Below are 72,089 nucleotides of genomic sequence, written 5' to 3'. Positions count from 1 at the left end.
CTACATCACCTTTTGAAGTGACCAATCTCAGAGCAATTGCGACATGTGGCCCCGATAGAGGATGGCCTGGAGTCTCTAAATAGTGTCCTTTTCCGACTTTCATGATTCAGTAAATAACGGATGTATTTAATTATATTGAACACTTGCACAAAAATATTAATCTTGTATAATAATTCCTAAATGTGTGTTTCTTGCCTGCCTGTATCACATCACGGCAGCTTCTTGTAAATATATTACCAGACTACTGAATAAAGTCAGGTTGGGGTCGGATGGGTCGGCTATGAAAATCGGTGGTGTTAAGCCTACATATATAACAATATTACACGAATGGGATTTGTGCATCTAGCATCTTTATACCCTTAAAACACCACTAAAAAGGATTTGATAACTTTCTTGGCAACTGCAAGTGCCCAATGCTACATTGCCGTTAATTTTTTATTGTTTTAATTTTGGGTTACCCGATTAGGAAAAAAAATAGATGATAACAAACACTTCAGGATCCCACAGAGTGTTGTTATCGAGTTTCATGAAAACCTATAAAGTAATTTTCTGACCTCCTTACGGGCATGTGCGTTGGAATATAAGGTGAACGCTGGCAATTCGAAGGGCTCAGTGGCACAGTGTTGATATTATTATTTTTATTATTTTTGTGGGGGGATGGGGGAATTATGTTAAAAGCAAACTGTGATAATTTTTTCTAATAAATGACCTCTATTACCCCTATGTGCAAAAATTTAGCAATGTAGCATGTTTATATCATAACTAGAATCTTGACGAGTTACTGAGTCTCAACCAGCTGTACATATATATAATACTTAATCTTAACGTTCCTTACATCATCCTATATCATATATGGCTCTCAGGGGTGCATGGGACTGGGGGATGGGTTGGGTCAGGGAGGGTCGTGGCATCGGAGGTGGGGATGAGGGTTGGGGGGGGGGTAATGTGCTACACAGTATTTTGATTAATTGTATATAAAAATATCTATCCGTTATTGCGGAAGTTCCTCGGGTTCCTGCGACTATATTGTAATTTGCCATAAAACATACCTAGAAAGTTGGCAAACTTATTTATTATAAATAACATTAATGTGTATTCATAACCTCTTGTTTCCACCATGAACAGGTATAGTAGATCCACACAACCTTAAGTCGACAGTAGGGCGTATTAAACATGGAGGTAATCTGCAAAATTAATAATTATCATGCCTAATACAGTATCATTGCAAAGCCATCTGGAAGTAGGATATGTATTGTTAAACATTTTAAATTTGGCACCTATGAGTTACTTGGCGAGACGTGAGGTGCACAAGGCAGTCTGGAACGAGGAGAATATGTTGAAGCAACTTGATATAATTTTACTCATTACATGATCCAGCAGTGTTGATGATTCAAATGCTTCTTCATTCTAACTGTTTATGCTCTCAAATCTCACAGGAGATTTGCATCTGTCATTATTAACGATATGAGTGATTATCGTGATATGATATTGACGCATACGAAGTACTTTGAAAGGATATTCTAGTCACAATTGATATTGAATTTATGTAAATTTAGAAGTAACAACAAATTATAGTGAGTGTCTCGAGGATCTGTCCTCCTTCCCTCCTCCACACACAGGTAAAGTAAGTAATGATTGCCCCTCGTGTTTGAGGATGGCCGGCGCTAGGGCCACCTAGGCGTGAATTTGTTAAATGTTTAGAAACTGTTGCAAACACAACAACCACACCCTAACTTAACGAGTTGCATGACCCAGTGTCAAGGAATATCCTGGAAGACTGGACAACTCGCCTACTCCACTTGTCCATGGTTTCACCCGACATGGGAATCGGACCTGGGTCCACTCGCTTGCGAGGCGAGCACTGCTACTACTTTGCTGTCACTCGGAATCGAGTATAACGACTATCAAGCTATGATACAATGGTAAAGTGTTAAAGATTTTACCTACGTTGGTGAGTTTTGAGGTGACTCGAGAGGCCAATACGGAACCGGCAGACCCGTCCACAGATGTTGCCCGGGTGGAGGGCTGCATCTAGTGCGGGAGGGACGGCGGAAGCGTCTTTCAGGAGTTGACGCTTGTCTGCCTCGGTATGCAGTCGGGCTAACTCGAAAGTGTTGATACCTTTTCTTGTGGTGCTCCTCCAAACGTTACGGTATGGAGTGATCGTCTCCCAGGAAAGGGGGTCGATTTGACGCTTTCAGGATCATCTTATGACTATCCTTATACCTTATCCGTTTCCTCAGCGTTACATTTATTATTCATTAGGTAATTGTAAAGTAGATATTTTGCCAGTCTACTTTCGTCCATGCAGGTAACATGGCCATTCCAGGAACTCGGTGGATGGAATATAGACTAGGTTGGTGAAAGTTTTCAAGTGCCTCGCTGCCATATAGCAAGGTGGCGAGGACCACTGTTCGATAAATGTGCAGCTTTGCAGATAATTTCAGCTCCATACAGCTAAAGACACGGATAAGGAGTCTGCCAAAGGTTTCAGATACACGTCTGATCTCATGTTGAATCTCTTCATCGATGTCCACGGTGGTGAACCGGTGGGAGCCTAGATACTGTAAAGGTGGGTGTGGCTGAACCAGTGGCAGTCTGAAAGAGAACCTGAGTCTTAAGTAAATTTACCTCAACGCCGAAGTGGGCATACGCATCTGCGTAGGTGTTCATGATCTCCTGTAGGTCCCGTTCAGTGTGAGAGACGAGGGTGAGGTCGTCTGCATACTGAAGTTGTGATGGAATCGGCCGACATCTTTGTATTGCCTGGAGTCGTCATATGTTAAAAAATCCCTTCATCTGGTACTGGATGTCCACCCTGCCGGCTAAATTAGCACTGTCACGAGTAAGAAAGGCAGCCAAGAAAATAAAAAGAGTTGGTTCCAGTACACATCCCTGTTTGGATGGGGAAGAACTCGGAGTGGGTGCCATTGTGCTGGACACTGCCGTTCATGCCATCGTGGAGTTGCCTCATATTGGCGATGGATATTGGTGGGCAACCAAAAAGACTGAGGGTCCCCTAGAGAGCTTGTCTGTTGACCCAGTCGAGAGCCTTAGTAAGGTCGATGAATGCCATGTACAAGTCACGACGCTTTCTCTGCCCTTTTCTGTATCTGGTGGGTAGAAAAGATTATGTCAGTGGTGCCATGAGATGGTCTAAAGCCATTGTGAGATTCTGGGAGGATGTTTCCGCCTCAGAGAGAAGTCTGTTTAGGAGGACTCGGGCGATAATCTTGCCAGTTATGGACAGTAGCACGATCCCGCGGTAGTTGCCACAGTCTGACTGGTCTCCTGTTCTTATAATTATTGATGATGAAGACGTCTTTAAGAGATTTGGGGATTTCCTTCTTCTCTAATATATTCTCCAGGAGAGAGTGGAGACGGTTGGTAAGCAGAGTCCTCAGCTCTTCGTGTTGCGGGACCTGCTGGGTAGTCTAGACATCCATATTGGTGTTTCGGTTGGGTAGCTAATGTTAATGCTCTTTCAGGACTGACTGATGCCTTTTCGTCTTTTATTAGGGAGTTACTGACAGATGATTGGAGGGGGGCTGCGCCATGAGTAGTTGGACCATACATAGTTTTAATAGAATTAAAAAATTCAAGCATTTTATGCTTTATTTTTGCACCATTTGTTCCTTAGATCGCGAAGTTTGCTCTGGGCCATCACTTCTGGCGGAAAGTATCTGCTTTGGTCCGAGACTGGAGGTTGTTCTGCCATTCAGTGAAAGCAGCACGTTTCTCATTGACAGTACGATGATTTCCTAGTTATTTTCATCAAACCAATCCTGGTGTTTTCTTTCGATCTGACCGAGGGTCTCTCTCTGCAGGTTGTTTTGATGATAGAGTCGAGGTTCCCCCCTCGACACTCAGATTTAGGTTGTTTGTTGTTTGGTAGTTTATCAGCCCGTTGTCGACCTGTTCTCTGGAAGCATGTTTTACCTCTTGATTCTCCAGTCGCTTGGTGTTAAAAATTCTTCTGGAGGCTTGTTGCCTTCGACATTTTGGGGTAACGTGAAGGGAGAGTTTGGCTCTGACAAGTTGATGATTTGTGTCACAATAGTCTGAGCCACGCATGGCTCAGGTGATGAAGACATGTCTGCGATCTCTTTCTCTGACAATGATGTAGTCAATGAGATACCAATAATTGGATCGTGGGAGTTACAAATAACCCTTGAACTTGTCGGCCTGCCTAAACAAGGTGTCGGTGGTAGTGAGGTTGTGTTCAGCACACTTGCTGAGGAGGAGCAGGCCATTGGGGTTACACTTGCCCATTCCGTTTCTCCCTATACTATAGTTCCCGCCATATGCCAGCATTTCTGCCAACTCTGGCAGAACAACCGTATCTTCTTTGGGGATAGATGTTAACACTATTATTATTTAAAATTTACAAATTTTATTTTTTTTCCTTATAAACTTAATACTAACTAAAAATAAATAGCAGCTAATAAGATACTAGATATTAATATGATAAACTTTTATTGAATGATATTTTTTGATAAACATACTGTACTTTAGCAGCTAATTAGTTTTTAAAATATTCTAATATGGAAGGCTATTTTTTAAGATGGCGGCTAACATCGGTGTGGGATGTCAGGGGATTTTTAGTGTATTGTTCTGGATACATATCTTTACATTTCTACCAATTTTCAGCTTTTATCTACTTATTTCCAGTCTTGAAAGTGTTGAACGAGTGTTGCCACAATAATATGAATTATTGATAACTCACTTGTTAAATGTTATTGAGAAAAATAAATTGTACATCATCTGGGATGAAAAATGAGTATCGCTCAACATTTAGCGTCTCACGAGGGTATATACTGTATCTGTTCTGGTGCACTATGGAGAATAACACTTGAAAACGTCACTGTTGTTTGGAGAACATTGACACTAGTTCTTGGAGAACACTGGTTATTTTTATGAGTCCGGTCTTAAGCTGTTTTGGGCTGTCTTGAGCTGCCTCTCGCTGCCACCTTATATAACTAGGTTTAGGAACTGTTATATTTGTTGCCAGTAACAGGAGAACAGATTATCTCAATAATTACCACCTTTGTAACAGATATGTGGAGGAAAAACAACCCTGATGCTGTGTCTGTATGGTAGGCGAGAATTCCACCACTGAACACCTTATATAACGTGCCTTGGAGCTGTCTAGTTTATGGGTTCAGTTGTCATAACCCAAATGGTCTTTTCTCCATTTATATAATAAAATAATGTATGTACTGTACACTTCAATAAGGAGAATACCGTAATATGACTGAAAGCTGTGAGGGCTAGAAGAATAGACGGCAAGCTTATCTGGGAAGTGGGGATCAACGTCTATGCTTTGTGAGGGTCGAGTGATACTCATGAGAGGAAGGACGGGGCTTAACTTGGCTAAGACTTAGCTCAATGTTTAGTAACTTCTCTGAAGAAAGCTTGATCAGCTTCTTTACTACTGTCTATGAGACAGGGGCTAATACAGTTTTGCATAAGTTGATTTATGTGGAGAGGCAGGAGCGTGAGCTGCAACCACACATCTTGGCTCTCCCTTTCCCTGCTGGTCTACAGTACACGCGTTTTGATCTAAACACCTGCTGACCTACACGCCTGCTAACCTACAAAGCCTGCTGACCTTCACGCCTGCTGACCTACACTCCTGCTAACTTACACGTCTGCTGACTAACGAGCCTGTTGATCTATACACCTGCTAACCTACACGCCTGTTGATCTATACACCTGCTGACCTACACGCCTGTTTATCTACACGCCGGCTGACCTACAGGCTTGGTGATCTACACACGTACACCCACTAATACACTACACATGTACGCACACTACACACGTACACCCACTAATACACTTCACATGTATACCCACTAACACATTACACATGTACACGTGTCAAATGAATGTACACACTCACACACATACACACACACACACACACACACACAAACACACACACACACATAAACAACTGATTTATGCACTGTACAGCCCTGTAAATGTATTCAACACATATTATTCCATTATGTCTAAATCAAATGTAAGTCTGTATATTTTCAGCCACCGGCTGCAACTCTATTAATAAAACGTTTATTATTATTATTATTATTATTATTATTTTATTATCATTATTATTATACACACACACACACACACACACACACACACACACACACACACACACACACACACACACACACACACACACACACACACACACACACACACACACACACAAACAAGCATTTTTAGTTATTCGTGCATTTATTTTTTTACAACAATTGGTTTGACGTATTTAATATATTTTATTTACAGTTTCAGTTGTATTTGCAGTGTCAGGTTTATTACCTTTTGGTAAATTTTCCTTATTTGTCTCATTTACACTTTTTGTATACATTTACATTGATTGCTATATTTACACCAAGTTAATTAAAAATACATTTGTTCATATGACCAGGTTAATAATTATTCGTCAACTATGTGCTCAATACCACTAACATCACCACCATCACAACAACAACAACAAGTACATCCTCACTACTAGCATCACAACAATAACAACAACAAATATGTCCTCACCACTAACATCACAACAACTACAACAAGTATGTTCTTACCACTAACATCACCATAATAACAACAATTATCTCCTTACCACTAACATCACCAAAACAACAACAATTATGTCCTCGCTACTAACATAGTAACAACAACAACAACAATAACAACAACAACAACTATGCCCTAACCATTTGCAACCCTTTCATACAGTACTAGAGTAAGTTATAAACAAGGATAAGGAGGCAAGAGGTAGGGGTGGGATGTAGGAGGCAGGAGGTAGGGGGTGGGATGTAGGAGGCAGGTGGTAGGGGTGGGATGTAGGAGGCAGGAGGTAGGGGGTGGGATGTAGGAGGCAGAGTGGGGTGGATGGTGAGGAGGCAGGAGGTGAGGGGGTGGGGTGTGGGGAGGCAGTAGGGTGGACGCAGGCAGAGGAGGTAGGGGTGGGACGGGGATGCTATGTGGCAGGGGTGGGGGTGCAGATGCAAGGAGGTTAGGGTGGGGCCTAGGCAAGGAGGTAGTGGTGATTTTGGATGCTAAGATGATGTGTGGGGTGTGAGGGCGAGGATATGATGAGGGGTGGACGCAGGATGCAGGAGGCAGGGGTGACGTGGGATGCTAGGATAGGGGTGGGGCAGGATGTTATTGATGTAGGGTGGGGTGCAGATAAGTGATAGTAGGGGGGGGACGCACGGGAGGCAGGGGTGATGGTGATGCTGGGATGAGGGGTGGGATGGTGATGCTAAGGAAAATAGTGGTGTGGGGACGCAGGATGCTATGATGTAGGGGGTGGCGTGAGGGGATGCTAAGGAGGCATGGTGGGTAGGTGCATATGATAGGGTGGGATGGAGATGCAGGATGTAGGGGTGACGAGGATGCTGAGGAGGCAGGGTGGACGAGGATGCTGGCGATGGGAGGGGCGGACGCAGGCGGCAGGAGGCAGGAGTGGGACGCAGGATGTAGGATGGGCAGGGGTGGGGTGCAGGATGCGAGGAGGCAGGGTGGGGCTGAGGTTTCTGTGAGGCAGGTGTGGGTGGACGGTGAGGCCAGGGATAGGCAGAGGACGAGGATGTTAAGGAGGCGGGGGTGGCGATGTGTTATGCAGGGGTGTGGGATGTGGCAGGAGCCCAGGAGGTAGGGGTGCAGGAGCAAGTGATGTGAGGGGAAGTGTGGTAAGGAGGTTGGGGAGACGCAGGATGCTGGGCAGGGAGGGTGGGATGCAGGATAGGAGGCAGGGGTGGGTAGCAGGCAAAGAAGGTGGGAGGGTGAGAGATGTTAAGGATAGGGATGTGGACGAGGAGGCAGGAGTATAATGTGGCGGGATGTGGAGGCAGGATGGAATGCAGGAGCAGGATGCAGGGCTTGGGTGCAGGATGCTAAGGATAGGTGACGGTGATGCTATGATGCAGGGGTGGGGGTGATAGTAAGGAGACAGTGGTGAGGAGGGATGCAGGAGGTGGTTGGGGATGAGGCAGGAGATGGGTTATGAGGAGGGAGCAGGTTAGGATGCGATAGCAGGGGTGGCGTGGTGATGTATGATGCAGGGTGTTGACAGGTGAGGATAGTAGGGGTGATGTAGGGGCTATGATGGGTGATGTACATGGTGATGCTATGATGGGGGTGGGATGCAGGATATAAAGGGATATAGGCTGCAGGGAGTGGAGGCAGGAGGTAGGGGTGTGGGATGTGATGTGAAGTGGAGGTAGGGGTGGGATGCAGGAGGCAGTAGGTAGGGTGGGACAGGAGGGGAGGGGTGGGATGTAGGATAAGGAGGTAGGGGTGGGATGTAGGAGGCAGAGGTAGGGGTGGGAGAGCAAGGGCGTAGGGTGGGATGGAGGATGCAGGAGTAGGGTGGGATGGTGGCAGGAAGCAGGAGGGATGGGACTATGAGGTAGGTGGGGATGTAGGAGGGCGGAAGCAGGAGCAAGATGAGATTATGATGGAGGGTGGGATGTAGGTGGCGGAGGAAGTTTGAGTGGGATGAGTAGGAGTGGGGTCAGGGATGTTAAGGATGCAGGGTGTGTGGGATGTAGGTATAGGGAAGCAGGGTGGGGGATGTAGGATGCAGGAGGCAGGGGTGGGATGTAGGAGGCAGGAAGCAGGAGTGGGATGTAGGGAGGAGAGGTAGGGTTGTAGGTAAGGAGAGGAGGTAGGTGGGACGTAGGAGGCAAGGATGGGTAGGCAGGCAGGGGTGTGGGATGGTGATAGCAGAGCAGGTAGGGGTGGGTTGTAGGCAGGAGGTAGCGGTGGGATGTAGGATAAGTGATGCAGGAGGCAGGTAGGGCTGGGATGCAGGGATGTATGATAGTAGGGTGAACATAGGTTGCATGGAGGCAGGAGGGGTGCAGGATGCAGAAGGCAGGGGTGATGAGATATGATAGTAGGGGTGGAATGTAGGCTGCAGGAGGAGTGATGGAGGATGCAGGATAAGGAGTTGCAGGCTACAAGGAGGCAGGAGGGATGCAGGAGGGTGATGTTAGGGGTGTGGGTTGTAGGTGGCAGATAGCAGGAGTGCAGGAGGTGGGGCTGGGACGAGGATGCGGGAGGTAGGGGTGAATGTAGGCTGCAGGAGGTAGGGGTGGGGTGCAGGAGGCAGGAGGCAGGGGTGGGGATGTAGGATGGCAGGAGGTAGGGTTGGGATGCAGGAGTGATGCAGGGGGTGGGTCATGTAGGGATGCAGCAGGCAGGGGATGCAGAGTTAAGGAGGCAGGGGTGGAACGTAGGTTGCAGGATGGGGAGGGGTGGGATGCAGGATGAGGATAGTAGGGGTGGACAGATAGTGCAGGCGGATGCAGATGTGCTAAGGAGCAGCAGGTGATAAGCAGATAGTAGCCTGGGATGTAGTGATGCAGGAGGCAGGGTGAAATGTAGGTCAGTGATGCAGGGTGTGCAGGATGCTAAGGAGGGTGGGCAGGAGGCAAGTGGGATGCAGGAGGGATGCAGGAGATGAGATGGGTGATGCTGTAGGAGGCAGGGTCAGCAGGCAGATGCTATGATGCAGGGCTAACCAGGCCCTGAGTGCAGGGGTGGGGTGAGGATGCTAAGGAGGCAGGGGTGGGACGGTGATGCGATGATGGCAGGGTGGATGGAGGATGGTGATGTAGTGTGGGTTGCAGGATGCTAGGATATAGGGTGGACGAGGATGCTAGGAGGCAGGTGATGTAGGATGGTGATGCGTGAGTGGACGTAGGATATGATAAGGTGGGATGGTGATATGATAGCAGATGATGTAGGCAAGAGGATAAGTAGGGTGGGACGGTGATGGCAGGCAGGGAGCAGGATGCGATGCAGGAGGGACGTAGGGTGACGCAGGTGATGATGGAAACTCACGCAGGCAAGGAGGCAGGGGTGGGCGGATGCTATGAGATGCGGTGATGCTGTATGCAGGGTGGGAGGAGATATGATGTAGTGGAGTAGGGGCAGGATTAGGGTGTGTGCAGATGCGTGATGCAGGATGGGACGAGGATGCTGGGCGAGGCATGGGATGCAGGAGCGGCGGTAGGGGTGACGGTGATGGCGAATATGCAGATGGACGCAGGGCGTTATGATGCGGGTGGACGGTGATGCTGGCGATGCGAGGATGGACGCAGGATGCTGGCGATAGCAGAATGGCAGGATGAAGATGGGCAGGAGGGATGCTGAATGCTAGTGATACAGGGGCGTGGACGCAGAATGCGTGCGGCGATGCAGTGATGCTATGATGCAGGGGTGGACGGTGATGCTGGCGATGCGCAGGGCGGGATGAGAATGCGGCGAAGGCAGGGGGGACGAGGCAAGGGCAAGGAGGCAGGGGTGGATGGAGGATATGATGCAGTGATGCAGCAGGGGCCGGACGCAGGGCGGCGATAGCAGGGTGGGACGCAGGCGGCGCGGCGATAGCAGGGTGGGACGCAGGATGCTATGATGCAGGATGCGGCGCAGGCAGGGGCGGACGGCAATGCTATGGATGCAGGGGTGACGGTGTGGCGATAGGCAGGGTGACGGCGATGCTGGCGATGCGATGCTGGGAGGGTGGGATGTAGGAGAGTGCAGGGGTGGACGTAATAGTGAGGCAGGATGCAGAGGTAGTAGTGGGATGTAGGATGAATGGTGATATATGATAAGGGAGGCAGGATAGGTGAGTGGGATGGTGATGTTATGAGCAGGCAGGAGGCAGTAGTGGATGTAGGAGGCAGGCAGGGTTGGGATGTGGTGAGGCAGGATGTAGGGTCTGGTGGTGTAGGTGGCAGGATAGGAGGGGATGTAGGTGGGTGGAGGTAGGGGTGGAATGTAGAGGCAGGATGAGGTGGGATGTAGGAGGCAGGAGGTAGGTGTGGGGATGTGGGAGGCAGGAGGTAGGGGTGGGGGCAGTGGAGGCAGGAGGTAGGGGGTGGGGTGGTGGCAGGAGGGGTAGGAGGGATGTAGGTAGGAGGTAGGGGTGATGAGGCAGGAGGTAGTGGGGGTGTAGGTGCAGGAGGCAGGAGGTGATGAGGTGGCAGGAGGTAGGGTGGGATGGTGAGGCATAAAGTGTAGGGTGGTATGTAGGTGGCAGGAGGTAGGGGTGGGATGGGGAGGCAGGAGGTAGGGAGGCAGGAGGTAGGGGTGGGATGTAGGTGGCAGGAGGTAGGGGTGGGGATGTAGGAGGCAGGAGGTATGGGTGGGATGTAGGAGGCAGGAGGTAGGGGTGGGATGTAGGGAGGCAGGAGGAAGGGGTGGGATGTAGGTGGCAGGAGGTAGGGGTGGGATGTAGGAGGCAGGAGGAAGGGGTGGGATGTAGGTGGCAGGAGGTAGGGGTGGGATGTAGGTGGCAGGAGGTAGGGGTGGGATGTAGTAGGCAGGAGGTAGGAGTGGGATGTAGGAGGCAGGAGGTAGGGGTGGGATGTATGAGGCAGGTGGTAGGAGGCAGGAGGTAGGGGTGGGATGTATGAGGCAGGTGGTAGGAGGCAGGAGGTAGGGGGCTCCTCCTCCTAAAAGGGTTCACGCGGCAGTAAAGTAAGATCAACTATTTATTGGAAGGTAAACAATGTAATTTTCCTCCAATTTGGAAATTAACCCAATTTTTTGTATATCTTAAAGACTAAGGAAACCAAATCTAGATGACTTATGTTAGATTAAGATAAATATTGTAGTTCTTTAGCTGCTAACCCTTTGAGTTCTGAAGGGTTAAATCATCGTCGTCAAAGGGTTAAATGGGATGCGTTTAAGTACCGTTTAAGTACCTGTCTAATATTGATGATGTAGGTTGTTAAGCAGATGATAAGACACAACTTGGTCCCTTATAAGCATGAAGGTTGGTAGTCTGAACATCTAAACATACAATAATAACATCAACACAGTATATAGATGGTAAACACATAGATAATATGACAACAGCTTATAACAAGTCGACTGGTTATTGAAGGTATCACAAGTCAATTATCTTTATTAAATGAGTTGGGTGGTGTGTTTGTAAGAGAATCACCAACTCTCCGAGATGCTACACCAAGTTCATTGATACTTCAGGTAGCGTGAGTGAGGCGGTTCTGGCAGGTCATTGGTATATTTACACAGTACTGTACACTATACTACAACGACCACGGTTTATATTTTCATAATAAACAACACTTTCTGGGGTTCACAACTTCCCCTTTTAATAACTTTCAGTATTGTTCATTTTGAGCCACTGACTTCCACTAAACATTTGAGTGATGATCTTTTAAATAATCCGTAAAAAGCGGTGTAAATTTTAATTTCGTATGACAGATACACTGACATACATAAAGTAAGTAATCGTATTGAGTTTGTTAACGTGTTTGACACTTGGCACCACTGTTACCAACACTGAGAGAAGTACGCCAAAAACTGGGGTAAATACAGGGGAGGTGTAGGTAAGTAATGAAACCTGAAGCACTTATCAGCTATTGGTATACCCTACTTTTTTCATTAAGGGAATTACATGAAACACATTTGAAAGGTTCAATTTCACTTTTATAACCACTGTAGGGATTTTTATGTCTTTTTATTAGACAATTTTGACAAAGTCATTTGGTAAAACTATGCTCTTATGCAGTTGATTATAGGCTTCTCTTTCCTTGAGATTGGAAAGATCACATTAGAACACAAATATGAGGCTGGATGGTACATCTCATGGAGTATTTGCAACTTTTCTATTAGAGGTACACTTTGTCCGCCTAAAGGGCGAAATGTGTGACCGGCCGTAATATTTTTTATCAAAGAACAAAACTTCTTGTTCCCTATCCTGCACTTAAACCCAAATCCTCCAATAAAGAAAGAAAATACTTATAGTTAACCTCCTTCAGGAATAATAACCTCTTGTTATTCAGGATTACTTTCCAAAGATTTTGATCCTTCAATTGTGGAATTCAAATCACCAACTTAATTGCATGAACTTATTGCAAACCTTTATTAAAATTCCTACGTACGTACATTGAGAGTTTAAAGGTACCTGTTCACTCATGGCAGATGACCTAATCAATGAAAATAAACACTATAATATTCCAACTAATTTTTACCCGTAATGCATTCACTCCTCTCTTATGAAAGATTTTTAAGTAATTGATGAAGTACTTAAATTAGCTTTGGACCACCCCTGATCAAGGGTTATCTGCCATGCATGTAATTAAGAGCTGGAACTTTTTTCTCCTCCAAGAACTCCATTTATGAATAAGAAAATAATAGTAATATTAATTAAAAACAAAACAATAATATAGACAATCTACAGTATTTGGATGTTGGCATGATCGCAATATGGTCAGTGAATATAACCCCAGTTATAATGGTTTTGTATCAAGACATTAGCGGCACACTGACTCTAAATAAGCATCCATTGAACCACACATCATACCATACAGTAATCGTCTTTACACACATTAAAAAAGCTTGAAATGATTTACTTTGCTTTTGGTGTTTCAATCGTCAATTTCTGTTGTGTAAAGTGATACATTTGGGCAGCCATCACACTCGCACCTTTAAATGCAACGAAGACCAGCTAGAATACATGTACATTTGCTGCCTTCTTTACAGTTACTGTCCCTACAATAAAGATGAGATATGTCTCTGACTTCCACTGGGGCAGATTCCTGTGCAGTCCAACAGAATCACAAAACTTTCCATGGTTCACAGGATCAACCAGCTCTGGCTTTGGGACGTGGCTTTGACACCAAAGCATAGTTTGGTATGTGGCTCAGAGGGCATGCTGCTTAAAAGCATCTTCTGTGGGAGGCAAATGAGTAGCTGGTTTGTCTGTGGTAATGGCTATGCAATACCGTAATTCATTTAATGTCTTACACTTTCTTCCCTTGGCACCATACATGCTACGTATGAAAATTCCTGCAGCATCAAGCCAGTTATCAAGCAAGGACACATTTCTCAAGCCAATCATCAAATTTGTTGAATCAATAAGGTTACAAAGTGTTGAATAAGTAGTCTTCTTCCCAACACCAAAGACTGAATTTGTAGAAACACATCCTGTTAATGCGTGCAGTAATGGTAAACACTGGCATATATTATTTCTAAGTTTAGAGACAATATTGTGAATGGAATAGAGCCTCCCCTTGTAGCATGTTTTCCGCTGTGGCCTGCATGCATAAATACTTTATTGGTCAATAGTCTCTGGCTCATGTAGTATAAAAGAAGAATCAGAACATCTGTGTCGTCAGAGCAAATGATAATCCTGGAAACTTGAGAGGAGAAGCTAGTGGCATGAAGACTCATTCTGGTGTCAGCCTCCTCTTGTGTACTGTGCAGCTCATTCAAGGTCTCTGTACCAGCAGCTGACACATTTATTAATATACCATCTTCTCTCTGGGAATAAATAGTTGACAATTGCTGGCATATACTGTAATGAGGTTTTTACTAAATCTTGAAGAATGTTTTAAAAAGAGACAGAAAATTATCAAATTCTCAGCTGAAAAAGCCTAAAATTCCTTAGTGATTATAAAAGGGTAAATGAACCTTTCAAATGTGTTTCATGTAATACCCTTAATGGAGAAAGTAGGGTATACCAATAGCTGATAAGTTTTCCAATACTAACTTACATGAAAATAACTCAATTTGTAAAAAAAAATAAAAATAAATAAATAAATAAATAAAAAAAATAAAAGCATGTCATTGTAAACATAGGGTAAAATCAGGATGTTGTATGCTTTTTAGGTTAGTACAACCATCATTTTCTATTAATAGGAAGGCATGAGCTTCGATTAAGATAGGTTGTACTTAGTTTTACTCCTGAGAGGGGCAGGCCACTTTTTATACTCCCTTGATCGCTGGACTACAATAAGTCAGTATCATCATCATCATCATCATCATCATCATCATAATAATAATAATAATAATAATAATAATAATAATAATAATAATAATAATAATAATAATAATAATAATAATAATAATAATAATAATAATAATAACGACACTGACATTGAGCACTTGGAATTACCAGCACACACCCGTAAGGACGTCAGAAAACTGCCTTACAGATTTTCATGAAACCTGATGACAGCACCCCCCTGTGGGAGTCCTGCTTGCAATCCTTTGTTTTCTGATCAGCTCCCCTCCCCCCCAAAAAAGTAAAAAATAAAAAATAAAATAAAAAATAACGGTAATGTGACACTGGGCACTCGCAGTTCCAATTATCCAAACCCCATTTAGGGGTGTTTTGAAAGGTATAAATAGGCCAAATGCACAAATCCCTTTTTTGTAATGTTATGCCATGCATTGCAATGCTACAAAGGAGGGCCAAATGGCACATAGAATTACTAAAAATGCTTAACGGTTCAGTTAAAATTCGATAAGGTCCTCATTAATTAAGTGCAGCTTTGGTTCAGGGTCTTGTGAAAGTATACAAAATTTTAATAATTAATGACTAAAATGTATATGTACAGTATAAAATATGGACATGGGATTGGTTAACATAATATAACAGTACTTGTAAGTTCCTGAGAGTAGAGGTAACAAACAATAAATGGAGCAGGTTCGTTGACTGCTTCAGGGAGGGTTAGGGTTCACATTTCAAGATTTTACATTACACAAATAATAAATAAAGGAAATTTGCTGTGAATAACGATGTCATTGTGGCACTTTGCATAAAAAATGATCAGTTAAATATAAACTAAACTCGTGTACAGTACTATAGATTATAACATTCAAATTTTCAGGTTCATCTCTTCAAACAAAACTACAGTTACAGAAATCTAATCCCTAAACTCTCAATACACAAATATAACACAATTATACACAACCAATGGTCACCGAATATAATCACTAGAGCAGTACTGATATACAAGACCTGAGTAAGTGTTTCCCTTGCTTAACAAATATATGTCTGCCTTACTGGAAGTCCGTAAGTCCGCCTCTCTTACCGGCAGCCCGACTGAGGGATCCCAAACCTACCACTATTTTGTGTGGAACTTAATTTGGCTCGTCCTCAACATAACTCTGAACTAGTTTTATTTTTTCTGAATACATTGCACTAAATTACACAGATCATCATATAACAACAATATCATAAACAATAACATTATATAGCAACAACATCAGATACAATATCATCTTATATCAGTACACTTTACATTCAAAAATATTAAGAAACGCTAACATTAAAGCCAACCACCAAATCGAGTACGCACACCAACACACACACGTAGGTAACAACTCAAGTACTCGTGACTTTATTCAGGAGTCTGGTCATGTATTTCACGAGTTCCCTCAGTGTTACAGAAAGACAAGAAATACACATTTGCATATTATTATACCTGTACAAGATTAATATTTTGATGCCAATGTTCAATATAAATGAATGTATCCGTTATTTATTGAGGGATGAAAGTCGTAAAAGGACACAGTATTTAGAGCCTCCAGGCCATCCCCTATCAACCCTAGATTAGGTGAATGCTTCGGATTCACGAGTCGATACTTCCCGGGTTGACAACGCCGATTGTAACAGTTGATAAAGTCCCCAACTGTACACAAATATGCTGAGTTCGAAGTTGGAGGAAGCTGGCAGTGAACCTATCCATGCTGAAGTTGATGCTGATGTGCTCATTACCAAGACGTCTGTAGAAAATGAAGAGTGAAACAGGATATTCTGATGATGTTGATGATGATACTGACTTATTGGTACTTCTTTGCTATAATGCCACCAATCTACCATGCAAACTGTATCTAAGACCAGAGCCTAAATCATCAACTAGAAAACTCAAAATATGGGACATAGCAGAAATAAAGAAAGGCCTCGAAGAAATATGTCGCAATATCTTATTTCTACATGCCCTTGATGGTTGCGACAACATATCAAAATCAGGTGGCATTGGTAATGGCGCCCCACTAGATATTTAGGAAGGACGAGGCATTTAGAAATTGTGCTGATTTTTTTAACCGGCTTTCAGGTTCGGTTTCAAAGGCACAGATAGTTACAGCAGGGGAACGCAACAATGACGCGCCTCTACAGCGCTGACCCACAGGAAGGGAGCATAAATCTGTTGCAGATAAATCTTTTTCAACAAAAAGTTTCCAATGCAACAATATATGTTGACAGTAAATCTTTGCCCCATTCACATAAGAATCCTTTTTGTTATTGTGATCGCAGTGAAAGACACATGCATATACCGTCGTGTTTTGTTGTTGTGTTACCTTTATTACGATATGAAACGGCATAGGAGTGGGAGACACATGGCTACTCACTCATTCATTCACTGAATGTCTAGCTACTTTGTATACCTGTATTGTTTATATACACGTTGAATCAATGGAAACTTTTAAGAAGAAATTTTATTAAACTCTCTCTCTCTCTCTCTCTCTGTCTCTAAGTTAAGCCGGCATGAGAAAGACGGTAAAGAGAAGAACGAGATCTTGGGGCACTCCAGTAGTGATGGAGTAGAGGAGAACTTCACTCCTCAACTGATGGGAGGTATACGAAGGGAGACACCCTGGTAGTAAAGAGAAGCATTCGTCCATCTCCACAAGAGGTTAACCTGATCTCTCTATCACACAGATTGCTCGCTGCCCTACGTCACCATGAACTTTGGCGGGCGAACAGGAAACAAAATCTGCCAGTACATGTCTTTGTCTTTGCTGAGGAAGGTGTTTGGCGTGCGGGTGAGTTGTCTTTTCTTCGTTATCATTACCATCATTATCTGTAATCCAATATATGTTACGTCATTTTTTGCGAAATAAACCCCTTTAAGAAAAGGCCAAGCAGCTGCTTTACTATTTATTGTTAAATGGCCAATTTCGCAAAAAAAAACTAAGCATAAGCAATGGTACGAGATCATCATATGAATCTCTTTTGTTAATATTCTGGGTCAATTTCCTTTCGAAATGTGTTTTTGCTGTGTTGATTTCTTGAGTAGCAACGTACAGTATATGGCTTTATTTTATTCTACTCTTTTCCACAAATCCATTTGTCCTCGGACAGTTTTTTCCACATGTGGAACTTTCCTGTAATGGCATTTTTGGCATTGTCCTTTGTCTACATCAGTGGTTTCTAAACTGGAAGTCACGAGAGGTCGTTTGGTCACCTAACCTTAGTGCTCGAGGTTTTCTCTAAGCTGAATAAAATCGTCTGTAGGTAGCCAGAATAAACTTCAGGGTTCGTAAGGTTAGATTTGCGGGTAAACACAAAATGTGTCCTTGACAGAGTCCAGAAGAGCTGCGTTGAAAGGAAATACTGCACCAATTGTCTTTAGACAATGCGAGGTTGTAAAAATAATATTGTGTATGTGGTATACCGGTACACTGTACACTCGGTTAAAAAAATTCATATCATTCAGAAGGGATCCAATGAATTGCGAACTGCACACCCCACACTCAGGGCAACCAATGTGAGGTATGCTTCGTGGGCCTTTATCAAAAACCTTCCTTTCGTGGCGTTATTTTGTTGCATAAGAATTGTAAAGATAGGATTTTTTTGCCGACTGTACTGTTCGGTGTGTATATACCCTGTTGCTACTGTTTTCATATGTTCATCATCATAATTGTTGCTTCTTGTTATAACCAAAAGGCATGGGTATGGACAGAGTCCACTCTGTGCTTAATATCATTTGCATTCAGTGTGAAATATTATTTCAATAAATCAATTGTATTTTCCTCCTATATCTTTTGTAATCACGCAATGCTGTATTTTTTTTTAGTTCCGTGATATGCATCATTATCCATATCAGCGAAGAAAAAAAAACACTGTGGAAGATTATCCTTCCTGTCGTGTTGATTTACGAGGTAACACATTCCATTACTAGTGCAGGTTCTGTATTACACTTTCGTGTATACTTTTGGGTGTCCGAAAATTTACACTTGATTTGACACTTAATTTTACTTATATCACTCTTAAAATCCAACAATAACACAGTTAGATATTTTTGATAGGAGACATTCTTCCTCAAGGAGCTAAATCCAAGAAAGGGAAACATTGAGCCAGGCATAACGTTGTATCTAGAATGCTTAAAATGACAATCTTGGTATCAATTTCGTCTAATTTTGACATGTATGATACGTTGGACAGGTCTATTTTACGATCGGCCATCATCTGCAACCGGAAATACAATAAGGCGACCATCGCTGAACACCAAAATACTCAAAATAAATAAATGACCTTACATAACTGGGAACTAAAAGTAGCAGAAATAATGCGAGTATTCAAATTAAGTAATAATTATCATACTATTTATTAGGGTGAATATACTGAAAAAAAATACAACCATCCACATACAATCATAAGATCATAACAATCACTGTACGTGAAAATTAATGGAGTCCATAACATTTATAAAACCCTTAAGAAATACATTGGTTATTCAGTAAATGAGCATAAACAAATAAACAATTAGTAAATAATTTGGTTTATTGTCCAGAACTATTGTTTTCATAACAAGAGAAGTGCAGGTACCACATACAAGGTAAAAATTTAATCGTGTCGTTTATGAAAAGAACATTTTATGTTTACAAATACTAATGTCCGCTGTACCAGGACTTCATCCTAACATGGAAAGTCAGAAGTACAATATGAGAGTGTGGGGTTATGAAGTGCTCTGACGGCCTGCCGCCTCATTCCCCTGGATAAAAATCCAGGATGTAGGCCTATAGGGGTGGGGGAAGTGCTGAGGCGGATCATCGGAAAATGCATAATGGAGGTGGTAAAGGATGATGTCAGGGCAGCAGCAGGGAACCTGCAAGTTTGTGCTGGCCACCAGGCTGGAGGGGAAGCTGCCATTCACGCCATGAGAACGATATTTGAGCAGCATGATTGTGAGGCCGTTTTCCTGGTGGACGCTTCAAACGCATTCAACATATCTAACCGCAACGCCGCACTGCACAACATCAAGATCAAGTGTCCAAGCTTTGCAGTGTATGTTGAAAACTCCTATAGGAATCCATCAGACCTCTGTATAGTAAACAACAAGTCTCTAAGAGGTGATACCATCATACAGTCAACCGAGGGAACAACGCAGGGGGACCCTGTTGCAATGGCAATGTACGCAATAGGCCTATCCGTGCTCCAACACACAATAAAATTTGAAACAACTGATGACCTTACAGGAGCAGGAAAAGTGGAGGACACCAAGAAGTGGTGGGACCTGGTAACATAGCGAGGTCCACAAATAGGGTACCACCCAAATGCCAGCAAGCCCTTCCTCATTGTGAAGCCAAAACATTATAAACGGGCAATGGAGGTAATTGGCGGAAGTGAGGTCAAAATAACAAAGGAAGGCCAAAGACACCTAGGCACAGTAATAGTCACGACTGAGTTCAAGACCGAGTACGGAACGGGAAAGGTGAATGAGTGGGTTAGGGAAATCCAAGCTCTGTCTGAGATTGCTAACACAGAACCACATGCGGCTTTTGCGGCATTCACCCCATGGAGTCAAGCATCGCTGGAACTACCTGATGCACACTATCCCTGATATTGGTCCCCTCCTCCACCCTCTGGAAGAAGCTATCAGCGTCAATTTCATTCCCAAATTATTGAAACACCCCCACTTAACCCCAGCACTCCTAGCACTACCACCGAGACTGGGAGGTATGGGATTGACCAATCCAGAGGAGATTGCTGCCACCGAACATCAAAACTCAGTTAAGCTAGCGGCAACCCTCACGGACCACATAATAGCTCAGACCGCAACAGGGGTGGTGGATGCCAGTGAAGTAAACAAGATTCGAAAGTCCATTACGAGAAGAACGACAGCACAGCCAAAGTGATAAGTTGTAGCAACTGTTGTTGCAAGTACCAGAGAATTAAAAAAAAGTAGCTATAGCGCAGGAGGTGGGCGCCTCGAACTGGTTAACTACGTTACCGATAAGGGCAAATGGTTTCAGTCTCAATAAACAAGAATTTACAGATGCCAACGCTCTAAGGTACGGTAGGCCAGTGGAAGGTTTGCCCTCCCAATGCGTGTGTGGCTCTTCCTATGACGCCGATCACTCCATGGTGTGCAAGAAAGGGGGCTTCAAATGTATGAGGCATGACGAAGTAAGGGATCTCACAGCAAATATGTTGAAGGAAATCTGCCGTGATGATCAGGGTAGAACCGACCCTCCTTCCATTGGACGGTGAGATCTTCCAGCATAGGACTTCAAACACATCCAACGAAGCCTGTGTTGACGTCAGTGCTCGAGGATTCTGGATGCGGGACAGCGAGCCTTCTTAGACATCAGGATTTTTGATCCCATGGCCGCATGTCACCGTAACATAGTTCTCGATGCTGCACACAGGAGGAATGTGAACGACAAGATAAGGGCATACGGGGAGAGAATTTAGAACGTTGATCAAGGAAGCTTCACTCCTATAGTGTTCACAACCTCTGGTGGGATGGGACCAAGTGCAAGATGCTTCTACGCCATACTCGCGGAGGAGATATCCGAACAGAAGCAGCAGCCCAGAAATTATGTTACAGCCTGGATGAAATGTTGACTGTCCTTCTCTCTCCTTCGGTCGGCTTTGCTCTGCCTCAGGGGAACGAGAGCATCGGCCCCAAAGCCGACAACAGTTGCAGATATTGACTATGAGGCTACAGTCACTGATTGCCGCATAGATCTGAGGCTCAACTAACTCAACACAGCTAGGATAACTACTTTTGTATTAGGATATTTACTATTAAGGTAATAAAATGGCGGCGAAGGTGTGGCTATTGGGGGAGGCTGGAGGCCACGTTTTAGAAGTAATAGTTTAATTTCCTAAGAAGTGGCTTTCTTTCTTTTGGCTGAAAATCACAGAGTGGATGCCATCAGACTTGTACCCACAGCACTTGGTGTCACACATACCACTGCATTCACATGTTCTCAGAAGTTATGCGGATAATACTTTCAGGCACTTAGAAGGCTTCAGAGAACCCTCCTTGCAATATTGTCCAATTCAAAATTAGTCGGCTTCAACATGTTCCCATTCTGATTGACAAGAAGGGTGACCACACCACGTATTACAGAGTATGACCTGAAACACCCACGGATCACACCTTTGACATTGGAACTTCGAGTATGACACTGAATTCACAACTCATCAAACGTCGAGGCCGTCGGTTTGAACCTTGAGCCTGATTCAAGGTTGGCTAAATAAGCCAGAGGATTCCCTAGCATGGTTCTATGCTTCAATGCTTCATACATATCTTATTAGGGGTATCATCACTGGTTGTAGCATGTATTTTAACAAGCACCTGGCAGAGTGCAACACCTAATTTCTCAGACAGAATGTGTAAAGGTATAAGCTGCTGCTTTTCACCCACCCCTTGCTCATTAAGTAATGGGCTATCAGGGTCGATTGACGCCACTATGACACGCTAAAACCACCTCTCAATAGCTTATTTGGTGTGAGGAATGATGTGACCAACCGCCTCCTCCAACAAGTTGCTGAGTTCTGCCAGGTCGGCAGAATGGACTCCAAGCTGCTCTTAAAGGCGTACTTGAAGGGCTTCATCGCTTATGTCCTTGATATCACGCATGACAGTGCCACGTGGAAACAGCTTCAGGTTAATTTTTTTGCAAGACGAGGACCAGAATTTCTCAATCTATTGAGGTAATAGGATTGTTTCGTCCATCACGGACTCAAATTGTGCAGCCCGACGACTATGCTCACACTTTGTTTTATCGACAGCTCATTGTAGCTATCAAATAAGACGTGAGCTTCTTCCACTGCGGCTGATGGCACAGATTTTATGGCACAGATTTTATGGCCTCGCCAAAATTACTAAAAGAGGATAAATCTGGGATTTGACGAATTTCAGACATTAAATCATGAATGGTGGTCGTTTTCAGCAGTGACTTCATCTGGAATGCATAGTCTACCTCATGGAAATAGATCTCCAACTCTGAAGTCAAGATTTTTGGGTGTGCCTTTCTGTATTAATTACCATCAAACAAGGGGCTGCTGGGAGATGACCACGGATGAAATGTCAATGAGCGATATTCCACGCTTTTTCGCGATTTCAATGTCACACTAAGCAGAAGCAACATCTTTGGTGGAGATAGTGAGTCTCGATGGGTCAGTGGCTGAGTAATCTAATATACTATAGGAATAGCCGTGTGTCTGTCTGTCTGTCTGTCTGTTCTAGACAGCCGAAACGGCACAATCGTTTTTCATCAAACTTGGTGGAAAAATCGCAAAAAATTCGTAGAGTGGAATAAACCTGGTCCCTTGTCGATGGTTTCTTTAGGAAGGCATTAACTAACGATTTTATTTACGCTGGCAAAAGATGCCGCTGTACGTTGTGAGCAGGCCGGACGATTGCAGTTATCTTAAGGCTCCCTTCTCCTCCCCCCACTTTTTCTCTTAGCCTACTTTTTTCTATTGTTGTTTGGATTAGTAAAGGAAAGAAGATGAGTAAATAGAAGAATAATGAAGGGGAAACAGAAAATACTTAGAGATAATAGCTGGGGGGGGGAGCTGAGTTTCATCATGCCTCTGAATGCGCAGATTCAACGTTACCAGACGACCTTACAGCTACAGTGTTTACTTATTCCTGTGGCTGACTGTACATGGAAACGGAGAGGAGATAAAAAAATAATAATAACAGGAATGCATGGAGAAGATGACTAAAATAGACACAGGGTGAATATAGACAGTGAAACAGACAGGAGGTTGACAAAAATAGACAGATTCATACATGCACAAATAGACAATATGGCAACTAACATGACAGACAGACAGTTGACTGACTGGTTCACATTAGACAAACAGCCAGACACACGCCAACAGCGGATAAGACAGACAGATTTGACGACACAAAGAGTACAGACGGGCTTACAGTCAAACACCACGCAGACGAACAGACAGTTGGGATGGCAATAGACAGGACGGATAGACTTGAGACAGATTAGAAGGCATTTATAAACAAGACTAACACCAAATTGACCATAGCTGCGTCAGTGAGGGTAGCTGGTCTTACATCCAGCAGCGTAAATAAAAAGCCGCATTGAAAACTAACACCCTCGCGCGGAAAGAGGAAAGGACATCGATGGTCGGTTAGTCATGTGAGATGGGCCTAAAACTGACTAACGTAGATGATGACTTTTATGACTTAACACAGGTGATAACTTAAGCAGATGGTGACTAATCTAACCAGAGTCAAGATCATTTCTCTTCATAATATAATTTATCTCAGAATGATCATCGGTGATTTACAATAATTTTTTTTTTATGATTTTAACCTCTCCTTACCCCGAATATTTCTTTAATTTATTATTCTAACCTTTATTCTATTCCTTCCTATAGTATAACAGACACTTACAGTACCTAATAACCACGACCATGATTATAACAACCAGGACCATGATTATAACAACCACGACTATGATTATCACAACCACGACCATGATTATAACAACCAGGACCCTGATTATAACAACCACGACTATGATTATAACAACCACGACCATGATTATAACAACAACGACTAAGATTATCTCACCCACGCCCATGATTATAACAACCACTACCATGATCATAACAACGACGACTATGATTATAACAACGACGACTATGATTATCTCACCCACGACCATGATTATAACAACCACTACCATGATCATAACAACGACGACTATGATTATAACAACGACGACTATGATTATAACAACCACGACCATGATTATAACAACCAGGACCATGATTATAACAACAACGACTAAGATTATCTCACCCACGACCATGATTATAGCAACAACGACTATGATTATAACAACCACGACCATGATTATAACAACCACGACCATGATTATAACAACCACGACCATGATTATAACAAACAAGACCATGATTATAACAACGACGACTATGATTATAACAACGACGACTATGATTATAACAACCACGACCATGATTATAACAACCACGACCATGATTATAACAACCACGACCATGATTATAACAACCACAACCATGATTATAACAAACAAGACCATGATAATAACAACGACGACTATGATTATAACAACGACGACTATGATTATAGCAACCACGACGATGATTATAACAACCACGACCATGATTATAACAACGACGGTCATTATGGACAAGTAACAAACTACGGACCATTATTATGTAACAACAACGACTAAGATTATCCTACCCATGACCATGATTATAACAACCACGACCATGATTATAACAACCACGACCATGATTATAACAACCACGACTATGATTATGACAATCACGGCTATGATTATAACAACCACGACCATGATTATAACAACCACGACCATGATTATAACAAACAGGACCATGATTATAGCAACCAGGACCATGATTATAACAAATAGGACCATGAATATATCAATACCAATGGCGATTATAGCAACCACGACCATGACAACAAATCTCACTTTAATCATGATCATAACCACTTAATCATGGATTATAACAACAACGACTATGAGATTATAACAAACAAGACCATGATTAAAACAACCACGACTAAGGATTATAACAACCACTACCATGATCATAACAACGACGACTATGATTATAACAACCACGACTATGATTATAACAACCACGACCATGATTATAACAACCACGACCATGATTATAGTAAGCACAACCATTATTATAACAACCACGACCATGATTATAAAAACCACGACCATGATTATAACAACCACGACCATGATTATAACAACCACGACTATGATTATAACAACCACGACCATGAATATAACAACCAGGACCATTATTATAGCAACCACGACCATGATTATAACAACTACGACCATGATTATAACAACCACGACCATGATTATAACAACCACGACTATGATTATAACACCTACGACTATGATCATAACAACTACGACTTTCATTATAACAACCACGACCATGATTATAAGAACTATGACCATGATTATAACAACCACGACCATGATTATAACAACCACGGCCATGATTATAAAAACCACGGTTATTATCATAACAACCACGACTCTGATCATAACAGCCACGACCATATTTATAACAACCACGCCCATGATTATAAAAACCACGATTATGATCATAACAACCACGACTCTGATCATAACAACCACGACCATATTTATAACAACCACGACCATGATTATAAAAACCACGACCGTGATTATAACAACCACGACTATGATTATATCACCCAACCATGATTATAACAACCACGACTATGATTATAAATAACCACGACCATGATTATAACAACCAGAACCATGATTATAACAACCACGACCTTGATTATAAATAAACTACGACCATGATTATAACAACCACGACCATGATTATAACAACCACGACCATGATTATAAATAACCACGACCATACCTAATACACGACCATGATTATAACAACCACGACCATGATTATAATAACCACGACCGTGATTATAATAAACACGCCCATGATTATAACAACCACGAATATGATCATAACAACCACGACTCTGATCATAACAACCACGACCATGATTATAACAACCACGACTATGATTATAATAACCACAACCATGATTATAACAAACACAGATATGATTATATCACCCAACTAATATTATAACAACTACAACTATGATTATAACAACCAGGACCATGATTATAACAACCAGGAACATGATTATAACAACCACGACCATGATTATAAGAAGCACGACCATGATTATAACAACCACGACTATGATTATAACAACCACGACCATGATTATAACAACCACGACCATGATTTTTAACAACCACGACCATGATTATAACAACCACGACCATGATTATAACAACCACGACCATATTTATAACAACCACGCCCATGATTATAAAAACCACGATTTTGATCATAACAACCACGACTCTGATCATAACAACCACGACTCTGATCATAACAACCACGACCATATTTATAACAACCACGACCATGATTATAAAAACCACGACCGTGATTATAACAACCACGACTATGATTATATCACCCAACCATGATTATAACAACCACGACTATGATTATAACAACCACGACCATGATTATAACAACCAGGACCATGATTATAACAACCACGACCATGATTATAACAACCACGACTATGATTGTAACAACCACGACATCTATCTAATATACTATAGGATTAGCCGTGTGTCTGTGTGTGTGTCTGTTCTGAGCAGCAGAAACGTCACAATCGTTTTTCATCAAACTTGGTGGAATAATCGCAAAAAATTCGTAGAGTGGAGCAAACCTTTTCCCATGTAGATAGTTTCTTTATGAAGGCATTAATTAACCATTTTATTTACGCTGGAAAATGATGTCACTGTATGCTGTCAGCCGGACGGCGGTTGAACGCTAGCCAAGCACAAGCGTTCGATCTTTCACGCCTCTGTAAACTGTACGACCGGCCTCGCCACCGGGCACGAAGGGCCCAGGATCACTTGTTCTTCTCTAGGACGCTGATTGCATCGAATCTCGGAAGGCTTTGCTTGGAGATGGTAAGGCTATGCTTCTTGATCTTGTCAATATAACGTTGGAGTAGGAAGTTTCGGGACGCCTTCTTACCATTTTCCCCGACTCTAAGTAGCTGATATATGGTCGCTTCATTGATGCTATGTTTGATGACACCGGTATAGGAATGAGAAACAGATTATCAGGAGCTTGTTCAAAATCAAGTTGGTGATTAGCATTGTGGTGGATTGCTGTCTCCATATGGTCCATGGGATGGTTATTTGAGAGCTGTCACGAACTTCATGCAAGAGTAATTGCCATTCAACAACTATCTCTGAGTTGTGCGTCCTTTCAGCAATTCCACGCTGAATTATAGAGGCACGCTGGATAGACTGCTCTAAAACATAAGAACATAAAAAAATAAGGAGTCTGCAATAGGCCGGTTGGCCTGTGCATGGCAGCTTCTCTCGAGAGTTGCAACCACTCTGTATCGTCCATGAATCTATCTAGCCCAAGGGTTCTCAACCGGGGGGAATTCAGGTTTTCAGGGGGGGGAAACTGATTCGAGAGCAAGAGATATGTTCGATGAGAAATCAATCACAGAATTTTGGCCCTTGATGTGCGATTCCTACCCAAAAGTGGAAGAAAGAGCTATCCGTGCATTGCTTCCGTTTGTGTCGACATATCTTTGAGAGTCAGGCTTTTCAACTCTGTTGCAAATTAAAACGAAGCAACGTAGTAGATTAGAGGTAGAAAATGACCTGCGTTGTGCCCTTTCAAGCACTCCTCCGCGTATCCCAGAACTGGCGAAGAAAAAACAATCACAGGTTTCTCATTGACTGTAATCTTCATCTGAATAAAATTAATTACAAATTTACAATATCCTGGTATTCTATTGAACTTTTTGTTTATTGCATTATGCTTCAGTTTGGTCTGTTAAGTAATTCATTATAAATAAAAAAAAACTATTTTACTTTTATTCAAGTTTTATAAATCCATCAACATTTTCAATTGGCATTTAATTTGTAAAACTCCACTATAAAAATAATCCATGTAAAATTGTAAATGTATATGTACTAATATGGAAAATATAAAGGATTTTCAGTATTAAATGCATATTATTAGGAATGCACTTTTTGAGGCAGACAATCTTGGAAAGGAGGGGGGAATGACATTCTGACATATGGTGAAAGAGGTGCATGGGGCAAACAAGGTTGAGAACCACTGATATTCTAGCCTCCTTTTAAAACTTTCTAGTGTCCCAACACTTACTAGACAGTTGCTAAACTTGTTCCACTCTTCTACCACCCTATTTGTGAACCAGTTTCTTCTTATCTCCCTCCTAAACCTAAACTTATCCAATTTAAATCCTTTGCTACGAGTTTTATCCTGCTCGGATATTATAAGAACTTTATACATATCTCCTTTATTGATTCCTTTCACCCACATGAATACTTCTATCATATCTCCCTGCACTCTTCGTCTTTCTAGGGAATGCAAGTTTAGTTTCTTTAATATATCTTGATATGGAAAGCTCTAGCTTCATGTCTGGAGCCACGGCACTAACGCTGGGTACATTTTAGGCTTTTACGCCTCGTGCACTTTGTTTCTCTTGAAATACTATAACTCATACCGGAGGTAGTTGATGGTATCAAATTATCGGAATATACACAAAGTAGAGTCAACAGCAGATACTGTACACTTTTACAGCCTCCCACACTTCCACCTGGTACAGTCAGTGCTGTCAATCATCGTCTTAGAGATTGATTTGATTTTGCCGCTTACAGCGGCTACTTTATTGTGCACCCCACACTCATCCTGTGAGCGGTAGCCCAAAAGGATTACAGAGTAGAGTTTACAAAGGGTCATAATAATTAACCCCCGTTGTCAGGATATTATGGCACTGAATGTTACACAGTATTTCATTTACATTATTTGTTTAGTTCTATACATAAAGGGTAACTTATTCACAAATGCGTGAGTACAGGCGTGTGAGGCAGTATGTCTAGCCTCACACTTTGTTATTCACATTTACGTCAGAGGAATTCAAACACATTGCGTATTTGGTTCTGTACATGTGAATTGATATTGTTACTATGTGCAAAAAAGTGGATACAATCTTAATATGTCGGCTATCTTGCCATTAGAGATGAAGTGTTGTGCCATTTCACACACAGTGTGCTTGGACCTGTCCCTAAAAGGTTCTATCTTCACACAGTCGAGGACGTAGTGTTCAAGTGTGTGGCCATATGTATGGCCACACACTTTACATTAAGTTTTGTTTACATCTGCTTGAGGAACATACTGCCAAAGGTACTTATATCCTAACCTTAATCTAGCGGTTATAACATCTTGTAATCTAGTGATCTTGTTACTTGCTCCATATACTGTACATGTTTCACTTGATACATCTCATCATGGTTAACTACGGATCGACTAGTGCCTGTTTGCACTTGTCTACTTGCGTTAGATTCATCAATAAGTACTTTCCTAATTACAAGTTTTAAGGGTTCTTTTTGACAGACCCAAATTGTATTCAACAGTGTCTTTGTTTGACACCAGTTTGGCGAGGGCATCAACTCTGTCATGTTTTATGAGGCCTATGTGAGAGGGGATCCACAACAGTTTGACCTTGACATCCCGGTCAACAAGGTACGCATATTTGTGTCTGGCTTCAGAGACAAGCGCGTGACAACTTGAGTTGAGGGTGTCAAGAGTAAGTAGTGAGGATAGAGAGTCAGTGATGATGAGACTGTCAGTGACACCTATATCATATCGCCCCTCACTCTACGTCTCTCGAGGGAGTGCAAATAAGTTGTTTTAACCTGTCTCTGTACTCGAGGTTCTTAATGCCCGGGATTAATCTTGTCATTCTTTCTAGGGATTCTATATGCATTCTGCAGTACGGTAACCAGAATTGAACTGCGTAATCCAAGTGAGGTATCACAAGCGCAAGATATAGTTTCAGGATGACCTTTCTAGTTTTGTAACTATCACTCCATTGTATGAGCCTTGTTTCCAGCAAGTACCCATTGTTCACTTGGCTTAAGATTCCTACTTATCATTATTCCTAAATCTTTCTCACATTTGTATTTTTCTATAATATCGTTGTTCATCTGATATCTGGTTTCTCTATTTACATCTCCTAGACTAAGTACTTTGACATTTATCCTCACTGAATTTCATCTGCCATTTTTCAGACCACTCGAAAAATTTGTATAGATCTTCCTGTAGTTTTGCGGAGTCCTCGTTAGATTTAATTACACGCCCTATTTTAGCGTCATCAGCAAATTTATTTATGTTGCTGTCTACGCCGATATCTATGTCGTTTATGTATATAATAAATAATAATGGTCCAAGTACTGAGCCTTGGGGTCTCCACTAGTGACGCTACTCCAATCGGATTTAGTGCCGTTAATGCTCACTCGCTGTTTTCTGTCCTGTAGCCACGCACTAATCCATTTTAAAATTTCTCCTCCACGAGCCTCCACTTTCCTTATTAGTCTTTCGTTGGGAACTCTGTCGAAGGCTTTGCTAAAGTCAAGATATGCCACATCACGCCCCTCGTCCACTGATTCGAAAACAGCTGAAAAGAATGTTAATATATTAGTTAAACATGAACGCCCGCTTGTGACGCCATGTTGGGAATCATTGATGTACTTGTGCTTCTCCAGGTAATTTTGAATAGAGTTTGAAATTATTGCTTCCAGTAATTTGCCTGCAATTGATGTTAAGCTGATTGGACGGTAGTTATAGGATAGTGATCTATCTCCCTTCTTGAAAATCGGTATTACATTCGCTATCCTTGATTTAGCCAAAGTGTTTTGCTGAATTTCTAGTGAGTTAGTATACTGATGTTTACTGGAGGGGGGTGAGGGTAAACCTTGTGTCGTGGATCTGTTGTAGTGTTACAGGAGAAAGTTGATTAAGTGAGCTGTGTTGTGTGTACACTGCTTGTCCTCTTGTAAACATTAGGCTACCTCCATGAGCCTTAACTTCAGCCTCAAAGATATGTACAAATATGCTAATTTATTTTCTCAATAACTCTTGTTAATGCAAATTTTACTCAGTTAAGTTACGAAAGCTATCCAGGTGATTAGAATGACGTCGAAATTACTGTGAGACTCTACCACAACGATTAAGAGTTTTCTTTCATTTCAATTACGGGGAGAAAATTACCTTAATAACCTTTAGGAATCCCGGTCAAGGCTCGTGCTGGCAGGAGTATGTTTATCCTCGCCTCATTTACCTGCCACCTGTACTTAAGTCATTGTCGCTGTAACATTGAAAACAACAGATTCAGTTAAAAGTATCAAAATTAAATACAAATGACACAAGCTGTCGTTTAAAATGCCTCACAGAAAGGCAGGCATATAAAGACTATCATTCAACAAAGTTAAGTGGGTTAAAATAACAGCGTTGTGGCCTCTGTCAGTGTTAGAGGTCAGCTGGTCCCAGGTGGACGACGGGGAAGATCTACTCACCAGTAATTTATTGCTTGCATTATTATCAGGCTTTAAGATGAAAGTCATTGTTATATGTTGAGAGTAAATGTCACGAGTCACTTGGTGCATCACTGCTGGGGTCACTCTCTGGGTGCTGTAATGGTAGTGTTCACAGCCTCGCCTCGTACCCTGCAGGTGTGGATGAACGCGAGAAGGAACCAGACTTTATACAGCTAGGAAGTATTGCCTTTAAATCATACATATCGGACTTTATTTGTGATTGTCTCGCTCCTTCTTTTGGGTAATATAACCTGATCTCCTTTATTATAGTGGTAATGCAGTACTATATTAGAATGGAATTGGGGAGCGAATCACATACCGTTAAGGTGATTAAGGGTATTAGATAATTCAATAGAAATTACGCCCCTGTAGTTGATGCTCACCTGACTGTATATATCGATGATGTAATATAAGCAGTAATACGGCGGCCTGGATAACCGTAAGAAGGAATGCATGACTAAGTACATGTGTACAGAGCCTCCGCCACCTTGCTGTGGGTGAGGGTCGGCTGCCAGTCAAGTGCGCCGCCCTTCACACTTTCCACGAAGGAAACCCAACCAAAGTGTGAATGGCAGCAACCAGTACCTGCCTGGTGTATTTAGGTCGTTGTCTACCTACACCTTGACAAAACGGGTTAACCTTCAGTAAACGGTGGTTGAACGTGTGAACGGATGGGTTACGAGAAACCAGGGAGAGCCGTGAACAAAGAGGGGCCACCCTGGAGCATGGCTGACCACGACGTATACAAACATAATGCTGCTCACTCTGGTTGCTTGCCTCCTGCTGGGACGCCTGGGGGCTTCCTCTGCAATTTCACTGCTGGGGAGACGTGATGGGGATGGTGGTGGGGGGTGGCAAGAAAGGTGGAGGTGTTCTCAAGGTTTGTTGATAGATGGGGAAAAACTGGTCTTCATTGTGGTGTTTGGGGAACCTGTGTGTTGTAAGGAAACTCAGAATATACGAGACGTTTCTTGTATATTGTGATGGAACTCAAGGGAAGACTGGAGATCTCCCAGTGTTCGTAAGTAACAGGATCATACAGACAGCAATATTTTTCTACAAATTTTAAATGGAAGATTAATACATTTTCCATGGGAGGGAGACATGGAGGAATAGTTAGGATGAAGAGGTGTTGGGAGAGACAAATCTATCTTAACCTCGTGTAGCTGACAGTGTTAAGCTTGTGTTGGTGATGTTACAAAGACACCTGTGACAACACCACTGTGAGGGTTGTGTTGCTCAGGGTGTCAGGTGATAGGTGGGGTGCCTGGGATAAGCAGGTGTGAGGCGACAGTGCGTGGATGATCTCAGCCTCGTCGTGTCTCAGAAGGGTCAAAGGCCCTGTCAATATCCCGTGTTCAGTGTTCAAACATCCACACGGTGCCTCCTCCTCGCCGCTTTCTATCACTGTCTACCTAAACCTTATATAAACAGTACTTTTTTTAGCTTGTTTATTTTAGAAATGCTTTTTATATGAAGTTATTGAAGAATATTTTTTTGATTAATGAAACTACATAAATAAAAAGTAAAAATACGTGGTGGCATCTTGTGTGTCGTGTCTACATTATTTACTCACTATTCTTAACCACCATCATTGGCGTTATAATGTCTTCACTCCACTTCAACAACAACTAAGGTCTTTAAGCGCGTTACAAAATTGCTAATAACACGAGTCCATAAATAATAAAACAAATTATCGAGCTACTTTACATGTAATACTAAAATACAATATTTTTCCTCCACATTATGTATGCTAGTATGAGTAACTCCATAAAAATTACTATTGGAGACCATCTTGTGTGTATTGTAAGATACCGAAGTCAACCCTAAATAGACAGATCGACTAAAAGGAAAACAACAATTACTAGTTTCATCGTCAACACAAAGTTTTTCGCGTTTCCTCAACCTAAACACAAATAAAAGATAGAAAATGAGGCTGATAGGTCAGGATTTTGTTGGACTTCTTTTAATAGTTAGTAAATTTCAACCAAGTCTTTTATTTATTTATTTATTTATTTATTTACCTAACCCGAAAAGAAATTTGGGCCAGCGGGAAAGAAATTAGTGTTTGTTGGTAAATAGGATCTAAATATACTGTATTGTTGGGCTTTATTATTATTATTATTATTATTATTATTATTATTATTATTATTATTATTATTATTATTATTATTATTATTATTCACCTGAAGAATCTCTACCCCATCTTGTTTCACCTAAATATTAACCAACCTAACCTAACCTCATCCTCCAAATAGCGTTAAAATGGTCAATTTGGAAAGGGGAAATAAGCTAGGGTGGCTATTCTTCAGGTGATCCAGTATTATTATTATATTGTAGGCACATTGCAGTGTCAAGTATATCCCCTGCCATGCACACCGAAAATTTAAACATGATACCCGGGGCACCGACTTTATTCAGAGATAGTGAAGAAAACAAATTAAGCGGGATAGTAGTGACTTGTAACGTTGTTAGTAAGCAAATAGACAAACTAAAGCTTAATAAGTCACCTGGTCCCGATGAGATATTTGCCAGAGTATTAAAGGAATGTAAGGAAGAGCTTAGTATGCCCTTAGCAAAGTTGTTTAATATGTCCTTAAAAACAGGTGTAGTACCAGAATCCTGGAGGATAGCGAATGTAAAACCGATTTTCAAGAAGGGGGATAGATCATTATCCTCTAACTACCGCCCAATCAGTCTAACATCAATATTAGGCAAATTACTGGAAGCAATCATTTCAAACTCTATTCGAAATCACCTGGAGAAGCACCGATTGATCAATGATTCCCAGCATGGCTTCACAAGCGGACGTTCATGTCTAACTAATCTATTAACATTCTTTTCATCAGTTTTCGAATCGGTGGACGAGGGACACAATTATAATGTGGTATATCTCGACTTTAGCAAAGCCTTCGAACAGAGTCCCCCACGAAAGACTAATTAGAAAGGTAGAAGCACATGGCATCAAAGGTAATATCCTTAAATGGATTAGGGCGTGGTTACAGGACAGAAAACAGCGAGTGAGCATTAACGGCACTAAATCCGATTGGAGTAGCGTCACTAGTGGAGACCCCAAGGCTCAGTACTTGGACCATTATTATTTATTATATACATAAACGACATAGATATCGGCATAGACAGCAACATAAGCAAATTTGCTGATGACACTAAAATAGGACGTGTTATTAAATCTCACGAGGAGTACTTTACATTTGTCCACGTTGAATTTCATCTGCCATTTTTCAGACCACTCGAAAAATGGCAGATGAAATTCAACGTGGACAAATGTAAAGTACTCAGTATAGGAGATGTAAACAGGGAAACCAGATACCAGATGAACAACGATACCATAGAGAAATCCGACTGCGAGAGAGATTTAGGAGTAATGATAAGTAGGAACCTTAAGCCAAGTAAACAATGTGTTTTTGCTCGTAACAAGGCTAAGAAAGTAGTTGGGTTCATACAAAGGAGTGTTAGTTACAAGACTAGCGAGGTCATCCTAAAGCTATATCTTGCTCTTGTGACACCACACCTGGATTACGCAGTTCAGTTCTGGTCACCGTATTACAGGATGGATATAGAATCCTTGGAAAGAATTCAGAGGAGAATGGCAAGACTAATCCCGGGCATTAGGAACCTTGAGTATAGAGACAGGTTAAAGCATCTTAATTTGCACTCCCTCGAGAGACGTAGAGCGAGAGGCGACCTGATAGAGGTGTATAAGTGGAAGGCAGGGCTAAACAAAGGGGACATTACAAAGGTACTCAAACTATCCAACAAGGAGCGAACTCGTAACAATGGTTTTAAATTAGACAAATTTAGATTTAGGAGTGAAATAGGTAAACACTGGTTTGGAAACAGAGTAGTGGATGAATGGAACAAGTTACCAAATATCATCATTAACTCGAATACGCTGAATAGCTTCAAACATAAGTTGGATGCTTATATGAGCAATAGGGGTTGGGTGTAAACGGGACTGCCCAGTATGGGCCAATAGGCCCGCTGCAGTTTCCTCCATTCTTATGTTCTTATGTTCTCCAGGATTCTGGTACTACTCCCGTTTTTAAGGACATGTTAAACAATTTTGCTCTTCCTTACATCCCTTTAATACTCTGACAAATATTGTTGTAAAACAAGGATACAAGCACCCTGTACGTATGTCAGTCTGAACTATTTCCTGTTTTATATACTGTAATCAACATCGATGCCTTATTTAACAAGGCTTTATTATTCCACCACAATTTGGTTCCAGTAGTTCATTAGTCATCATTTTATTTCGGACATCTGTTTTGCTTCATCAATAAACTAATCTTCACTACCCGCTCCTCTAACGGGGTTATGGGGGTTAGAATGCAGGAGGATAGGTGGAGGAGGATATGAGAGGGTGTAGGTGAGGCAGGTGGAGCTGCAAGTGCAGGTGTACTGATATCTCGACACAAAATTTATTTTCAACATTGCGACTTTCTTGCAAATTGTTCAAATCACTTGTTTGTTAAATTCATAATATTTATTTGCACAGATTCCTCTTATATATGTTATACCACTTCGTTTTCTTCTATTATGAGCTCATAATTTCTCAATATTTTTGCGTTTGTTTCTACTCAAATTCTCTTTGCATCATATGGCAACAGAGTTTATAGTTACCAACGCCAGCTTTAAATCGCAATATTATTTCCGTGTTAAGATTGTTTTTCCCTTCTGTCATATGCTTCCTTTTAATTACTAGCTCATTTGATGTTATTATTATAGTTACAACATATACCTGTAACTGTAACCCCAGAGGCAGAAAATCTGTCACTTGACTTGGCTTTCTAAGCGTCATGAAACTCATGATATCGTATGCCCTTGACTCCTTGAGGTTCCAAGACTTGCTTTTTTCTTTGTGTTAGCTGGCCGTCAACATTTTAGGTGTTTACAACCGTCCCCAAGTGCGGATGCAGGGGGGTTCTGGGGGTCCTGACCCCCCTTTTCACCAGAATTTGCTTTTTTCTTTAATGCAGTATTGTACCCTGGCATTTTTGTATAGTAAAAAGTATTTACTATTGAATTCAGAATATCTCCTAATATCAAGTGTGCATGGCCTCAAAATGCCCATGTTAATGGTCAGATTTCAAAAAAAATCTTCTGGGGAAGGGGGCGCTGTGAGCCCCCTCCCCCCAAAAACAAAAAACAAAAACATCCAGTTTGGGGGGGTTCGCTGCGCTCGCCATGTTCCCCCACCCACAACTTCAAGGACACCCCCCACCCCTTTTGAAATTCCTGGATCCACCCCTGGTACCAATACTTATTGGTCAGAGAGAGCAAGTGATAATAATAATAATAATAATAAAAAAAAGTAATAATAATAATAATAATAATAATAATAATAATAATAATAATAATAATAATACGATAGCATAAGCATGTATGTAAGCTATGCAGATACAGGTATACAGTTCAGCATGAGTATAGACAATGTAGGTATTTGATGCTCGTAGGATATGGGAATATACAGTTTTCCAGGTACAGTACAGTGACTCAAAAGTCGGACGCATACCCTTCCATCTGCCAGTGAGAAGTAAAAGGGTGAGGCGAGGAACCTTAAGGTGTCGTCATACCCAAGCTATTATTACTGAAGCCAGTATCAGTAGTACTGAAAAAAATATATAAAAAAATAATAATAATAATTAGGTAAAGTTGTCATACAGGTTTACAATTGGATAAGCACGTTTATAAACTATGCAGTGCAACGTGAATATAGACAATGTAGGAATCTAATATACTATAGGACTAGGTGTGTGTGTGTGTGTGTGTTCAGGGCAGCCGAAACGGCACAATCGTTTTTCATCTAACTTGGTGGAAAAATTGCAAAAAAAAATCGTAGAGTGGAACAAACCTGGTCCCATATCGATGGTTTCTTTAGGAAGCCATTACATAACCATTTTATTTACGCTGGAAAACGATGAAAGTCTACGGACGTGGCGCACCCTCATTCGCTGTACACTGTCGGCCCATGATTGCAGTTATCGTACGGATCCCTCCTCCTCCCCCCACTTTTTTTCTTAGCCTACTTTTTTTATTGTTGTTTGGATTAGTAAAGGAAATAAGATGAGTAAATAGAAGAATAAAGAAGGGGAAACAGAAAATAGTTAGAGATAACAGGTGGGGGGAGCTGAGTTTCATCATGCGTCTGGATGCGCAGTTTCAACGTTACCAGACGACCTTACAGCTACAGTGTATACTTATTCCTGTGGGTGACTGTACATGGAAAAGGAGAAGAGATAAAAGATAATAACAGGAATGCATGGAGAAGATGACTACAATAGACACAGGGTGAATATAGACAGTGAAACAGACAGGAGGTTGACAAAAATAGACAGATTCATACACGCACAAATAGACAATATGGCAACTAACATGACAGACAGACAGTTGACTGACTGGTTCACATTAGACAAACAGCCAGACACACGCCAACAACGGATAAGACAGACAGATTTGACGACACAAAGAGTACAGACGGGCTCACAGTCAAACACCACGCAGACGAACAGGCAGTTGGGATGGCAATAGACAGGACCGATAGACTTGAGACAGATTAGAAGGCATTTATAAACAAGACTAACACCAAATTGACCATAGCTGCGTCAGTGAGGGTAGGAGGTCTTACATCCACCAGCGTAAATAATAAGAGGCATTGAAAACTAACACCCTCGCGCGGAAAGAACATCGATGGTCGGTCAGTCATGTGAGATGGGCCTAAAACTGACTAACGTAGATGATGACTATGATGACTTAACACAGGTGGTGACTGATCTAACCAGAATCAAGGTCATTTCTCTTCATAATATAATTTATCTCGGAATGATCATCCGTGATTCATAATATTTTTTTTTTTATGATTTTAACCTCTCCTTATGGCGAATATATCTTTAACTAATTATTCTAACCTTTATTCTGTTCCTATTTTTTGTATATTAGATACTGTATCACGACCACGACCATGATTATAACAACCACGACCATGATTATAACAACCACGACCATGATTATAACAACCACGACTATGATTATAACAATCACGACCATGATTATAACAATCACGACTATGATTATAACAACCACGACCATGATTATAACAACCACGACCATGATTATAACAACCACGACAATGATTATAACAACCACGACTATGATTATAACAACCACGACTATGATCATAACCACGACTATGATTATAACAACCACGACTATGATTATAACAACCACGACCATGATTATAACAACCACGATCATCTGGAAAACGATGTAGCTTTACGCTGTCAGCCGGGCGGTGGTTGCGCGATAGCCAAGCACTAGCTTTCAAACTTTCATGCCTTGGTAACTGTATCACCGAATTCGCCACCGGGCACGAAGGGCCCACGATCACTTGTCTAATATACTATAGGACTAGGCGTGTATGCGTGTGTGTGTGTGTGTGTGTCTGTTCTGGGCAGCCGAAACGGCACAATCGTTTTTCCATCAAACTTGGTGGAAAAATCGCAAAAGTTTCGTAGAGTGGAGCAAATCTGGTCCCATGTCGATGGCTTAGGAAGGCATTAGTTAACAATTTTATTTACGATGGAAAAAGATGCAAGTCTACGGACTTGGCGCACCCTAATTAACGTGCCCGCTATCACTTGTTATACTAATTCCAAAGCCCGGACAGCCTGATGCCTTTCGTCCCATAACACTAACTAGCTGCCTTTGCAAAACCTTTGAGAGGATGTTCTTGGCAGACTCTTATACACAATCAGAGAACACATGTCTCCTAACATAAATGGCTTCACCCATGGTAAAAGTGTACGTAATTGCATCACCACATTCCAAAGTGTTCAGGGTGATGAATGGCACAGATACACTACATTCCTTGACCTAAAAGAGCTGCATTTAATATTGCCAATAGGCAACTTATATTGTGAGAACTAGCCAAAATGGATATAGGAGGTCGGCTGTTACACTGGATAGGTGGGTTGCCTAACCAACAGAAAGGCTGCTACACTGCTTCAGGGTTACAACAGTGAAGTAAAAGATATGCAGCTTGGCACCCCCCAAGGTGGAGTACTTAGTCCCAATTCGCTCAATGTTCTTATGAATGCACTATTAAAATCAAGCCTAGACAGCCCCAACAATATTACTGTTCGCTATGCAGATGACATTCTTATTCATACTAGAACTCATCGTGAAATCCAAACCGCCCTGAACCATGTACAGTCCCCTTCACTAGTGCGTTTACAGGGGTTCCTCAGGTTTTGTGCAGTGTGGCAGCGCTGTGTTTGCTTACATTCAACTGAAGGAAACAGCACAATAGTAAACATACTATGGAATCAAATTAAAACTATATTAAAACAAATATATGATTTGTTGGAAGTTTATATGACGAGCCCCACAGTCAGACTGTGAGAACCTTGGTCTCATCATCTCCATTGAGAAAACTAAAGTATTCAACAGACAAGCTGGTAATCGCAAACGTGGACCGCCAAACCTTAAGATAGATAACAACACCATTGACTATGTTTCCTCATTTAAATATATCGGTATCCCTATCACCCATACCTTACCTGCCATACAACAGCTAACCCGCCAATGTACTGATACGTTAAAACCCTTAAAATGTGTAACGGGTTACAACCCACATTAAGGCGCTATTATAAGAATTGCTAAAACAATGTACCTACAGTAGGCTATATAAGATCTCTGGTAGATTACCACTCACCAGCCCTGGTCCTTAATATGAGGAAAGAACTAGGTATACCCAGTGTCCAAAGATAGAATAAGTGAAGTCAACTTCATGATAGCCCTGAGGTTCTTGCTTGGTGATCCAGATAAAAGTGCTTCTAAAAAAAGCTTCTAGAACATATGAGTCATGAAACTGGATAATCTAAATGGACCCAAACTACAGCTACACATATGAGGATGTTTAGACTAGACTATCTGTACAAATGTGAGACACAGCAGCGCTTCCTGGCAGTCTGGCGGACAGTTCCCTTCGACATTACAACTCCCACGTACCCGCCTAAACGACTGACGACACATAATCCTTACCTCCAACACACTGCCAACGTGAGAGCTCTTGAACACATACATGACCTACAGACTGAAGATAACACCATACAGACCATCTACACTGACGGCTCTCTTAACACTGTGTGTGGGAGTGCTGGAAGTGATGTCATTGTAACTAAGCCTAAGCCTAACGGTAATGTAATAGAGAAAGGAACTTGAATTAGCAACTGGACATCCACTCTACAAACTGAACTATTTGCCATACTCACAGCCCTGAAACTTGTTCTGTACTATACACGTAGTTTCCTGTGTACCGAGAAAAATGTAGGTAAACAACAAGAGTAAACTGTAAAGCAGTTTGACCAAGCTGTCAGAGAGACAGACAGAAAGGGATGACCAAGGAAAGTATATAGGAGGAAGCGCGTGTCCATTACTTTACATTGAGGCCTCCGATTGGCCCGCCATACAGTGGCCAGGCGTCCCTAAGAAGGAGAACGAGTTTCTTTATTTTTTAAGGGCAAACTACAATAGAAATGATTATTTAGCGATAACCGCGATATATATATATATATATATATATATATATATATATATATATATATATATATATATATATATATATATATATATATATATATATATATATATATATATATATATATATAAGACTCAAAGTTTTCTTCGGGGATGCCTCCCAGTTGAAGAATAGCTTCAAGCATAGGTTAGATGGATATATGAGCGATTGGGGTTGGGTGTAAATGGGACTGCCCAGTATGGCCAACAGGCCCGCTGCAGCTTCCTCGATTCTTATATTCTTATGTTCTTATGTACATAATCATCCCCCCTACTGTACAATTCATGTATTTCTGCTAAGGTCAACCTATTGGTGATCAGAAACAAAGTCACAAGAAAAAAGTTCAATTTGTCTTTTGTTATGGTTATGTTCAAAGGCACATTTCTAGAAGTTTCAAATCATTCTCCTCTTTAATCACAACACATCTACGTCAGTGGATTTGATTTGTACACATATTATATATCATAGGTAGTCTATTCATGAAAGGATTAATTGAAGAGAAACTTTTATTGTGTTCCTTATAAATATTTTATTCAATATATATAAATGGTCTTAAAGACTACAACACACTTTATTTTTATTTAAATGTGCTACATGTTCTACAGTAATTACTTACATTAAATTGAATACCTATGCTACCTTTATTGTCTAATAATTATATTTATTTGTTACATATTTGTTATCAGTTCAGGCAGCAAATGTACGAACCATTTACAGAGAACATGGACAACACCAAATTATACCGAGTGTGAGCTTATTCAAGGCAAGACTTGATCAACATTGAAGCAGGTTTCAATATATTCAGGAGCCAGTGCATGCACAGGATCAGGCCAACACTGTGCATTAGAGGCGTGACCGACCGCCCAAGCGGTTAACGAGTAGATGAGTGGCGAACAGCGCTGCCGTTTATTCATCAACTCTATGACGTCATTTTTCCTCACGTTTTCGTTGGGTAGTAATGGACTTTATAAAGCATGAATTTTAGGTATAACTATTGCAATATCTTGGCAAAATATAAACATGCACCTACAAAAACCCTACAATCAAATAATGTTATAACATAACATGGGAACCTTAAACACTAATTGAACAAAAAAATATCAAATAGAAGTTAGCGTCCTCTGATTTGGTGTAAAATTTATACATCCACCCTGGAATTTCACAGCCTCAGACAAGGCTATTAATGAATTAATAGAGGGAGTTTGTAGAGCGTTTCTGGATTTTGTTTTCATTAAATTCAATATATAAAATAGTCTCTCTGCATCTGCATTGGATGTTGGAAGAGACAATACCTGCAAAGCAAATGTACAAAGGTCCTTAAATTGGGAAACACCTACACCGTCCTTAAGTTCCCCTAGTTTTGTATAAACGTCCACTATGTCACTGCTGTCCTTAATCTCGGGTGGTATAGCAATCACATCTAAGTCTCTCCATTGATCATCTAAAACTTGTATACTGCCACTGTATATTGGGGGACCGCCTTCACAAAGTCGTATAAGGATAGCATCTCCTTCCTGGATTTATTATCAAATACCCTATTTGATGACAGAAATGAACACATCCATAAAAACTTGCTGCCAAACTCAAATCTTTGACGTAATTGCACACAAAGGTTTATCATGAAGAGACGACATCTGAATTGTACATCCTTGACCATATTAGGGAATTCTCTATATTGTTCACTTTGCAGTAGGCCATGTATTGTTGCTCCCAAGTATATTTGGCCTCTTGGGAGGTGATTTTCTTCATTTCTGGGATCAACTGCATCAAGATTACCCGTTTGAAAAACTTCATGACAAAATATCCCAAAAGATTCCTGTAAAGCTGACATATACTATCGTGTAACAAATGGATAGTTGGTGACTCTCTCTGAAACAGTAGATTTAACTTGTTACATTTGGGCAATATAAATTTAAGAAAATTGTAGTACAATAAAAGTAAAGGGTCCCTAAGACTCTCTGCTATTTGTTTTACGGCCACCAATCTTTCCTCTGTTTCCTTTAAAGTAAAAAACATTTTTAGGGGCTGCCACTGCTCTAATACTCTTTCAATTTCCTGGTGGAATGATAACCAGCGGGTCTGAATAACATGCAGAACTTTGTGTGGTTTGACAGTACAAAATTATTGAAATTCCTGAAATTCATGTTGTCGTTTAGCACTATGGGAAAAATAGGTATATATAAGTCTGATCATGTCTTCGCAACGCCGTGGTAGCGTCTTTGCAGCCTCCGAAGCGCATAAGTGAATAGAATGACAAATACATTTCAATATGGTTATACCAGGAATAGTGATACGTAGCCTGCTGCTTACAGAATTGTGTTCTCCCATAATGTTACTAGCGCCGTCAGCAGCAAAGCCAATCAGGTTCTCATGTGGTATTCGGTGTGTTTCTAATGTTTTCATAGTTAAATTATACAAATTTTCCCCTGTTGACCCTGTAGATGATTCATCACCGTATACATTGATCACCTCTAATAACCCAGATTTAATGCTGTTTGTAGTTGAATCCCAAAGTCTTACAAGAACACAGGATGCTTTCATCGTACTAATGTCTGTTGTTTCGTCAACAATAATGGAAAATTTATTTTCTCTAAGTTTATCTACTAAATCCTCGGTGACACACCGTCCTAACGTCCTCACAACCTCTGTGCATTTTGTTCTTTTCGTGTTCATGCCTTGAGCAATTGCAGAATCAGGAAACATCCTCTTCATGAGGTCTACTAAATGATCTGCAGTGGTAAATGGCAAGTTGTGCTCGGCTATAAAGCAAACCAAAAGAATTGTTTCTACGGCTTCTCCATTTACTGCATAGTTCCCATGGTGAGCCGGGATCCACTTCTGCTGGACCTCCTGTTGTTCCGAGGCCTCATAAACTGAATGCATCTTTGTCGTTTTGTGATGTTTGATGGCTGTCAACTCTGCACTCACTTCCCTCTTGCATATTTTGCAAAAGGCCCTAGATGGATTGTCCTCAACACGGGACAACCAGGGCTGGAAATCTTCATTGTTCAGCCATGCATCTCTGAAGCTCCGCTTCGCAGCCATCACCACCTGCAATAGGAGATTTGATCAACTTTTGTGTAGTCTCCCCTGCAAACCCAAGAATAACTAAATCAGTGAATAATTGCCATGATCGTTCTAGATTACTTGCATAGTCCTTTATAAGCACAAAGGAAAATAATGTATATTTGGCCCTTTGGAAAAATAAAAGCAACAAATGAACAGGGGGTAAAGATTTCATTTATAAGAACATAAGAACATAAGAAAGTGGGATACTGCAGGAGGCCGACTGGCCCATACAGGGCAGATCCCTTTCACACCCATCCCAGCACTTCCATGTGCCTATCCAACTTCGTCTTGATGCTCCCTAGCGTCCCCGATCTTACTATAGCACTCGGTAGCCTATTCCACATATCCACAACTCTATTACCAAACCAGTGCTTGCCTATATCCTTTCTGAATCGGAATTTATCTAATTTAAAGCCATTTGTTCTAGTTATTTCGTTATTACTGAGCTTCAGAACATCTTCCATTTTACCCTTGTTAATCCCACTTATCCACTTGAACACCTCTATCATATCTCCCCTAACTCTACGCCTCTCTAATGAATGCAAGCCTAAGCTTTTCAGTCTTCATATGGAAGGTGTAGATATATGAGACGAATATGCTGTGATATCTAACTGTACTATTTACCATTATTGATTCAGGTCTCTGTATTATATGTTATAATCATACTCCCTTTTGTCACTGAATGTTAGTTCATGTTTTAGGCACATGCGCGCTGTACGCGCATGCGCAGATAGAGATACCCAGAGAGATTCCAAGACAGGACGCTGTTTCCCCTGTCTTAACTCCTTTTGTGAGTTTGTCCCAGAAATAGAACTTACGAACTTGACACCAGTGTGTTTCCTTTACCCCTGATTGGAAGCATCACCTGGGTCTCCCACATGGCGCAGTGATTAGCTGGGACATCACATTATTCAGAATTGGAGTGGACACAGAATCTCTCTCGGAGCCGCCATCTTGTCAACTCCTCCTGTGAGTGGATCGGCGGCGCGTGTACCTCTCAAGACATTCCTGGATTTACAGTGCAGTGTTGTGAAGTGCTTTTTCAGTGTTGTGTGTGCCCTTTAGTGTCTTTAAAGTGTTTCCCTGTGTTCCTGCACTTTTTACAAAAGAGGGAAGCCTATTTAAGACCTAGGGGAGAGCTCAAGTTTTGACGTCCTTCCCCGCTCATGACTCGGCCGGCACTGGGTGTCTGAGCCGCGAGGGGAGTTGCTGTAGCCGCCAGCGCGCTCCTGAGCCAGCCTGACCCGAGTACACGCACGAACGAACGCACACACTCACTCACAGACGCTCGCAGATATCTTCCATTTAAAGACAATTGCTTTTCTGCTCACTTATTAATTACAGTAATTGTGAGAGAAATAAACCAGGCCATATGGAAGATCAGGAATTTATTGGGTTTTCTTCAGATACCCAACAAGCCCAACTTCAGACTGATGTCGGTGCAGTAAGTGGACTCCAAGTGGAGCGGAAAGTGGATCAAGCGGCCCCACCCACCCTTAGCCCCCACTACACACGTCCGCAACCTGCCACAGGTGTCGACTTCCTTCATTTAATTCAGTTTTTGGAAGAAAACCGACGACAAGACGACATCAGGAGGCGACAGGAAGACGATGAACGAAGACGTGAAGAGGATCACAGGCGTCAACAAGAAAATGCCAGATTCAGTGCCATTATCGAGTTGTTGGCACCTGTTACCCTTCAAGCAGCTACTACACCTGCCTCTTCGTCCACAGGTGCACCTGCAGGGTCCTCTTCAACTTCTTTGCCCCCCCCACAGAAAGCACTCGCTCAGAGTCCACCGCCACTCCAAGCTGATGCCTCGTTCCAGGTATTCCGTGAATGGCGTCGGAGGTGGGACGATTATTCGATGATGGTCGATTTATCGAGGTTGCCTAGGGAGAAACAGCTGATCCAGATGAGAATGTGTCTCACCCTAGAGACGCAACGTATCCTGGAGCACACCCTGCAAATTCCCCACGACTCAGACAAGACTGTGAAGGACGTCTTGGATGCTTTACAGACGCATATCAAGGGTCTCCGCAACGAAGCTCTGCATAGGAGAGAGCTTCTCAGTTGTAAGCAGCTGGAGGGTGAGTCATTTGCAGATTTTTACGTACGACTCCGACGCATCGCTGAGGAGGTTGACGTTTGTCCTGGGAACTCGTCGACTTGTGAGGAAACACAGCTGAAGATGATTATCCTCATGGGCGTGCGGGACGAAGAGCTAATTCAGAAGCTTATCTCCCTCGACACTGCCTCTTCTCTACAGGATGTTGTCACCACCTGCCGCTCTTACGAAGCCACCAGAAGTGCGACTTCTGCTATTCGTGCTCCATCTAACCAGCTGTGTGCCATCTCCGCATATAAGAACAAAGGACGTGACGGAACTTCAGCTTCACATCCGACTTCAGCTTCGCATCACTCTTCGGCATCACTTCAGACTTCGACGCCAGGTCATTCATGCCAATATTGTGCTCGTCGGCATGGTTCTGAATGCCCTGCCGCTGACAGTACCTGCAATAACTGTGGCCTTCGTGGTCATTGAGCTAGGACACTGAAGTGCCCTGCCAACAACGTTCAGTGCCGCTCCTGTAGCCGCATTGGACATTATGACAAATGCTGTCAGTCACGGAAGAAAAACGATACTACTTGCAAGTCTCAGGCGGCGAAGAACAAGATCTGTTGTCGCGTGGGATCCTCTTCCCCTGTCAGCAAGACACCTCAGCCCATCTGTGTACACCTGTCATACGGCGACATTACTTCCCGTATCCAGATGCTTCCTGACACAGGTGCGGACGTCACAGTCATCGGCACAAGACACCTCGACATTCTGGGGATCCCTAGGAGCAGTTTGCAGCCACCGTCAACTTCTACAACGCTCACCGCAGACGGTTCTACAATGGCACCTGCTCTGGGTACATTTCAGGCTACCCTCACCCTAGGTAAGCAGTCATGTTCTGCCAGGATTCAGGTCCACAAAGGTGTTCAGATGCCACTACTGTCTTATGGCCACTGTCAAGAGTTGGCCATAATATTTCCAGACTTCCCCAAGCCAATTCTGGAAATTAAACATGTCAACAGGTGCAAGGAGCTTCCCCTCCCACCCAATACGTCACCTGCAGCCAGGGAGCTCTTCCTACTGCAATCCAAGGACGTGCTGGGTTCCAAGGAGGACCTCAATACGGCTCCACTCAGCAGTCAGCAGCAGGAACCCCTCATGAACAACGACAACCCTACGAGGCCCTTTGAGTCCGTCTCTGCGGATTTCTTCGTTGTGGCGGGAAAGTCCTTTCTCGTCATCGCCGACCGGCTCTCAGGGTGGCCTGTTGTCGTTCCCTGCGGAGGCAACACTACTGCCTCTCATACAGTACGTATGTTCTGTCGCTACTTCCGGGAAGTTGGTGTCCCTCTCCGCCTGAGGACTGACGGCGGGCCCCAGTTCACCAGCAACGACTTCCGGGACTGCATGGAGCGATGGGGAGTTTATCATGTGGTGTCCTCGCCACATTATCCCCAGTCCAATGGACATGCCGAGGCTGCCGTAAAGTCCGTCAAGCATCTCATCCTCAAGACGGCACCCTCAGGCAACATTGACTGTGAGAAGTTTGACCGGGGTTTATTGGAATTGCGGAATACCCCCAACTTCACAGGTCGCTCCCCAGCACAGATGTTATACGGCCACCCACTACGGTCATGTGTCCCTGCCCATCCTGAGTCCTTCTCGAGGGAGTGGCAGGCCAAGACCGAGGACTGCGATCGTCGTGCAGCCGCCCGTGCTGACCAGGTAAAGGCACAGTACGATCAGCACGCCCGACCCCTTCCCAGGTTGAGTATCGGGCAAACAGTTCGGGTTCAAGACCCGACGTCTCACCGCTGGGACAAGGTCGGGGTTGTCATGGGCTGCGGCAAGACCAGGGATTACGAGGTCCGTCTCCCTAGTGGTCGGGTATGGTGGCGGAATCGCCGCTTCCTTCGTTCAGTACCGTCCCCTAGTGGTGAACCCCTCCCCCACATCCCTGTGAACCCTTGCTTGGACGAGAAAAGTAAGTCCTCATTCAGTGACCCCCCAGTCTTCCCACGTCACTCTCAAAGGCTCCTGGAAAAAGAGTCCGCTCGAGATTGCACTACGAGCGTGAGGGGGAGGGAGGTGTAGATATATGAGACGAATATGCTGTAATATGTAACTGTACTATTTACCATTATTGATTCAGGTCTCTGTATTATATGTTATAATCATACTCCCTTTTGTCACTGAATGTTAGTTCATGTTTTAGGCACATGCGCGCTGTACGCGCATGCGCAGATAGAGATACCCAGAGAGATTCCAAGACAGGACGCTGTTTCCCCTGTCTTAACTCCTTTTGTGTGTTTGTCCCAGAAATAGAACTTACGAACTTGACACCAGTGTGTTTCCTTTACCCCTGATTGGAAGCATCACCTGGGTCTCCCACAGAAGGTTTCTAATATTATGGATCATTTTTGTCATTCTTCTTTGTACTCTCTCCAAAGAATCTATGTCCATTCTATAATAAGGACACCAGAATTGAACCGCATAATCCATGTGTGGCCTCACTAATGCTAGGTAAAGTTTCAAGATAACGTCAGCAGTTCTGTTACTCACACTCCTAGATATGAACCCAAGAATCCTGTTTGCCTTGTTGCGAACGCTAATACATTGTTTTCTAGGTTTCAAGTCGTTGCTAACAAATACACCTAGATCTTTTTCACAATCTGAGTTTTCAATTTCCGTGTTACCTAGTTTATACTTAACGTTTGTATTCGTCTTCCCTATCTGTAGTACCTTGCATTTATCAGTATTAAAATTCATTTGCCAGTCTACTGACCACTCATGTAAGGTATCTAGATCTCTTTGAAGGTGTTCAAAGTCACTGTCTGAATTTATCACTCTCCCCATTTTGGTATCATCTGCAAATTTACTAATCCTACTAGTTATACCTAAATCAAGATCATTAATGAATATAACAAACAGCAGAGGGCCTAATACAGATCCCTGGGGAACTCCGCTTTTGACCGCACCCCAGTCTGACTTAAATCCATTTATGCTGACTCTTTGTTTCCTACCAGTTAACCATGACCTAATCCATTTTAATAATGATCCACCTATTCCATGTGCTTCTACCTTCCTTATCAATCTCTCATGAGGGACTCTATCGAATGCTTTACTGAAATCTAAATAAATTATATCATATGACTTATCATTATCTACCGCTTCATATACTTCTGAGAAAAAGCTAAGCAAATCTGTGAGACAAGAACGTCCCTGGGTGAACCCGTGCTGAGAAGAATGAATTAAGTTGAATGTTTCAAGGTGGCTTCTGATTTTTTGTAGCAATAATTGACTCTAGCAACTTGCCTATGATTGACGTGAGACTAATGGGACGGTAATTTGATGCAATTGATTTATCACCTTTTTTGAAAATCGGAACTACATTTGCAAGTTTCCAAGCTTCTGGCACTAGGCCCGATTCTAATGACTTATTAAATAAAACTGCTAATGGATTACTCAACTCATCTCTACATTCTTTTAATATTCTAGCATATACCTCGTCTGGACCAGGCGATTTATGAGGCTTCAGTTTGTTAATTACTTTAAGCACATCGTTACTAGTAATATTGATATTCATCAACATATTTTCTATACTGTCGTTATATACCTTATGAACTTCTGGAAACTGTGCTAGGTTTTCATTTGTGAATACGGAGCGAAAATGACTATTTAACTTACTACACATTTCTAACTCATCATCAGTCATTTCTCCTGTCGTAGTTTTAAGGGGACCTATTGTATCTCTAACCTTTGATTTATACAGTTGATAAAAAGCTTTGGGGTTATTTTTCGATTCGATTGCTACCTTGATTTCATAATTTCTCTTTGCTTTCCTAATTTCTGTTTTTACCTGTCTTGTTAGGTTCTGATAGTAACCAAGTAAGTGATTTTCGCCTTTCTAACTTTTCTATATACTCCTTTCTTTTTCCCTAGAAGATCTAAGAGTCTATTATTCATCCACTTTGGTTGGTTCCGTATCGATCTGAATTTTCTTTTAGGGATGTGTTTATTTTGAGCATTATGGATTGTCGCAATAAATTGTTCATAAGTAGCTGCTAAATTAAATTCGGGGTTCTCCTGTCCTAAGTTGACAGTTTCCGGAGGTGTGGGGGGGATTAATCTTTTGACCATAGGGTCATCCCTTAGGTCTCTCCTTAAGCTACCGTAATTAGCCTTCCTAAAATCCGGGATCAAGGCCGAATTTTCCTTCCTGCCATTCCATATTATGTTAAAATATATGGCTTTATGACCACTGTTTCCTAGTTCGTCTCCAATCCCAACATCTTTTACTAGATTTTCATTATTACTGAGAACTAAATCGAGGATATTATTTCCTCTAGTGGGCGAGTTTATGAATTGATATAAAAAACTATCTTGTACTACTTCTAGAAAATCTTCAGATTCATTATCGCTAAGTTGATTTTTCCAATCTAAGCCTGAAAAGTTGAAATCGCCTAGAATACATACATTGTTTCTATCAGATGCCTTCTTTATTTCCTCCCATAGCAATTTACCATCGTTCCTACTCAAATTAGGTGGTCTATATATAACACCAATGACTACGGACTCATTGCCCTCACCAATCTCTACCCAAATACTTTCATTGTCGCTATTTGTTTTAATGTTTGATTTATTGCAGCTTTTTAATGACACCCTGATATACACTGCTACACCGCCCCCTCTCCTTCCTACTCTGTCAAATTTAAATAGGTTATATCCTGGAATATGAAATTCTGCTAAAAAATGTTTGCTGTTTGAATTTATCCATGTTTCCGTTATTGCAATTATATCTATGTTCTCTTTACTAACAATGGCTCTGAGCTGGTCCATTTTGTTACACAGGCTTCTACTATTAGTATAATAAACACTCAGTATATTTCTTCCGTTTCTATCTGTTTTACATTTATTACTTTGATGTTTGTTATTATGACTAACTATATTTTCAGCATTATCTACTTCTGTTTCACTGCTGTTATTTTCACATGGTATTTTCCTCTCTTTACCATTGATGGGATTTGGACATATTAAAACCCCACCTTTACTACCCTGTCAACTATCTTCGCTAGCACCGCCACCCCCTTCCTACTTAAATGCACCCCATCCCTTACATACATACTATCATCACCATAGTACAGGCTCCAACTATCAATGAATGGCGTCGACAGCTCTTTACACTGTTCTTCCAACCAGCAATTGAAACCAATTGCACGGGACATCCATTCACGACTGGCACCACGTCTAGGTAGGATAGAGCAAGCAATAGGAGTTCCACCCTTCACCCTAATCTTATCTAGAGCTTCCCTATACAGTTTACACAGTTCGACACTGGTAAGCTTACCTACGTCATTGCCTCCTGCACTGAGTAAGACTATGGGGTTGTCTCCACAGTCATCAATGACGTTCTCCACTCTCTCCAGTACTCTACCTATCCCTGCCCCGGGGAGACACTCGAGCTTCCTAACTTTAGTGCAGAGATTGTTACCTAAATACTTCACCATCGAGTCTCCCATGACAGAAACACATTTGACCTTACCTGAGTGTGGTGACTTCTTACCTGCGCTACTCCCTCTCTCCACACTAACAGAGGGAGTAGCACTCGTGGTGTTACTAGCACCTTCCTCACACTCGTCACTTAAGGTGCTGAACCTGTTGCCTTTTTAGAGTGCATTTTGTAGCACTAGCAGCAACTACCTTCCATGAATCCACTTCAACTTCACCGTCCTTCACGACACTGGCAAAGGTTTTCTTCTCCTCTAAAACTAGCTTCAAGGCTAAGTTTTCGCCCTTGAGACTCTGGACCTCCTTCTCAACCTTCTCCAGTCGGTCTTGCAAGGCAAGACAAAGCTGGAGAACGTGAGAGGTGGTCGAGTACTCGTCAGCAGCTGCCATGTCACTATGTCACTAACACTGACAGGAACACAGGTCCGCACTGGCTGAGGGTCATTTCTGTTGATACACTGATAAAAAAAACGATTAAGGTATAAGTAACTGCTACATAGGTGATGAAAGCTGTGATTAATTACATGCCAATTACATAAATAAATATATCCTTACCGTCTTGTAGATAGAGTTCTGTGAGTACGTCTAGCTGATGATACTTGGCTGATGATGAGAGCTGAACTGAACAAAGGCTAGTGACAGGGAGGAAAGAGGTTCAGGGGAAGGATAAAGGGAGGATTGAAGTGAATTTGAGAAGGAGAGGAAAGGTGCAGTGGCTAAGCACCGCTTGCGTTATTTTGGGCTTAAGTTGAAGTTTTAAGTTGGAGGCAGCAGCCACCTGTCTGGACACGGCGAGGAGGTGGCCGGACCCTGAATCAGGTGAGCGTCAGGTCAAACGTCAGGTGCGTGTCGGGTTGGGCAAAGAAATATCTTGGTCATGGTATTCTTGTTAGCTTGAAGTTGATTTTGTTCTTTTCCTCCTCTTCTTGCTCTCTTGGACTGTCCATTCGGTAGTGTTTGGGTCCTGTTCTCCGTCGTCATCGTGCCCTAGGTGTTCGTAGATGTGGTCTCGTGGGGTTTTACTGGGGTCTCGTGATGTTCTTGTTTCTTGGTGACTGGTAAATTATTCTCGTACTTCTTTTCTTCGGTCTTGTTGGGGTCTTGATTCTTCTTTTCTTCGGTCTTCACTACAAGGAGAGCCTCCTTGTAGCTCAGTTTTTTTCTTGGTTGGGCAGCTGAGCAGCCCTACACTCCTCCCTCCACTTGGGACACTCCCGGTCGGAGGAGGAATGAGAGCCACCACAAGCTGCGCATTTCTTGTCGGCCGCCGAGCAGTTGGTGTTCTGGTGCCCGGGTATTCCGCACCTGCAACAGACCTCTCGAGCACGACACTTCCCCGCCAGATGGCCATACTAGGGGAAAGGTCACGGCAGGGCTAGCTCCAGAGGGATAATTATCAGATATGGCCAGTGATATGTGCGGTCTTGGGTATGAGAGTTTGTGGACCAAACTGGAGTGGTCCACTGAAGAATTGGCGAGGGCCAAGTTAGAAATTGAGAGGGCCACGTTGGAGAACCTGAAATTAAGGAAAGAACTGGCGAAGTTAAAAGGAGAGGCTGGACGAGTAAAGCCAGTGTCTGACGAAAAATCAAACGAGTGGAAAGTCGTGAGTAGTGGGAGGACCAAGCTGGTGGTGAAGAAGCACAGGAAGGATACGACAACAACGACAACAACAGCTAAGTGTACCAACCCGTTCAGTCCCTTGATAGACGAATTGGACGTTAGTACAGTCAGGGGCAGGGATGACAAGGAAGGTATAAAAACTTTAATTGTTGGTGACTCACAGGTAAGGTACATGGACAGGGCCTTTTGTGGTAAAAACAAAAATAGGATGAGGGTGTGTTTGCCAGGAGCTGGGGTGGGGGATATAGTTGACAGGATGGACAATATCTTGTCTGGTAATGGGAAGAAACCCATTATCTGCCTCAGTGCAGGAGGCAATGATATTGGCCGGTGTAGGAGCGAGGAACTTCTTGATAAGTTCAAGGCAGCCATAGATCGTATTAGGACTAAGGGAGGGATCCCTATCATATGCGGTGTCCTGCCTAGAAGGAGAGTTGGCAGTGAATGGTTGTCAAGGGCAATTGGTGTTAACGACTGTCTTGACAGATATTGCAAGTCAATATCAGTCCCATTCATTAACAACTGGGACAACTTCTATGGCAGAAGGGACCTTTATGCTAGGGATGGGGTGCACCTGTCTAGGGATGGAGTAACAACCCTGGCTGGGGCTCTAGAGGGGGCAGTTCAAAAGATATCGAAGTCTTTAAACTGCTAAGAGAACATAAGGGCACGGGGGTGGAGGAGACTGCAGTGGGAGCGGGTAAACAAGGCTAAAGATTACAGGGAAATAGTGTTAGGAATGATGACAAAACTAAATTAGACAGGGAGTTTAAAACTAAACGCGGTAAGGGAAGGACTCAGAACACGACTAACTTAAATGTATACTACGCGAACAGTAGAAGTATGAGAAACAAAATGGATGATATTAAGGCCTTGGTATGTACCGAAGAAATCGATATAATTGCATTCACTGAAACATGGATCAACCTAGACACACGTGAATTACCAGTCGAATACCAAATTGCGGGTTACAAACTGTTCCATACCGATAGGCAGACCAGGAAAGGAGGCGGAGTAGCAATCTATGTTAGGGATAATCTGAAGTGTGAAATAAATAAGGAAATAAAAACTGAGAGGAACACAGAAACAATTTGGATAGAATTAAGCGACGGTCGGGAAAAATTAATCACAGGAGTAATATATAGACCCCCCAATCTTGAGAGCGTCAATGAGGGACTTATCTGGGATGAAATGCGCAGGGCTTCCATACACAACAAAGTCTGTATAGTAGGCGACTTTAACCTTGGCCAAATAGATTGGACTGACCTTACAGGTAACTCAGAATCAGAGGATTTTCTCGAGACGATCCAGGACTGTTTCCTAAGTCAACATATAACCGAACCCACACGGGGTAATATTATACTGGATTTAGTTCTGTCGAACAGAGAAAACCTCATTAGCAATGTCGAGGTAGGGAACGAACTTGCAAACAGAGATCACAAAGAAATTCGATTCCAGTTAGATTTTCAGGGCAGACGTAAGGAAAATTCCACTAAAGTACCAGATTTCAGAAGGGCAAATTTTGACAGTTTAAAGAGGCAGCTGAGAGAGGGGGTGTCGCGCTTGGCCGTGAACCTGACAGATGACACCGACCTGATAAAGTCTGAGATTGCCGGGTTACGACAATTTAAATAGTGGAGTTACTTAATGCACAAAAGGCAGAACATACCATACAAAAAAAGCTCAGATCAGACAACGTGACTAAATGGATAAATAATTATTTAAGAACATCATTGGCCAAGGAGGCTATGGGTAGAAGGATAAATGTGGCGAAATTCACCTCCGGGACTATTATAGGGTATTGGCGAGTAGGGTTAAATCCGAGATAAGGAAAGCAAAGAGGAATAATGAGGTAAGGATAGCAAGGGAGGCGAAGACAAACCCCAAAGGATTCTACCAAATGTATCAAACTAAAACATGAGAAAAAATTGGACCAATATGGTCAGACTTCGGCGAGCTCACTGATAACGACGGAGAAATGAGCAATAATTTGAATAAATATTTTTCAACTGTTTTCACCACCGAAAATTTAAACATGATACCCGAGGCACCGACTCTATTCGAGATAATTGAAGAAAACAAATTAAATTGAGATAGTAGTGACTAGTAACGATGTTAGTAAGCAAATAGACAAACTAAAGCCTAATAAGCCACCTGGTCCCGATGAGATATTTGCCAGAGTATTAAAGGAATGTAAGGAAGAGCTTAGTATGCCCTTAGCAAAGTTGTTTAACATGTCCTTAAAAACAGGTGTAGTACCAGAATCCTGGAGAATAGCGAATGTAATACTGATTTTCAAGAAGGGGGATAGACCACTATCCTCTAACTACCGCCCAATCAGTCTAACATCAATAGTAGGCAAATTACTGGAAGCAATAATCATTTCAAACTCTATTCGAAATCACCTGGAAGCTTTCGATTGATCAATGATTCCCAGCGTAATGACCTTCCTAAAGCGGACGTTCTTGCTAACTAATCTATTAACATTCTTTTCATCAGTTTTTCGAATCAGTGGACGAGGGGCACAATTATGATGTCAATTATATCTCGACTGCTCAAAACAGCCGACAGAGTCCCCGAAAGACAATTAAGAAAGGTAGAAGCTCATGGCATCAAAGGTGACATCCAACCAAATGGATGGGGCGTGGTTACAGGACAGGAAACAGCGAGTGAGCATTAACGGCACTAAGTCCCATTGGAGCAACGTCACAAGTGGAGTTCCCCAAGGCTCAGTACTTGGACCATTATTATTTATTATATACATAAGCGACATAGATATCGGCATAGACAGCAACATAAGTAAATTTGCTGATGACACTAAAATAGGACGTGTTATTAAATCTGACGAGGACTCAGCAAAACTACAGGAAGATCTAAACAAATTTTTCGAATGGTCTGAAAAATGGCAGATGAAATTCAACGTGGACAAATGTAAAGTACTCAGTATGGGAGATGTAAACAGGGAAACCAGATACCAGATGAACAACGATGCCATAGAGAAATCCGACTGCGAGAGAGATTTAGGAGTAATGATAAGTAGGAACCTTAAGCCAAGTAAACAATGTGTTTTTGCTCGTAACAAGGCTAACAAAGTACTTGGGTTCATACAAAGGAGTGTTAGTTACAACACTAGCGAGGTCATCTTAAAACTGTATCTTGCTCTTGTGAGACCACACCTGGATTACGCAGTTCAGTTCTGGTCACCGTATTACAGAATGGATATAGAATCCTTGGAAAGAATTCAGCGGAGAATGACAAACTAATCCCGGGCATTAGGAACCTTGAGTATAGAGACAGGTTAAAGCATCTTAATTTGCACTCCCTCGAGAGACGTAGAGCGAGGGCGACCTGATAGAGGTGTATAAGTGGAAGGCAGGGCTAAACAAAGGGGACATTACAAAGGTACTCAAATTATCCAACCAGGAGCGAACTCGTAACAATGGTTTTAAATTAGACAAATTTAGATTTAGGCGTGAAATAGGTAAACACTGGTTTGGAAACAGAGTAGTGGATGAATGGAACAAGTTACCAAATATCATCATTAACTCGAATACGCTGAATTGCTTCAAACATAGGTTGGATGCTCATATGAGCAATAGGGGTTGGGTGTAAACGGGACTGCCCAGTATGGGCCAATAGGCCCGCTGCAGTTTCCTCCATTCTTATGTTCTTATGTTCTTATTTGTAACATTTTGTTGGTCTTCTTTCATACGGTCTAACTGGAATGTTCTCCCATCCCAGCAAAACTGTGCTAGGTAGCTTCGTAGGGTAGCTAACCAGTGCTACTCCACTGGTCAGCTTCCGTACTATTGTGAGCTGGTCTCCAATCAGCTCAGTCAGTTCTTCTTCTTCAAGGTGTTCTATCTCGGTGTGGGAGATGACTCCCAACACCAAGTTGTCCTCTGGGTGAGCTCGCACATTTATCTGAATCCCGTTCATTTCTGTTTTGTTGGCTAATTGCTGGGCCTGTCCCCATTCCGCGAAGGTGACCATAAGGCTACCATTCACTGGTCTGCGGACGACCCTTGTCACTCCCCCCCCCCCCTGATTTCTAAGACGTAAAAAAACTTCCTCAGGACAAGGAGGTTTAGTTGCTTGCGCGAAGGGTTTACTTGATTGAGCGAAGGGCCTGTGACTGGGTACAGTCTTGCGACCTTTGCCTGGTCACAGGTCAACATCGTCAAGTTCACGCAGTACCTTGGGAGCAGAAAAGATCTTGCCTCGCCGAGGTGCAGTTCTCGATGAGATCTCTTACCATATCCACGGACGAGAACAAAGTGTGGTTTCCACATCAATCGAGGGTCCCATGTTGATTTTTCACGTCATGATTACCCACAATCCATTTATACTATACATTATCTGTTGATATATACTAAAGGAGTTGATAAAAAAGTCATATATATTACTAAGAAAAAATTATGAAGTCCTTTACATTTTATATGCATTTCTTGAACAATGAGGAATATATTCCTCATGGTGTCTCTGTGACGTAGAATGTGGACGGCCTCTCCTCATGACGTCACCAACTGTCATATGTTTTCCTAGTTAGCAGACGATATTCCTCAAAACGGCATCACCGGTGGCGAAGAGGATAAAAGTAAGCAAATTATAAACATACTCATGGCAGCCAGAAGCAGCAACAATTACATAGGAACATAAGAGCATAAGAATGGAGGAAACTGCACCGAGCCTATTGGCCCATACTGGGCAGTCCTGCTTACACCCAACCCTTATTGCTCATATATCCATCCAACCTACAGTATGTTTGAAGCTATCCAGAGTATTCGAGTTAATGATGATGTTTGGTAACTTGTTCCACTCATCCACTACTCTATTTCTAAACCAATGTTTACTTATTTCGCTCCTAAATCTAAATTTGTCTAATTTAAAACCATTGTTACGAGTTCGCTCCTGGTTGGGTAGTTTGAATACCATTGTAATGTCCCCTTTGTTTATCCCTGACTTCCATTTATATATCTCGATTATATCTCCCCTCACTCTGCTTCTCTGGAGGTAGTGCAAATTAATTTGCTTTAACTGTCTCTGTACTCAATGTTAACGCTCATAGGAGCGTTATTGACTTGTATTGGAGAATGAGACCCACAACGATGAGGCTTACCATATAATTCGGTCAAAACCTGTTAAAGAACAATTCACATATTATAAATGCTGTTGTATCAGGACACATAATATGAACAATACAGTCAATATACAGTACATAGCCTATTAACATCTTAAATATTACTTACATGTTACAACTGTTCATACATCAGGAGACAATTCGTATAATATGATGAAATACAGTGCATAAATATACTTATTAAAGTTTTTAGAGGATTTAATAGTTCACAATCACACTCACGTTTTAGGGTCTAGGGTTTGACCAACGAGAACTGGTGTAATATCCTCTTGGTATATGTTAGTCGAACGGAGAGAGCGATAGACTGCCCTTTGAGCATTTACAGCTGCCTGGGCCGTCGCCTATTTAAACACCTCAGCAAGATTCGTTGTCAACACTATGTCTCTCCTCTCACCCCCCCTCTCTCTCTCTTTCTCTCTCTCTCTCTCTCTCTCTCTCTCTCTCTCTCTCTCTCTCTCTCTCGTCTAGTTTATCTTATTGTGGCGGTAACACTCACCCTAACAACGTATCTTACTGTGGCGGTAACACTCCTCCTGTCGGGCTTCGCACGAAATCACGGCATATTGTTAGATTCACTCTCAGACCCTTTCCAACAGGCAGAGTTTCGTCACTGGGCGTATTAACACTGAGTCCTTTGTCTTCACTTTAACGCTTCACACCAGGCCATCTTTGCTCGGTAGTGTCTCCAGTACTCTCCCTAGCATCCACTGACCCCTGGGGAGGGGTTATCCAGAGATGATCACGATATCCCCAGCGTGGAGATTACGGCGAGTTTTGAAGAACCTTTGTGGCTGACGTAATGTTGGGAGATATCCTTTTACCCACCTTTTCCAAAATTGGTCCGCAATGAATTGGGCATGCTTCCATCTTCGTCGGTACCCTTCTGTCCGTAGTATGTGAAACGGCGTTAGTGCTTCTAGCTCCTTTGGGTCGTCAGATACTGGGGTGATGGGCCTTCCATTGATGATCTCTTCTACGGCGCAGAACACAGTGCTGAGGCGCTCATCGTCTAGTGTCTGGGTATCCACCACTCCCTGGAGGACCTTCCTTACAGTGCGGATTTGTCACTCCCACACTCCTTCCATGTGAGAGGCTGTCGGAGAATTGAACTGCCATTCTATCTGTTTCTGTAGAAGGGCATTCCCGACCTTGTCACTGTTGTTCCAGCCGTTCACCGCCTCTCGTAACTCTCGGCTATCTCCAATCATGTTGGCTCCCCTGTCAGACCGAACACACTTGGGAGGTCCCCTATAGCACATGAATCTTGTCAGGGCATTGAGAAACGAGTCGGTGTCTAGTGAGGTGAGGACTTCTAGGTGCATGGCTTTGGTGGTCAGGCAGGTGAATAAGCATCCCCATCTCTTCGCCCGGGCTCGTCCTTGTTTAACCAAAAAAGGGCCGAAGCAATCAGTTCCAGTGTAGGTGAACGGCTGGCCTCCTGGACGCACTCGATCTTCTGGCAGGTAGGCTAGGCGTTGATGGGTGGGCCTCCAGTTGCTTCTTCGGCAAGTCACACACGTCCATATTGTGCGGTCGAGTAATTTGCGGCACTTAGGTATCCAGTACGTCTCACGTATTATGGCAAGTGTGTGTTCTCGTCCTGAGTGTCCAGCTCTAGTTGAGTGTACCTCTCTCACGATGAACCCCGTGATCCTGTTGTCCCTTAACAATAGTATGGGATTCTCCTGGTCTGGGTGGAGAGCGGCGTGTTTCAGTCGGCCACCTACTCTGATCAGACCGTCCGTGTCTGGATGAAGTTCCAGCCGCCTTATGTCGCTATCTCTCATGGGTTGTCTATGTTGTAACATTCCTAGTTCTCGAGGGAATCCTTTCCTTTGCATCAATCTTAAGACGGCTAATTTCGCCTCTTCCAATTCGCTGACCTGGAGGCGATTTTCTCGGTGATGTTTGTTCTTTCGCTTTCCAAGCCGCCATTCTATAAACCTTCTAATCCACGCTACGCTCTTGAGAAGTCGATGCCACGATGAGTACCTGGCCCATAGCTTATCGACGGTACCCTCCCCCTGGTCAACGTTCGTCGTCAGCACCGTGGTTTCCTTCTTCACCTCTCGGTCTCCGTCTGTGAGGTCTGGAATCCTCAATGGACTCTTTGGCCAACTGTCTTCTTCCAACAAGAGGAAAGCAGGTCCCCGAATCCACCTGCCCTCCTCGTTGAGCTCTGCTCCATGTAATCCACGACTAGCGTCGTCGGCCGGGTTCAGTACTGACATCACATGGCGCCATTGTCTTACCTTTGAGTCCTCGTGTATCGTTGCCACTCGATTGGTCACGAAGGAATGGAAGCGTCTTTCGGTGTTTCGTATGTACTGAAGGACTGCTGTACTGTCTGTCCGGAACAATGATCTGTCTATTTGTCATCACTACATATAACACCATCCATCATTACTACATATAACACCATCCATCATTACTACATATAACACCATCCATCATCACTACATATAACACCATCCATCATCACTACATATAACACCATCCATCATCACTACATATAACACCATCCATCATCACTACATATAACACCATCCATCATCACTACATATAACACCATCCATCATCACTACATATAACACCATCCATCATCACTACAGATCAGTAAAGTAGGTTCCGAGATTCTCGTGCACACACACAAACAAATATACAAACAAACAGACAGACTTCTTTGTTATATATATATATATATATATATATATATATATATATATATATATATATATATATATATATATATATATATATATATATATATATATATATATATATATAGATATCAACTCACAGGTGACTTGTCTAAATGGTATCAGTGAAGGTAATACTTGCCATGTGAAGTCATAACATCTGTCACTTCACCTCATACCTACAGGGGGAGGCGGCACCTGTGATCACCTACCCTAACTACTCTCTCCCCTTTAATCTGGCGTCAGTGGCGGGAACATTGTCATGTGAGGTCATGACTCCTATCATCCCATGTCTACATTATTAACATTATGAGCACAAAAGGGAGTAAAGGAGCTCCTTTAGTTAACTACACATATAGTTATAATTAACTTATCTTAAGTTGCACTTATTTAAATACATACCTGTAACTAAAACTGAAACGCATTGTTTTTCTTTAGATCATGCTCTTGTATGGACCTTGGTATGAGCCACCGACTGACCAGCATCAGTGAACCAGTACGAGTTAAATTTTGTACAACAGATAACAACAGGTATACCCTCTATCTCCTCCCCACAGGTCTCGATGCTTAGTTCCATGCAGAAACCCCTGGAGCATCTCTTCATTAAGCTGGATCTGCCGGGTGAAAATCCCAAGTGTTTCCCAAGATACACAAAACAGTTAAACTTCAGTGTCCTCTACCGAAAGCTTGTTGCCGAGAGCCATGAATTAGTGCTGCCTGATGCACAACCAACTCACTACCCCCTCAACGAATCTGTTTATGTGTCTGATTACCCCTGTCCACCCGACATCCTGTTCCCATTAAGAGATCAATTTCGTCAAGAGTTGGTCTTCAAGAAGGAGTTAACTGACAAGGCCAGACAAAAGATTGCTGAGGGAATTAAAGCGCTTGGTATTTATACCAACAAAAACATCACCAAAGTCACCGTTCACGTCCGTAGAACAGATTACATTGAACATATAAAATCGAGGTACCAGCTCACTCCACTGGACAAACTCTATTTTCAACGAGCGTTTGATTTCTTCAGGAAAAAGTAAGTGAAATTATTTAATTCTAGTTTAAATAACAATATGTGTGTAAACCTTTGCGTGACATAATTAATCTCACAAACAACAAAACACAAACAAAATACAAAAGATATTTACCTTAGGCTTCACCTCCTAAGTTCTCACTTGTATATGAACAACACCTCATCACGTTAGCCATCTGTATTATCTATCTGTCTACTTACTCACTTTCTAACACAATAAGGAGGAAGACAAGGACAAAAACACGTTACTGTCTCTAAAACAAGTAAAATAGTCAAAGATAAACATAAGACACGTAGTGTATAAGAGACGTAAACCATCAGTAATTTTATAGTGTGTATAAAATCTTCCTGGTGAGGCCAGACAGGCTATGTACAGTAAACACCGTTATCTTACGTTGTCCCACAGAGTGCCTTACCCAGTCTTCCTGGTGACCAGTGACGACCCCAAGTGGTGTAAGGAAAACCTTATAGACAAAGATGTTGCTTTTGTTGGTGAGTAATAGAGAGGTAGTGTAGTGGTGGTGGTGGTGGTGGTGGTGGAACGACAATGACAAGAACAGGCAGATTCACAACCTCTGGCTGGATGGGACCACGTGCAAGATGCTTCAACGAAAGACTGACCGAGGTGTTATCTGAACAGAAACAGCAGCCTAGAAGCTACGATGCACCTTGGTTGAAATGTTGAATGTCCTTCTCTCTGCTTAGGTCTGCATTACTTTGCCTCAGGGAAACGAGATCTTCGGCGCCAAAGCCACCAACAGTCGCACATATTGACTATGAGGCAATAGTCACCGAATCCAGCATAGATTTTTGGCCTAACTAACGCAGCTAGGGTAGATACTTTTGTATTTAATATAAAGGTAATAAAATGGTGACGAAAGTGTGGCTATAAGGGGAGATTGAGGGCCATGTTTAAAAAAAAAAGAGTAGAAATGGTGGTATTAGGAGTAACAAGTTAGGCGACACTGCAAGTGATCTCTGGCCCTTAAGGGTGGAGGAAGTCTTGAGGCGAATCATTGGAAAATGTATAATGGAGATGGTTACTGATGATGTTAGGGCAGTTGCAGGGAACCTGCAAGTATATGCTGGCCACCAGACTGGGGGTGAAGCTGCTATTCACGCCGTGAGAAAGATATTTGAACAGCGTAATTGTGAGGCAGTACTCCTGTGTGACGCTCCAATGCATTTAACATAATCAACCGCAAGGCTACATTGCACAACATCAAGATCAAGTGAGCTTTGCAATATATGTTAAAACACCTACAGGAACCTGACAGAACATAAAAACATAAGAATGGAGGAAACTGCAGCGGGCCTATTGGTCCACACTGGGCAGTCCCGTTTACACCCAACCCCTATCGCGCATACATCCATCCAACCTTTGTTTAAAGATATCCAGCGTATTTGAGTTAAGGATGATGTTTGGTAGCTTGTTCCATTCATCCACTACTCTATTTCCAAACCAATGTTCACCTATCTCACGCCTAAATCTAAACTTGTCTAACTTAAGGCCATTGTTACGATTCGCTCCTGGTTGGATAGTTTGAGTACCTTTGATATGTCCCCTTTGTTTAGCCCTGACTTCAATTTATTCACCTCTATCGTATCGCCCCTCACTCTACGTCTCAAGAGGGAGTGCAAATTAAGATGCTTTAATCTGTCTCTGTACTCAAGGTTCCTAATGCCCGGGATTAGTCTTGTCATTCTCCTCTGAATTATTTCTAAGGATTCTATATCCATTCTGTAATACGATGACCAAAACTGAACTGCATAATCCAAGTGAGGTCTCACAAGCGCAAGATATAGTTGTAGGATGACCTCGCTAGTCTTGTAACTAACACTCCTTTGTATGAACCCAAGTACTTTATTAGCCTTGTTTCGAGCAAATACGCATTGTTTACTTGCCTTAAGATTCCAACTTATCATTACTCCTAAATCTTTCTCGCAGTTGGATTTCTTTATATCATCGTTGTTCACCTGATACCTGGTTTCTCTGTTTCATCTCTTAGACTAAGTTCTTTACCTTTGTCCACATTGAATTTCATCTGCCATTTTTCAGACCATTCGAAATTTGTTTTTAGATCTTCCTGTAGTTTTGCGGAGTCCTCGTCAGATCTAATTACACGCCCTATTTTAGTGTCATCAGCAAATTTACTTATGTTGCTGTCTACGCCGATATCTATGTCGTTTATGTATATAATAAATAATAATGGTCCAAGTACTGAGCCTTGGGGTCTCCACTATTAACGTTACTCAAATCTGATTTAGTGCCGTTAATGCTCACTTGCTGTTTCCTGTCCTGTAACCACGCCCTAATCCATTTTAGAATACCTCCTCCAATGCCATAAGCCTCCACTTTTCTTATTAGTCTTTCGTGTGGTACTCTGTCGAAGGCTTTACTAAAGTTAAGATATACCACATCATAGTCGTGCCCCTCGTCCACTGATTCGAAAACAGCGGAAAAGACATGAACGCCCGCTTGTTAAGCCATGTTGGGAATCATTGATCAACTTGTGCTTCTCCAGGTGATTTCGAATAGAGTTTGAAATTATTGCTTCCAAAAATTTGCTTGCAATTGATGTCAAGCTGATTGGACGGTAGATAGAGGATAGTGTTCTATCTCCCTTCTTGAAAATCGGTATTACATTCGCTATCCTCCAGGATTCTGGTACTGCACATTTTCTTAAGGACAGGTTAAACAAATTGCTTAGGGCATAATAAGCTCTTCCTTACATTCATTTAATATGCTGGCAAATATCTCATCGGGGCCTGGCGACTTATTAGGCTTAAGCTTGTCTACTTGCTTACTAACGTCGTTGCTAGTCACTAGCTTACTAACGTCGTTACTGGACAGACCTCTATATTACAAGCTTTAAGGACCAAGGAGGAGATACCACCATACAGTCAACTGAGGCAATTACGCAATAGATTTATCCGTGCTTCAACACACAGTAAACTATGAAACAACTAAGGTCAAGCAAATGGCATATGCTAATGACCTTACAGGAGCAAGAAAAGTGGAAGACATCAAAAAGTGGTGGGACCAGGTAGCATCACGTGGTCCACAAATAGGGTACCACCCAAATGCCAGAAAGTCCTTCCTCATTGCTAAGCCAGAATACCATGACAGGGCTGTAGAGGTGTTCGGTGGAAGTGAGGTCAGAATAACAAAGGACGGCCAAAGACATCTAGGTGCGTTAATCGTCACAAACGATTTCAAGACCGAGTACGTAACTGGAAATGTAAATAAGTGGGTGAAAGAAATCCAAGCTCTTTCGAGATTGCTAAAAATGAGCCACATGCAGCGTTTGTGACATTCACCCATGGAGTCAAGCATCGCCGGAATTACCTGATGCACACTATCCCCGATATCGGACCCCTCCTCTACCCTCTGGAAGAAGCCACCAAGGTCGCTTTTATCCCGACACCAGTGAAAAGCCTTATTTAACCACAACAGAAAGGTCACTCCTTGGGCTACCACTGAGACTAGGAGGAATGGGATTGACTAATCCAGCAGAGCTTACGGCCACCGAACATCAAAACTCTGTCAAACTCACGGCAGCCCTCACTGAGGACATAATAGCTCAGAATACAGCAATTCAGGTGGATATCAACGAATTAAACAATATTTGATGGTCCATTACGACAGAACGGTACCACACCCAAAGTGATAAATTTCAACAACTGATACTGCGATTGTCAGAGAACTTGAAAAAAGTAGCTATAGCACAGGAAGTGGGTGCTCAAACTGGCTTCAGTCTTAATAAACAAGAATTTACAGATGCAATTGCTTTAAGCCTAAGGTATGGTTGGCCAGTAGAAGGTTTGTCCTCCCAATGCGTGTGTTGCTCATCCCATGATATCAACCACGCCATGGTGTGCAAGAAAGGGGGCTTCCTATGCATGAGGTATGACGAAGTAAGGGATCTCACAGCAAATATGCTGAAGGAAATCTGCCATGATGTCACGGTGGAACCGCCCTTCTTTCCATTAGACAGTGAGAATCTCCATCCAACGAACCACGTGTGGACATCAGTGCTCGAAGATTCTTTGACGCAGGGACAGCGAGCCTTCTTTGACATCAGGAATATCGACCCAAAGGCTGCAAGTCACCATAACCTAGGTCTCGATGCTGCACACAGAGGAACAAGAATGACAAGAACATGGCGTAGGGGAGAGAATTCAGAATGTTGATCAAGGCAGCTTCACTCCTATGGTGTTCACAACCTCGGATGAGATGGAACCAAGTGCAAGATGATCTTTGCAAGACTGGCCGGGGTGTTATCCGAATAGAAGCAGCAGCCTAGAAGTTACGTTGCAGCTGGGTTGAGATGTCGACTGTCCTTCTCTCTACCTAAGTCTGCATTGCTTTACCTCAGGGGAACAAGATCTTTGGCCCCAAAGCCGACAACGGTCACAGATATTGACTATGAGGTAACAGTCACCGAATGCCGCATAGATCTGCGGCTTAACTAATTCAACACAGCTAAGGTAGCTACTCTTGTATTAAGATATTTAATTTTAAGGTAATAAAATGGCGGCAAAGGTGTGGCTATTGGAGGAGGCTGGAGGCCACGTAAAAATGTCTTGGTGGTGGTAGTGGTGGTGGTGGTTGCATCTAATTGATTGAAGCTTCAACACTTGCTTTTGGACTGGTAGTATCCAGACGACTAGCTAAACAGTACCTTCTTCGTCTCCTTTGCTGACCATTGGGAGGCCATGGGCTTGAATGCTTCCTGATTGTACCCGTAAGTCATGTGACCTTCTTACCCTAAGACCTTCTATTAGACTGACACTTGCTACCCGGAGACCTCCTGGAGAGAAGAATAATTTCATCTCATAGGTTGTCATGTCATTAGCGTGTCTACTTGAGGGTTCATCTTCATATTTTCAACTTCCAGGTTCCTCCATGGAGGTGGACTTGACACTGTTGTCCCTCGGTGACCACCACATCATAACCTATGGCACCTTTAGCTTCGTCAGCTCCTTTCTCGGGCGTGGCATCATCGTCTACCCATATAATGAGAACAAGTGGCCTTTCTTCAGCTGCACGGATTCTAAGATCTTCCAGCTCCAACCGATTCCCAGAGATTAGCGTCCATGTTCTGGCAGCTATGGTCTGATTCGAGGAAATTGATTGATTAGTTCTTCTTTGTTGGTTCTTGTGATATCATTGACTGTACCTTTTGCTAATATATCTCATAAATCGTTACATATGGCTATGTATTGACATACTGTTAATATACTAAGATGTGTACCGGATGTTCTTTTTTATCAGTCACCATTGTTAGAGCGGTTCGGTTTTCTATGGCAGATGTAAAAAGATGTATTTCCTTTTAAATTAGTTTATTTTGTGTATTTAATGTGAATTATATTGGTTCAATGTAATATTTAATATTTTGTAATCAAATAATATCGTAAGCTTATACAATACTTATATAAAGAAGTTTGGAGTAAATATTCTGATTGTAAATGATGTAGTGATTGTTTACAATGAGACGCTCTCTCCTCCACAGGTGAATACATGGTGTAGATGTTAGATCAGGGAAGTGATTGTAATCTTATTTCATCCATTGTATATCCTGCATTTTACTATTAATTTACTCACCAGCATTTAGGGTGAATACTAAGTGATACTTCTGTGAATGGAGGAAGAGCCTTATTGTGAGATTAAGATTGATAAGTTACTAAATCAGTTGAGCCATAAGGCCATGCCGTGTCAATGTCTGTACGCTTTGCTTTATTGTGAGTATAATAGTTGTTAATTGTTATAAATTTTTATTTATCATTCCTAACCCAATTTTCACAGTATAAAGAATAGTTTTCCTTGGATGTTTTCTCACAGTGTGTTTGTATTAAATGTCACCTTCAACTATCAGCCAGAGGTAACAAAGGGTATCTACATATCCTGGTATGTTAACTACCGTCGTTATTTCAGAACGTGAGTTTGATTAATGGGCCTAGGAGATGAGCAATGGTGAAAGAGGAAGGTTATTCAGTGGTGGCCGTGACATATGGGAACCTGTGTCCGGGAGTTGTTGAAATTGTGACACATCCAAGAGTGAGTTTTTACCATTGTAATCTCCAGTAAGGTATACTGTACTGTACTGCGGACTAAAAGTAACACTGCAAGTAAGTGAAGGGTGACAGTTTTTTATGTACAGAGTATTAAAAGGTTTGTTAACCAGTAATATTGTGTGATAAGGTTATTTTTGTACTAAACAGCAAAATGGCAGAAAGTGTAAATGTAAAGAATTTCTCTGAAACCCAGGTTGTACACCATCTCTAGCAATGTACTAAGAAGGAATTATATGAATTAGCATCTTCATATTAGGTTTCTTTAAGGTCAAGTAATAAGTGTGACATGCAGATAGTGTTAGTGGGAGAATTAGTCTCTTTGGGAGTGTTAAAAGAGATTGAGGAAGAAACTGAGGGCTTGGCTAACCATGATGGTAGGATGCAAATGAGTGAAACGTTGGCATTGGAAAGGTTAAGGTTAGAATTTGAGTAAAAGAGAATCCAAGCAGTGGCAGAGAGGGAGAGAATCAAAGCAGAAAAAAGAGATAAGATTAAAAGAATTAGAAGTAGAGGCAAAGATGGGTGTAAGACTTGTCAACAGAAAAAAGATCATAGAGTTAGCCAGTTACCAGAGTTTGTTGAAGGGGAAGCAGAAGATTTCTTTATTCAATTTGAGAAAATAACAAAATTAAAGAATTGGAATGAAAATGATTGGGCTCTTCTGGTTCAGACGCGGTTCATAGGAAAAGCAAGGGAGCCTTATGCGTGTTTAGATATGACAGAGTCTGTTGATTATGAGGCTGTGAAAGAGGCTGTGTTAAACACAGTTCAGATGGTTCCAGAAGTGTATAGGACAAGGTTCAGGGATGTCAAGAAATTGCAAAATCAGACTTACTTGGAGTAATGTAGGGAATATAGAATGAAATTTGATAGGTGGTGCAAAACAGAGGGGGTGAAAACTTTGAAGGATTTGAGACATCTGATTATGTTACAGCAGTTTAAAAATTTGATACACCCTGATGTGAAATATGAAATAAATAAGGGACAGATTAAGGACTTGATGGGGGTGTCATAGTTAGCGGAGCAGCTAGTAGTGGCGTATAAAATGTACAGAGAGGATATCTCGCACAAACAAGATGGAGATAGACAGTTTAGGACCCGGTATCATAGGAAGGGTAAACAGAACCCTATGTCGCCATGTTCTAAACGGCACAATCAAGGGTCAGGTAACTTTAAGGAACAAGGCAGTCAGTGGTCAGGCAAAAATATGACTGGGAATCCTAAAAGGCCAGTCACAAGGGTAATTTTTATAAGTCACACCATGGAAATATTAATGTAGGTCAGCAAGGAAGACCACCAATGAAATGCTATAGGTGTGGGGAAGTTGGTCATTTGAAATCTCAGGGTAGAACTGCTCAAAAGTCAGCAGGGTTAACCGTGTCTTGGGAAAAACCTAGGAGTTTTCACAATGATGTGACAGGTACCAGACACTGTGAGGTTAAGAAGCCTGCTAGAGACTTTGAGGCATTTATACCTGAAGGGAAAATCTCCGTAGAAGGAGGTTCCAAGAGAAAAATTAAAGTATTAAGAAACACTTGGGCAAATCAGAGTGTAGCCCTCAAGAAATCACTGGAGCGGACAGTGGAGTCTCGTTCAGGTGATGAGGTGAAAGTGAAAGTGTTAGGCTCTAAATTGATCATGCCCATACATGAATTGAACCTCGAGATCGACCTTGTCATTGGTAAAGTTAAGGTTGTGGTGACGATGAATTACCGGTTGACGAGTGGATATGTTATTGGGTAATGATCTAGCAGGATATAATATCTTTATCCCATGATTCATATTTGGCAGGACATATAGGTGTGATGAAATCCACAAGCAGGTTGCTAATGCACGTTTATTGGCTTAGTTTGAAAAAAGCTTTGGCAGCATTTTGTAGGACCTGCTCTGTGTGTCAAAATTTGGAAAGCCAAATCCAATTACCCCACCTGTGGGTGGGCTCTCCGGTGTTCAGGAGGCAGATCTCGGGTGTGTCTTGAAAGGTGGTGTATAGGTGTAGGAAGTCTTCATTTGTGGGGCTTACCGAGGTAAGGAAGGGATGATGTGCGTTGAAATCCCCTCCTATGAGTGTGGCGTTGTCAGCGGCTGAAGCGAATCATTGAGTCACCTCCAGTGAGCCCCTTGGGTTCTTGTAGATGTTGTGAACAGTTAATTCCCGTTCTTGGAGGGTTACTTTGACGGCCTGTGTCTCGATGTTTTCCCCACATGGAAATTGCTGCATGACCTCGGAGGAGGTTATGCTTGACTTGACCAAGATCATACATCCTCTTGTTGACGCCTGCGTGAAATGCCTCCTGTATGTCTTGTAACCACTGAATTTGAAACAGTGGTGTTCTTGTAGAAGTGTTTCTTGTAGCAGTATAATGTCAAGCTTGTCCTTGGCTGCTGCTTCTTGCAGGAGGTGTTTCTTGTTTTTGATGCCCTGAGCATTCCATGTAAGGATGTTCAGGGTGCTGATGTTTTCCACTGTTTCATCGGGGACTTCTGGTGGTCCTCGATGGAAATGTTCAGGTCCGATTCCGACTGGATCAGGTTCATATCTTCTTGTTCTGTGGTTTTTGCCTTCTGGGCCGTGGTTCGGTTCAGGGGAGTTGAAACGTCCAATTTCTTTCTGGGAGCTGTCGGTATCTTTGGTTCTCTGGTGGCCTTTTTCGGTGTAGAGTGTACTTCGGCTGTCACTCGTGTGGGGACCGGCGTGGCGTCCTCCACTGAGGTGGCTGGAGCTGTGGCGACTTGCCCGAGGACGCTCCCCATGAGTATTTGGAGCTGTGTGGGTTGGATCTTGTGGCCCAGTAGTCCGGCTAGGCCCTCCGCGAAGGTTATCAGTACCTTGGCTAGGTCTGATACGTGTATCATTCCTTCTGGTGCCTTGATGTGTGCTTCTTTTGTCTTTTTCGTGGTTGTGGTTGTCTGCTGCTTGGGTGGCTGAGGTGTGGCCGTAGTGAGGCCAGGAAACTGGGCTGTACTTTGGGTGTTGACCGGCTGTGGAGGTTGGCTTTGTTGTTTTGGCCTTTGGGTTCCCCACACGAAGGTACTTGGTGGGGCTGGTGTGAAGGTGGTGGGGCCGGTCTTGCTGCTGGTCGGTTTGCTTGGACCCTCTTTGTCCTCTCGGAGCATCCAGGGTTTCAGGCGTGGTGTTTGCCCCCGCAGTTGGCACACTTGGGGGCAATTTTTTCTCCATTTTTCAACTTGGTGAGGCAGGAGTGTGTGTTGTGCTTCTGCGGGCAGACTGCGCAGATTTCCTTGTACGTGCACCTCGTCTGATGGTGCCCATATTTCTGGCATCTGAAGCACCGCAGGGGCTCCGGGACGAAGGGCCTCACTTCGTAGATCCCCCAGGTTTTGAGGTCAATGGTGCTGGGGGGTGAACCGTAGTGCGTTATGAGCACTTGTTT

At 42.5% G+C, this 72,089-nt stretch overlaps 1 protein-coding gene across 1 annotated transcript; it reads left to right on the top strand.

Moving 5' to 3' along the window:
- Window positions 1–17,517: 17,517 nt before the first annotated feature.
- On the top strand, window positions 17,518–68,384 carry LOC121876429 (galactoside alpha-(1,2)-fucosyltransferase 1-like). Its single transcript, XM_042381509.1, has 4 exons — window positions 17,518–17,616; window positions 62,144–62,619; window positions 63,023–63,108; window positions 67,518–68,384. Exons 1-4 carry the CDS (start codon window positions 17,536–17,538, stop codon window positions 67,709–67,711), a joined length of 837 nt encoding a protein of 278 aa, XP_042237443.1. The 5' UTR covers window positions 17,518–17,535; the 3' UTR covers window positions 67,712–68,384.
- The last annotated feature ends 3,705 nt before the right edge of the window (window positions 68,385–72,089 follow it).

This window comes from Homarus americanus, unplaced genomic scaffold (genome assembly GCF_018991925.1).
Source record: "Homarus americanus isolate GMGI-L3 unplaced genomic scaffold, GMGI_Hamer_2.0 scaffold10884, whole genome shotgun sequence".
Classification (NCBI taxonomy): Eukaryota; Metazoa; Arthropoda; class Malacostraca; order Decapoda; family Nephropidae; genus Homarus; species Homarus americanus.
This window is presented reverse-complemented; position numbering and strand designations above follow the sequence as displayed.

Bases quoted from the DNA above. Each gene is read 5' to 3' on its own strand.
- LOC121876429 (XM_042381509.1), top strand. From the start codon at position 17,536: ATGAACTTTGGCGGGCGAACAGGAAACAAAATCTGCCAGTACATGTCT. The intron at 17,617-62,143 runs GTGAGTTGTCTT...TCCTCCCCACAG, and splicing joins GGAAGGTGTTTGGCGTGCGG to GTCTCGATGCTTAGTTCCAT. The intron at 62,620-63,022 runs GTAAGTGAAATT...GTTGTCCCACAG, and splicing joins TTTGATTTCTTCAGGAAAAA to AGTGCCTTACCCAGTCTTCC.